Source organism: Vigna radiata, chromosome 3, assembly GCF_000741045.1.
Source record: "Vigna radiata var. radiata cultivar VC1973A chromosome 3, Vradiata_ver6, whole genome shotgun sequence".
Classification (NCBI taxonomy): Eukaryota; Viridiplantae; Streptophyta; class Magnoliopsida; order Fabales; family Fabaceae; genus Vigna; species Vigna radiata.
The window spans coordinates 3,430,576-3,481,917 of record NC_028353.1 but is presented as its reverse complement, the minus strand read 5'-3'; the positions used below and the strand labels follow the sequence as shown (position 1 = coordinate 3,481,917).

Here is a 51,342-nt window from a genome sequence, read left to right as displayed (position 1 = left end):
ATATATATATATATATATATATATATGGGTTTGCTAATTTGTGTACGCCTGTTTTTCAGTTGGTACATTTTAGCAATGTGTACCGGGTTTCAGTAGACAAAAATACCCTTATATCATGAATTCTAAGTTTTAAGGTTAAGGGTATTTTAATAATTTTCATTCTCAAAATTAAAAGAATAAAAAAAGAAACCCCCTAAATCCTTACCCACCTCTCTCATTCCTCTCAACCCTTTTTCTTTCATCTCTTTCACTCCAACCTTTTCTCTGTCATCCATACTCTAGTCTCAATCGAAAAAAAATCAGAAACACTTGCCTTATTTTAATAATTTTTATTCTCAAAACTAAAAAAAGAAACCCCAAACCCTTACTCACATCCTTTATTCCTCTCAACCCTTTCTCCTTCATCTCTCTCACTCAAACATTTTCTCTGTCATCTCTGCCCTAGCCCCAACTAAAAAAACACTCATTATTAAATAAAATGGTTAGAAAAAAAAAATACTTACATAAATAAAAAAATTAAAGCACCTAATTTTTTTTATATAATTTTAGAAATTTATAAAATGCACCTTCCACTGTGAACAAGGGACTCAATTTGAATGCCCTAGAATCATACTGAGGTATTTTTGGCTGTAACATTTTTACACCCATCATGGGGTTTAGTAAATAATTTCTGATGCCCTTTTATTATTGTTCTCCTTCTCTTGCGGCAAGGATTTTAGTGCAGCTGTGTCTTGATACGACCTTTTATGCCATTTTATTAGTTTTAATCCTTCAATTTGTGTGTATCCTATTGGATTGTGTTGCCTGCATCTTATGGTTTTATGCCATTCATGTTCTTTTTTTATTTTTCATTTATTTTTGTTTGATTTGTTTTGAACACGTGAGGTTATGCGTGTCGATTTTTGTAGATGAATATTTTCAACCGCACAACCAACTTGCTTTGACATAAATGGGTGCTTCATGGTTTATTTATTTTTGTGCCATGTGATTATCGTATAATGATATGATTTAGTGATTATTTTAACATTGCTGCCAACAATCCTAACAACTGATCATTTGGTTTATATTTTTAATTACAGCTTTTAAGCTATGGAAGATAATACATGGGGATGTTCTTCAAGTGAAGATGGTGATGATGAGGTCTATTTCCAAAATGCAAGTGATGAAGAGGAGCTCGGCTTTTCATCCGCTTCTATACCTAAGTTGCAGTTCAGGTCAAACATCTTTACATTGTAAATTAGTACGAACTAGTTAGGATATCTCTTTTCCTCCTGCTCAAGTTTGATTTTCAAAGTGAAGATTTTCCTGTTCTACCCTGAAGTTCTGGTACCAACGTTTCTACTCTGAGCTGGGGGAAAAGGAAACTAAGGGGTGTAACAAGAGAATGGGTTTGTTGTAAAGTTATAGCTTATTATAGGATCCAATGTAGAATGGGCTTAGTGATCACAACTAATGCCTGACACTAGTCAAATTGATTATGATTCTGCAGTGAGAGCATGCTATTGTTGACCATAGCCCGAATCTAAAGCATGGGCTTAGTCATACACGCTTCTGTTTACATATGGGCTTATATAGGACAATGGAAAGTTCTCTATTAGATAGATGATGTAAAATTACAAGAAGACCTGTGATTAGACAATCAAGTAGGATATTGTACACATCATTCAATTGATTATTATAATTTCTATTTTAACTTGTAGAAAATTGTATGTGCTTGCTACAGTGGTTTTTGAATTATTGAAATCGATATGCTATGTATACTTTATTAGAGAAATCCATATGTTTGAATAGACCTGCCAATTTATTTCACATGCTTTGGTCCTGACCTATATGAGCTTTGGTCCTAACTTACATGAGATGAGGAAAAAAAGTTCACAGGACAAAAAAGTCCTACATTAAAAAAGTTTACAGAATCAAAATACCCACAAAAACTTGGTGGGTTGGGATCATTTCTTGAGTTTTTTTTTTTTTTAATATGAAAATATAATTAATTTGTATATATGAATAATTAATGCCTTTTAAGTATTGAGTACAATGATACATGACAGATATTTATATCACCTATATATGCATATTATTGTTCTCCTAATTTATACATAAATGTTTCTACAGTTTAGCAAAAAGTTTATATTATTCACTAATTAAATTTTTTTAAAAAGAATTTTATGAGGAATTTTCAAATAGATAAAAGATATTGTTTTGTTGTTTCCATCTTATATACACTAAATGTCTATTATATATCATTGCCTGTAAATAATCTCTACAAAACAACTTATTAATAAGTTCAAGTAAAGTTTCTGGTTTTTACCATGTTTTCATGTTCTATTTGCAAGCTTAAATTCAAACTCAAGATTGTATATAAATAAACTTAATGGTGTAGATAAATCCATAAAAAAGTGAACCCATTTCTGTCAAAATTTCTTACAACTGAGTTAAACAACAATAAAACAAAGGGGTTCAGTGATTTCATCTATCTGAGATAAATTGTTATTTTTAACTCAAGAACTGAATCTTTCATATAATTTCACACTTATAATAAATAATTATAAAGATGTTTACATTAAAAAAAAGTCCAAAATAATTAATATTAGAATCATAAACTGTGATTTAAATTTTGGGTAATAAATTATAACGGACAAGAATGAAGAACTAATTTAGATTTAGGAATTTAGTTTCAGCTTAATAAATTCCATTTTACACAAAGTTTTGGAGGTTGAGATTTCATTTTATTGTAAAGCCTGATTGAGTGGGTCAGAAAGGAACTTTCTTCCTATACTTTCTAAATTTTATTGTGATGACAAATATCCCTTTATATATATATATAAAATATTAAATTAATTAGGTAAATAATAATTACTATATATCAAACTTATTTATTGTGCGTAGTGATATATTTATTGAGATCTTGCAGTCCCAAGTAATTTTTGAAGCGCTGTTTTCTTTCTTTTTCAATTTTCTTCTTCTTTCAATAACGTTCAACTTCTTTTTCTTTGACTTCATTTTCATTTATCTATCTCATTTGAAACTTTGATATTTTTGTGCGTCTTTATTTGAAACAGGTACACATATTTCATTAGATTTTTTTGTTATACATTTTTTAAAATGAAAATTTGGTTTTTATTTTTATTATATTTTATATGTACAGGATTTTGAAATGGTAAAAATATTCCTTGAATTTTGAAAGTCGTATGAACAGTTTCAGTAATAAATAAATATCGAAATTTAGTTTAAAGAAACATTAGATTTCGAAATCTGACTTAAAATATTAAATTTCAAAATCCGATTAATAAATTTAATAGATTAATAAATTTAATAGATTTAGAAATTCACCAAATTCAATTTAGGAAATTCAGTGAATTTCTTAAACTAATTAAGTTTTTTTTCAAATTCTGAAATTAGGTTAAATTTTTTTTTTAATTTTGAAATCTAGTTAAGTTTTTTTCTTGAATTTCAAAATCCAGTACTTCTTTTTAACATTTTTTGATATATTTTTTTTGCTTTTTTTTCTTATTTTTAAATTAGTTTTGTTTGTTTTGTTTTATAAATGTTTTCGTTATTATTATTGAACACTAACATATTCTTTGTTGATATCAATTTTAACTTTGTATCAAATTTCTCTTCAATTATAAAAGAAATGTGTGAGGAAGATTGTACAAATAAATTAGATTTTTCCCACACGTGATGAGTTAATTTCGATGGATTCTCAAAATTGTTTTCAATTTTAGTTTTTTTGTTGTCATTATAAAATCTAATAAAATTAATGGTCAACCTAGGAGAAAGATGTATGTATTGTTAGGATGAGAAATGGGTGGAAAGTGCAGGAAATACAAATCTAACGTTTAACCTAGTATATCCAACAAAAGAAAATATGATTGTCCTTTTAAATTGATAGACAAACCAATTTCTAATGGAGAGGAGTAGATATTGAAGGTAATGTGTGGAAATCATAACCATGATTTGTCACAGATTTTAGTTGGTCACTATTTTGCTAGGTGGTTAAAATTCGTTAAACACGCATTGCTTATTGATATGACTAAGAGTCAAGTGAAACCTAAAAGCATTCTCCTTACTCTCAAAGAAAATAATGAGTGTAATATGACATCAGTCAAGCAAGTATATAATGCAAGATACACTTACAAATTATCATTTAGAGGTTCAATAATTGAATTACAATAGTTTATGATGATGTTAGAAAATGATAAATACATCTACTAGAGTAGATGTACAACCGAATATGAGGTGATAAGTGACCTGTTTTGGGCACATCCTTATGCAATTAAATTTTTGAATGCATTTAATATTGTGTTCTTATTGGGTTTTAACATATAAGAGACAAAAGAATGAAAGGGAAACTGATATCTTTTATTGAGCATAAGCATTAAATATTTATACTACTAAATTTATAACTGACTTTGAGAAATATCTCCTAAACTAATTAATTAAATAATGCATAAAATCCTCCTAAAAATAGGATAAGAATGTATTTTTATTTAACTGCTTTGACTCTTTCAACCACATGCTGTTTGAGCCACAAAACTCCAATAATCTCCTCCTTGACTCAAAGTCAGCATACTCTAAGTTTTTTCATCCTTGACCGTATCATCTAAAGTTCCTCCACTTTTGGAAGTCCCGATCACAATTTCTTGCTTAGTCTTCACGTCTTTACAATCTTCCGCAACCTCCTCATCTACTTGTAGTTGTCCTAGGATGTTTTTCTTCCTTTAATTTTTCTTGTTTAATTTGACTTTCACCAACTTTAACACCAACTAGCTCTACTTTCTTGCCAGTTACAGATGGGGTTTTTGTAGGTCCTTCGACATCCGCATGTACAAACTGTGGTTTGTTTGTTGCTCTCCAAAATTTGTCTTTTGGAAAAGGCAACCTCGTTTGTTTTCCATATTGCAAAGCTGCACATCTCTTCATATTCAGGCAGCCCTTGTACCTGCATGTTGTCTTCAACCTTGTGTACAACAACTTGTTCTTCATCAATCAAATTCAAGGCAAAACTCTTGCCTTTCATTTGAACTTTGAATAATTCTTTATTATCTGAATCTTTAATCATGCAGGTTTTGTCTTCAAATAGTACTTTATAGCATTTCTCTAGAAGTTGGCCAACACTCAACAAGTTTTGGTCAATTTCAGGAACATATAGAACATCAATAATTAATTTCAAACTTGTGCAACCTTTGATCGCGATGGTTTCTTTACCCTTCACTACTATTTTTGCCTCGTTTCCAATTCTAACATTTGTGTTGTAGGTTACATCAATATCTTTGAATAGTTCTTGATCGTAGGTCATGTGGTTCGTGCAACCACTATCAATTAGCCAACTTTTTGTTGATCTTGTAGTAGCAAAGCAAGAAACAACAAAAAGTTCTTCTTCTTCACAGTTTTCAACCGCAACTTGTGCATTCTCTTGCTTTTCTAATGACTTGCAGGTTTTCTCCATGTGCCCTAATTGTCCACATTTATTACATTTCACATTTGGTCTCCACCAACACTTTTTATGTGGATTATTGTTTTTCTTACAAAAATGGACATGATGAAAATCATGAGAGGATTTTCTATCATTTTTGTGTTTGAAACTTCTTGACTTACGTTTTTTTTCCAGCAATTTAGTTGCCAAAGCCCCTTCAATATGACCTTCTCTCATGAATCTTCTTTCTAGAGCCTGAAATGCGGTCAGAAGTTCTGCTAAGGTAATAGTAGAAAGATCTTTTGAGTTCTCCAAGGAAGCCAATGTGGCTTCATATCTTTCTAAAATTGTTACAAGTATTTTTTGAACAATTCGAGAATCAGGAATCTCAGTGCCAAGAAGACATATTTTGTTTGCAATGTTGAGAAGCTTGTCCATATAATCTTTGATTGTCTCTAAATCTTTCATCCTCCGCATCTCAAATTCTCGAACCAGATTCAAAGCTTGCATTCCTTTTATTCTCTCACTGCCTTCATACTCTTCCTTCAAAAACTTCCAGATTTCATGTGCCGTTTTCATCGTCATTATTATGTTGAAAATGACTTTTCGAAGCCTGTTTTCTTTGTGATTTGTCATTTGAGCAATCATAGGATTATTTGGCAAGGGAGCCACTTCATAGTCCTGTTCTATTGCTTCCCATACATCGTTAACATCTTGATATGCTTCCATTTTGACAACCCACATTTGATAGTTTAATCCATCAAATACAGGTACAGAAACAATTGTAAAGGATGATTGAGACTCCATCTTATGTGTGGTGGCTATTTTGCTTTTGATACCAATTGTAGGTTATATCACAAATCCCGTAAGATCCTTTTTGCTCTTGATACCAATTTTTGAGTTTTAACATATAAGAGACAAAAGAATGAAAGAGAAACTGATATTTTTTATTGAGTATAAACACTAAATATTTATACTACAAAATATGTAACTGACTTTGAGAAATATCTCTAAACTAATTAATTAAATAATGCATAAAATCCTCCTAAAAAATAGGAAAAGAATGTATTTTTATTTAAATACTTTGACTCTTTCAACCACATGTTGTTTAAGTCACAAAATTCCAATAGTTCTTGATAGATAGAACTTACAAAAGTAACAAATATCGGTTGTTGTTGCTTGAGATAGTTGGAGTCACATCAACATGATTGACTTTCTCAACCACCTTTTTATTTTTATCAAGTGAATGACAAAACAATTTCACTTGGGCTTTGGAATGACTAAGAAGATTATTTCTAACATCTGATGGTGGTCCACAAGTCATTGTTAGCAACAAAGACCTAGCTTTGATGAATGCCATTGACATTGTATTCCTTAAGCGGTACACATTCCAAAAAATATGCTAGCCAAGTGCAAAATGTTAGTCAATTGTGTTGAGGTGTGGGATGTCATGGAAGCATGGAAAAATTTCATGGATTATGAACATGAGTCAACTTTTAGTGATTGTGTGGATCACCTTCATCATGCTTGTAATTCATAAACTTTATTCTTCGAATATGCCAATGACTCTTGGATCATTCTTTATAAGAAGTACTTTGTAAAGGCGTGGACAAACCGAGTAATGCATTTAGAAAACACAATATCTGAATCTGATTTTATTTAGTTGTCTTTGTTAGATGTTTTATGATATTGTTCATGTTATTATATTAGGGTTAAGTTTGCTCAATTGAGTATGAAGAAAGTATCGAGAAGAAGTATTTGAGACCTATACTCATGTTGAGATGTAATTTATAACATCATCATCCTACAACAAAAGTTAAATAAAGGCGTCGTTTGAAAAAAGTCTAAATCTTATTACTAATGCTTTTAAGCCAGACATGTATCAAATATTGGTTGGATATGTTTAAAAATATGCTTTGGAACTCATTGTTAAGGAGTTTAATCGAATTCAACATATAGGATTTGATAGTGAAAATTGTGGTTGCATTTTGATACAAACATATGGTCTACCACATGTTTATGAATTAACACAATATGACTCTATAGTTATTCCTCTGTCTGAAATTCATATCATGTAGACTATATTGAGCTTTTCAAATATTTTATCAAATAAATCACAGGTAGAATTATGCATTCAAAAGGAACTTGATTTGGTGCTCAATTGTTTCAAAGAAGTTGACATTGTAGGAAAAGTGACAATCAAACCTTAGTTACTTGAAATTGTTTGTCCTGCTATGACATCAATGACACCTCCAATGCATAAAGTTAAAATGAAGGGTGCACAAAATTCTAAAGCTCATCGATCTTAAAGGTCTACAAAGTGTGGACCCTCATATTTTGAGCATGTAGACGCCTTATATTCTAGACATGATAGTTCTTCATCAAAAAAAGACATGCAACCTAAGACTAAATTTGATTCAAGATTTGGATTTATGCAACAAAGGAAAATACCCATGTTAGATCAGTTCTATCTAATTTGTCACCCTTACATTGTTGATGTTGTTACTGATGATCATTCTAGATATAGATGCATTACTGTTTTGTTAGAGATGAGTGAAGAGTCATGACTCCTTATTCGACATGATTTGGTTAAAGAACTTAGTCAGGAGCGTAATGAATATGTAAAATTAGTGGGAAGCTATGATTGACTAGAAGAACTAAGGAAGTTTTTGTCAATCGAATCACAATCAGGGATATGTGTTGCTTTACTTTACACTTTACTTATGATGTCTTATCTTTTTCTTCTATTAAAATTTGTTTAATTAATTATAGGCTAATATAAAAAAATTGATGATTATATAAGAAATGAACAATGTTATTGCTAATCGCAATGTGATTTTAGTATGTTTTTTATTAGTTCAAAATATTTCGATCTCATATATATATATATATATATATATATATATATATATATAATTTCGAAATTTAGTGTGTTTTTTAATCTATTAATGAATTTTAAATTTTAAAATTCGATATTTAACTTAAATTTAATATTTTTTAAATAGATTTTAAAATTTGATATATTTCTTAATCGAATTTTAAAATTTAGTATTCAATTCTATATCCCCGTATCCATAACCCTCAATTCCTAAATTTGCTTTCTACTTATGATCAATTAGAAATTCTGACACCAATACAACAAAACACACATATAAATACACTCCTTATCCCAAATATTAAAATTTAATAAATGTAAATTTGTATCTTTCTTCTTCTTGTTAATGGCACAAGCTTGCTTGGAGTATATGGGAGAGAGATGTATAAGGAGTGCAGGGGAGAGGGAGTGAAGAGGTTGTGGCACTAGGATGGATTAGGAAAAAATGAGTTGAGTAAATATAAAAAGAGAATTTTATTTTTACCGAATCATACAGTCTAAGGTCAGTTAAAAAAATTTAAAAAATTTAGAAATACAGAAAGAAAAATAAAAAAATACAAAAAGAAAAATAAGATTTAGTCTTGAAGAAGGTGAAGATGATTCCATAGACAAGATACTCAAAAGCGCTTCAGTGTTGAGGGTGTTGGTGCTCTCTTATATTTCCTTGAAGGTGATTTTTCAAAATCAGTGGATTTTCGAAGAAATCAGTGGTTATCTTCTTCGAACATTTGAGAAGTCTTTATGAAAGTTTATGAATTTATTTTGTAATTTTTTTTACTAGTTTAAATTAAAAGGTTTTTTTATATCAGTATAATTAAAAAAAAAAAAACAAATAGTTGCATGAGGATGACAACTAAATTGTGCTGTTCTTTGTAATCATCTTCAAATAGTTGGGTCATGAAAGCTGTAGATAAGGATGATAAAGCAAATTGTGTTCGATGAGCTTATCCGTCAATAATTTGATGTAAAAGATTATTATTTTCATTCGTTTTTATCCATCGGCTTTTTCTTTTAGTTCAAATAAAAACTTAGTTTAAATATTAAAAATTTAATATTACTTTTATTTAAAAGTACAAATATATTATAATATTTTCTTTTAAATTATGAATCATGATAAATTAAGTTATAATTATTCTTCTAAAATTTATTTAATTTGAAACATTAATTATTTAGTTAAAGGCTGAAAAATATTTATAAAATTACATATGTTATATATATATATATATATATATATATATATATATATATAAAATTAAAAGAAAAGATAAAAAGAAATTCTATTTTCTGATAGAATGAAACGTCTTAATCACATTATATTAGATGATTGTGTCTTGATTCAATTTTGACAAAATCATGCATCTAACAAGTTTTTGACGATTTTTATTGTCTTATTATGTCAAAAATATTACCAAATTATAATATATATATATATATATATATATATATATATTTTATTTATATCAATTTTTGAGGTTAAATTAAATTTAAAATATAATTTTCTTATTATACGACATTATAGTTTATTAAAAGTCTATATTCTCTAATTCTACATCAAAAATATTTAATACTTAATATATAAAGGCATGTGAGAAATCTTAACCCGTTTAAAAGTATATTTAAATTATAATATATAAATAGATCCAAATTCTTTTAGTTAAAGTTAAATTTTATTTTAATGATCATATAATCTAAAATGTAATATCCTATTAAATAATATAAAACTACTAAATTATATATTATAAAATTTATAAAACAAAACACATAATTAGAAAGATATATGATATTAATACACTTATTTATCATAATAACTATAATAATATAACATATACACACATTAACTACAATTATTTGAGTTTTCCAAAATAGAAATACTTTTATGCCAAATATCTACACAATTAAGACGTACTATCACCTACCTTACCATCTACTCACAACAAAATGTAAGAATAATAAAACACAAAAGAGTACATAGTAAGCTAGTGGCCAAAAGATTTATTGTAAGATACTTAACTGTATCAAATATCAACTAAGCATAAATAAGATGCCATCAATTATACAAATTTACACGATAGTTGGCACTAAACTCAATTATCTGAATACATGATCTTGACATCAAAACTCACAGGAGGTTTGCACATGTGTTGGTTTCTAGGCTCTTTAGAACAGTGGTTTCAAGGGGTTATAACCCAACGACACACAAGATTAATCCTCTTCGTACTTAGGACCAGACAAAATTGATATACTTGAACCCTCTACCACTCTTCACGACATAACACATTCAACTTTACTTAAGTATGAACGATTATTGGAGTGTTAGAATATCCCCGTATTTAATACCATATATCAATGCATACATTAAAATTATCACTGCTCAACACCAAAGTATTTGCAAAACTGAGCACCCAATGACACTTTCTAACGCCCAATGTCCTAAAATAACATGTTCATAAATGAAGCTAGCGCTCAGTGCCCGTACAACATCGCTCAATGCTATATCAACTAACAACAAACATTTTTTGTGATTTTAAGTGGGCTAGGACCTAATCAATTACTCAAATTGGTACCCCTTTCTTAGTGAGTTGGTTCAAAACAATTTTTACATATTAAAACTTATACCAATTTGCTCAATTATTCATATCCTAAGTTCTCTTAGTCACACAAACCCAAGCAACAATCAAATACGAATAAATCTTCAAAACTACACAATTTAATTCAGGCATACACACTAATCAAATTCAATCAATATGCAAAAACATCAGATTTCTCAAACTCGCACACACTAAAGCAACAAGCTTCCCTTACGTTTAATAACAATCAAAACATCTCAAGACACTTAATAACACCCTCAAATGCACAAGAAAGCTTATTTGTGCCTAGGAACAACACCAATATGATTAAGAATTACCATTAAAATCATTGATCAATAGAAAATCATATAAATGACTCTAAAAAAGTACACAAGCAAGATTTTGTCCATATAAAAAAAAGAACCAACTTGAATTTAGAAAAGAAACAAAAAATTAAGCTTATTCAAATTAAAAATTAATCGATAAAAATAGAGAATTCATCATAAAGATCACTTGAAAATCCTCAATCTTTAAACAAATAGTGATATTTTAGAAAATCTAAAGAGGAGGGAAAGAAGTTTTAGGAAAATTTTTTATAAAAATAATGAATATTTTTAAATAATAAAATTTATTTATAAAAACTTCATTTACACTTTAAGTTTTTTATTATTAAAATAATCAAATTTTATTATTTTAAATACACTGTTAAATCTAAAACATAATTTTTTAGATTATATAATTAAAAAAAAACACTCATTATAGCATTTGGATTGTTTACACTGTTTGACACATTTTTTTAACTTTATTTGTTGTTTCAAACACGTTTCATTATAGCATTTGGATTGTTTACACTGTTTGACACATTTTTGCTTCAATTTTAACTGAGAAACGTACTTGAAACAACAAATAAAATTGAAAAAATTTGGTAAAAAAAACTAAAACCAGAGTTTTCTAAAGTTGAAGGACTAAATTGTACCCTAATTTAAAAATGAACTAAAACCAAAATCGCCTCAAAATATAAGGACTAAAAACATATTCAACCCTTGTATAAACATAATCATGTATTGGAATTTATTTGACTTTTTCAAAAGTAACTTTTGAAAAAAATGAATAAAATAAGCGCCCATGTAATGATTTTGGATTGAAGGCTATTGACACACGTTGCAGAGTTATCCAACAATCTACTTATCTTCGTAAGGATATAAAGTGACACATTTGAATAAAAAAAGAAAGTATACCTCAAATAAGAGAAACTTAATCAAACAGAAAACTGAATATGATAGATGAAAAAGTAGCTAAAGATGTGCATGGCGAAGTAGAGGAAGAAGAAAAGGTAAAAGAAAAAGAAGAAAAAAAAAACTCAATCACGATATTTACCAAACAATATTACTGAAAGTTAAAATTTATCAATAATTATCACTAAATATTCTAATTTATCAGTACAATTTATCAACAAATATTTTATCACATGATTTTTTTGTTATTGGCAATTTGCCAATAAATTCAAACTATCAATAAATTTTTGTTTTTACCAACTAATTTTATTAATAAGTAATTAGTATTTTTTTAGTGTTAAATTTTAAAAAATAAAACTTTTCTTGTTTATCATGTTCGTTTTTCCAGTATATCTATGTTATGTTAAAATAGTTAATCCAAATCTAATAGAGACAAGAGGTGCTATCATATAAACTCAATTTTGAAGAGGGAAAAGTTTTACCATGGTTGCCTTATAAAAACAACAGTTGAAAAAAAAAACAATAAATATACAATTGATAAAAAAATTCCAAATTAAAATTCAAAAACTGAATAAATCAACTTGGTCGATAAATAATATCTATATGATAATTAAATGGCGCACCTACAAAAATTAAACTAATTGGTACGAAATTTGAATCCTAGATCTAATATTCCAAGAGACAACAACCAAGAAGGTCAACTATAACTCACGTTTACCAATTTGTGAAAACAGTAAAATAAAAAATGCCAACTATAAACCACATTTATATAATAACATGGAATGAAGGTCCTACATTATAATATTTTACATTTTTTAATGTAGAATTAATTTAAATTTGTGCCATGATTTAAACAATTTCATATTTCATTTCCAATTTACATGATAAAGACAATACAATAAAAAAAAATGGCAACTATAAAACACATTTATATAATAACATGAAATGAAGGACCTATATTATAATATTTTACATTTTTAATGTAAAATTAATTTAGATTTGTGCCATGATTTATTTCAATTCCATATTACATTTCCAACTTACATGCAATAAAATAAATGTTTATAGTGTTGACTACTTTTAAATTAATTAATTACATAAATAATTAATTGATGACATAAATAAGGGAAATTTACATATTAATAGCTAGAATTACTTATAAATAATATACTTATCCGATTCATAAAATGCAATATTATGGTGAGATCCAAAATATCACTGAATAAGAGATTAAGAAAAAGATATATATAAAATATTAATACTCCTAAAATTAGGAGAGATGATATTTATGATAATATAAACAGAACTTTAAGTTATAAAAGTTATAATAAATTAAATCTAGTTATTATATTTATTAATTTATTTGTAAACTTTGAATTTATCATTCTTTATCTATTAAGAAACTTACAAGAGTTTATAAATATGGAGTACTTGAATTTAATAATAGTTTTATATTCTTAAATTCTTAAATACTTTTTACTAACTTGTGTCAAAGTTCTTACATGTAGACTTCTCTTTTTTAGGGTCACTCGAAGCTTGGATACTCATAAATAATTAGGTCGTCATCCATTCAGATCAAACTCGGTCAAATTTCGATAAGAACATTTGAATTCATTATAAGCCTAGGTAAAATTTTATCTCGCCTCCACATTTTATGCATTGCTACCTTACATAAATATAGTCCATTTCTACTGACAGTGATCTTACTATGTTATCATAAGCCTTTATAATCAAAATTTTGTAATATCTTTTAGGAGTGTTATCTGGACACTGCATCTCTTTTCTACGTTAAAATTTTATTATAGTATAACATTTTATTCAAAATTTGTTGATAGTAGTTTCAAAACAATTGTTTCCTTTGCTTTGATAACACGTTCTAATGGTAGTCACATTAAGAAGAAGCGAGTCTTGGAACACTTTGGTCCAAAAGATGAAGGTGAAATCATTTTTGCAATTGGTCAATGTCATCCTTGTATCCAACACTGCCACGTCATTGCTAGATTCTCCTCGGTGGCCCCACCAATGCTCTCATCTCACTTCCAATTGGGATGAGGAAGTGTTAAAAACAACGCATAAACTCAAATGAAAAGTCATCCAAGAATTATTTTAAAAGTATTAAAATCAACACATATGCTGAAAAATCATTCGATAATTATTTCAAAAAGCATGAAAAAGAGCACATAAGCTTTGACGAAAACTAATATTCTCTAATATTTCCAGTATATTAATGCTATAATAATAGATTATCTAACTTATTATGTTATTTTTATATATTCCCAAGATATTATGATATAATAAAGGGATTAGCTAACTTATTATGATGTTCTCTTATATTTCTAAGATATTTTGATATAATAGTTTTTTATTTAATAATTGATTATTTAGCTAAGAAAGATAATGTTCTTATGTTTGTCCATTTATTACTTACCTTTATTTCCTAAGAGTCTACTTAATACACTTTCATCAATATTTTCCTCTAGAAACGTTTATACAGCAGGTGGCAATTTAGATGATACTAGTATGAACTTACACCATCTTTCATTAAAATCCCAAAGCTTAACCAAAACATTCCTCACGCGAAAAGGAAATTACTCGCTGCTAGTGTTTGATAAGACAACACTATGACAAAAAATGCAACAAAGGAGGACTGCAAACTTGATCTAAACTTTAGACATGAAATACAAGAAGAGTCTTGAATGCGAGAACGGGTAGCAAAGTGAAGAGTTGCACAACATTACAACATGTGAGTAAAAGAGTGAGCTTCAGCTTAGGGAAGCAAGAATAGATAAACTTGAAAATCCTCATAATGCCACTTCATTAGAGGCTTTGCAACTTTTAGCATGGAGCAAACACAATGAACAATACCTTTGATAGAGATAACAACATTACATAGGGGGACTAAGACGAGATCAATCTAGACTCTTGGTAAAAAGTTAAAGACCCAACTTGAGTACCAAAAGTCCACACTCAGAATTCAATCAGGAAGCATGATAATGTTGACCACATAAGCAAATTGTTTGTTATATGAGAAATAAAATGTGGCAATGATTAGATAGATGATCAACAATTATACTCTATAATTCCAAACTGGAGATTACTCCAGTGATAATATTTTATGAAGGGAAAATTTGGACCACAAAACTGTGGAACTCGACACACATAAATAAGAAATTGATTGAGGTAAATTTTATACGAAAAGTACAGGATGATGCCTGTGTCATAAGAAATACCTCAAAACAAAGACGAATTTTATATGTGAAGTGTGGGATGGTGTCTCTGGCATGGAAAATACCCCAAAGAACATACTACCAAGCTGAATATCACATGAGGCAAGGCCCTTGACATCATAAATACCTCAAGCATTTAACTTTTACTTTACTATTTTATAGTACATCGATACAAAAAAGTATATACTATTTTTACTTCGCTCAAATTTTTCTTAAAATAGGTTTTGTAGGACAAGGTTTTACGAGGCACATTACATGTATAAATTCCACATATTTCATAATTAATACATGAATAGAGTCCAAACTTACGACAACTGGGTAAATCTGAGTCCAATGCCTCAATATGTGACTATTCAATAAATTCGAGCACAAAGGTCAAAATACATGACTATTCAGTAAATTCGAACATGAACATCAAAATATATGACTATTCAGTAAATTTGAGCGTGAGTTTTCAACCATGATCCTACTTGAAAAATACTCTAAGTAATTTATGAAATATACCCAACCACAAATCTACTTGGAAAACACTCCATGTATCTTAAATGCGTCCAACCATGGACTTACCATGGACTTACGAGTTATTATATAAACATCACCAAGTAAGATATCCAAGAAAAAAAATCTCCATAAAACATTAAGACCCTAAAAAATCAAGGAAAGATCATATTTATAATGATATAAAGAAAACTTAAGTTATAATAAATTGAATCCAGTTATTATTATATCTATTAATTTGTTGTTATATACTGAGTTTATCTTATTTATTATCACTTTTGGAAGAGCCTATAAATACATGATTTACTTTAAAATAATACTCATTTTTTACTTTCAAACACTCTAATATACTTTCTCAAATACTCTTTATTAACTTGAGCTTCATAATTTGCAAGTGAACTTCTCTTTTTGAACGACTTGAAGCTCATATTAGTTAATAATTAGGTCAACGGTCTCAAATCAAACTCGGTCATAAAAACAAATGTGAAATTAATTTAGATTTTTACCGTGATTTATTTCAATTTCATATTTCATTTCCAGTTTTGATTTGTTTTAAAATATTATCTACACTTTACGCTATTTAACGTAATTTTAAATATTTGTCATAATTAATTTTACTTGTGGTCTGTATTTTAAATTCGATGAACAAAATTCATCATAATAAAATAATCAACCTAAGCCAGTATTAGAAAAAAATAAAAAATTTATCATCTAAAAAACAAATAAATACATCTTAAAATAATTAAATATCTAAACAATACGTTTAAAAATAACAGTACAATTGAAAAAATATATAAATTTGGTGCTTTTATTAATTACATCAATAACTTTAATTTATATAATTAGAATTAGTTTACACAGGATAAACTTAACTTTAAAAAAAATACATTGCAAAAAGAAAGAAGTTTTTTTAAATGGAGAAGACTTCACTTTTTTCTTTAAGAACTTAAGCGACAATTTCAAACTAAAACTATTACTTGAATAACTGTAAAACAAAAACAAGTCACCAATTGAGTGTAAGTTGGTCAGTTCAATAACTATTTATCTAAATTCATCTATATATTTTAAGTTAACTTAAATCGATAAATTTGATAAAAAGAAACTATAGTTTTAATGAAAAAAAAAAAAGATTTTCGCACCTTTTCATGAAAGAAAAAAGCCATTGCCTAATATAAAATAATGTAGATAGATTATATGACACTAAAGATAGATTTCTGGATAGATTATACGCCCTTCAACTCTTGTAAACTGATGCAAAGGCATATCATTCAAAAATAGACGAATCGAAGGGCATATGGTCAATTTTTCAAACTCCCACCAAAACCTGTCATAATGATTTATTTTCATGTGTTTTCATTTGTACTATTCTTTCAGTAGTTCATTGTACGTGAGCAATGCTTGTAATACAATTCATGTATTTCACGTGGTTTCTTTTCTGCTAAAAAGTCATTCTTCGGTTCATATTTCAAGTCTATAATACCGGTAATTAACATTCAACATTTAACAAAGTCTCAACCACAATATACAAATCATAACCTTCTTTCAAACTCTCACATTGATCATTCCAGAATCAAGCTCTTCCTGACACACACTCATGTAAAACTAGGAAAAACTTTTTTTAAAAACACCTTTTTAATAATTTTTTGACAACGCATATGTGACAGCTTGTGATTGGTCTGTTTCAAATATTTTTTAAACATAAATTCAAATAGACCAATAAAATGATGACATGTGTCCCGTTGTAAAAAAAGTTGTCAAAAAGTGTTGTCAAAATATTATTGTCCGTAAAACTAAAAGCAAACATGCTGATATTGATATTTTATTAAGGTTAAAAGCTCTTTTTGGTCCCAGTTTTGGTTGGGAAAATTCGAAATGGTCCCTGTGTTTATTTTGTGTTCAATTTCGTTCCAAAGAACGAATTTGGTGTTCAATTAAGTCCTTTTCAGTAACTCCGTTGAAATTCTTAACGGCAATGTGTCCAGATGTGCAACTGCTAACTGAGGTGTCATTTCTTTACTGACTGGGAGTCCTTTTCAGTAGCCGTTAGAATTTTTTAAATTATATTTCTTAATCAGAGTTTTTATTTTGGGAATAAATTGAAGAGGGTGGATTCTAAATTAGGGTTTTTATTTCTCAATCTTCTTCCCAGTTTTACTACAATTTTGAAGGATGGCAACCTGAGACAGAAGCATCTATCTCAAGCTTTCAACAATCCCACTTTCCCAAGAAAATGATAAACCCACAAAAGTGTAAAGAGTAAGAGAGATGAAGAAACGGGAAACCCTAAGAAAAAGCATCTTTATCAATGGGCTAAGCTGAAAGTCGCAAGGTTGAACAGCGACTCAATTTAGGGTTCCATGGAAATTGGGATTTTCTGATTTATGGGTTTGCAGGTGATGAAGATGAATGTGCGAGATGATGGAGGTTCTGCTTGTGCCGCTATGCAGATTTCTCTGATCAAGATGCGATGTAGATGGAGGTTGTAAGGCTAACGGCGAAACTTCTTGAAGATGGCCATGGAAGATTCTCTATCGCGATGAAGATGGTGAGGGCACGATTTTGGTGGCGCTTTGATGAAGAATAACGGCGATGCTAGGTGGTTGATGGCAAGGTGGGTAAGGTTTTGCCCAGTGGTGGTGGAGGTCGTAAGGGAAGAAGAAGAAGAAGAACGAGGAGGCTGTTAAGATCCAGTGAAGAAGAAAACTATAAACTAGTGAAAAAGATATAAAAAAAATCAAAATAACTTTAAATGCCACTGACCACTCCATATCACCCAATAAATGACACCTCACAATAGAGTTGCACATTTGAACAATAAACCGTTATCAATTTAGACGGAGTTAGTGAAAAGGACTCAATTGAACTCCAATTACGTTTTTTAGGACCAAATTGAACACAAAAAAAACATAGGGACCAATTCAAATTTTCCCAACCAAAACTGGGACAAAAAGAGCTTTTTAACCTTTTATTAATTTAATCCATCTCGGTGTCTATACAAATCTTGACACGAGAAAACAGTAGTTCGGAAATACAAAGGTAGGAATCCTATCTTTGGATTCACACGATATATTTTCGAGGGAAATGATGTTTTATGTGAAAATATTATTATTCTATTCTAAATGCTCCAACTACTCCCAATATATATACTTATTTCTCGCTATTTATGAAAAGAACACCTATCGAGTGACGTGAGCAATGAAATCATCAAATTCCATCCGAGAAACTCCTCCTTCATCCCTGGATTTGAGAATGACATTTTTGAGGTCCATGGCCCTTTGTCTCATCTCATTTCCCTCATTTGTTGCCATCAATTTTCTTACGGCATTCTCAACAGCTGATGCTGTCACCAACTCATCTCTGCGGTCCCATTCCTTCACCACCACTCCAACCTTAAGCACATCAGTCACCAAAACTCTATTCCTAGGTTGGTCAGAGTGCATAGGCCATGCTGCTATTGGCACCCCCATGGAGATGCTCTCCATGCAAGAGTTCCATCCACAGTGACTCATGAACCCCCCAGTTGAAGTGTGGCTAAGGATCTCCAATTGGGGTGCCCACTCTCTCACCACCAACCCAATGCCTTTCACTCTCTCTTCAAACCCCTTTGGGAGAACAAGTTCATCACCACCATGCTTGAAAACATCTCCCTTGTCAGCATCCCTCAACACCCAAATGAACTTTTGCTTGCTCTTCTCCAACCCATTTGCAACCTCCTTGATTTGTTCCTGGGAGAAGCTTGTTGTTGTCCCAAAGGACACATACATCACTGACCTTTCCTCTTGTTTGTCAAGCCACTCAATGCAAAAGTGCTGCCTTTTTTCACTCTTCTCAATGGACAAGGGGTTGAATGGCCCCAGAGCCCAGTGGTTCTTGCTGCTGATGATCCTCTCTATCAGCTCCATGTAAGGTCCCTCAACTGCCCTTGTGGTGTTGTATATGATACCTTTGCTGAACTTGTGAAACACATACTGAGAGGTGATGAAATCAAGGAACTGGGTGGTGAAGCAGCCTTCAAGAGTGGGAACTTCGGGGACTAGGTGGGACATTTTGTTCACCGGAGGCTTCCCCATTACGTCCCAAAAGTATAAGAACATGGTGAAGGCGGAGACGCTGTGGAAAGTGTAGGTCTCGCAGTTGGAGACATGGATGGCATCTTGCACCACGGAAGCCATGAGAGAGTCGTAGATGACAACGACCCTTTTGGCCACAAGGGAGAGAGACTGCAAGAGTGAAAAAACAGGTCCACGGAGGCTTGCGGAGGCCTGAAAGGAGGGAAGAAGGTGGGAGGGGAATTTGGTTGGGGCATTGGGGTTTGGGGGAGGGGAGAGAAAAGGAGGAACATTGAAGTCGTGAATGTGAATGTGGGGAAAGGAGTTTGGATCCCAACCTTGAGATCGAACCATGGCTTGGCGGTTGTGTGTGGGAGAGCCGACGAAGTGGAGAGGGATGTTGTGAGCCAAGATGAGGCGAGAGAGGTGGAGGAGCTGGTTCAGGTGGCCCTGTGCAGGGAAAGGGACCACCACCACCACCACTGGGGTGGGTTGATGATGGAACATGCCATTGTTGTGCCTTTTTTTGTTGCTTTTGTAGTTGGAAGCCATGGGAGAACTTTCAAAGCTAGAAGAAGCCATTGAAGAGGTGGTAAAGTAGGTAACTAAATAAACACTGTTTTCAATGCTTCTTAGCACCTAGTTTCTCTTCCTACTTATAGAAGCCAAAACCACTTTTTTTCCATACAAATTCTTATACCATATATGGGTTAGATTCCAAGCCTGAACACGCGTCCCGCATTTCGTTGTAATAAAGTTATTGATGGATTTTTGGGTGTGAACTAATTTCAATGTTTATAAAGATGACACGATCTTATTTAAAATTTTTAAAGTGAAGATGATGTTTTATTTTTTATTCTTGAAAACTAATTTTAATTTATTCAATAATTTTATGTTTATATATCTAATTGTATTAAATAAAAGTTTGCAAATTATTATCTTATTTGTAAAGAAAAAATTTCTTCCACAAGTATTTTTTTTTTTTACAACTTTTTGATAAGTATGTATAATAATTTATGATGAATCCATTTTAAATATTTTTTTAAAAATAAATTCAAATAAATTAATAAAATAATGATACATTGTAAAAAAAGTTATTAAAAAAATATTAAAATATCAAGATCCGTTTCTAAACATCCTTACTCTCTCGGTTATTTTTCATAACAGTATTAAAATTCAACCATAATTTATATATCAATTTAAATGTCTTAAAATAAAACCACAATATTATGACCACATCTATAGAAAGAATATCTCATAGTCACATTAACTAATAAATAGATGTGCATTATCTTTGATGGTGAGACCAACCTGATACCGGTATAACTACCTTTGCTACTTTATAAGTAAGTCAATAAACAAATAATTGTTTCTTATACTAAAAGAAACCCATAAAATTATTTAACATTGATTATATTTAAACAAAAGAAAATTTAGCAAAATTTATACTATGTATCAACCGATATATATAGATCATAATAGTGTTATCGATAGCTAGAAACATAGAAAAAATTCATCGATTACTATAAAATTAGTTAAATATCTAATTAGCATAAACAAGTTAGTATAGATTTAAAGAAAATTGGTCGTAATTAGATCAATTTCAATATAAAATTTAGGAAGAAAACTATAAATATAAGTTAAATATATAGTTGTTGGAATATTAATTACGTTTTTATTATAGCATTAACTGTTGTAACATATCGAACATCAGCACATTCGAGTACCTTTAACAGATACCTTAAATCGGTTTGTAAGAATATTATCTTAGCATGGAGAGGGTAGCGTCAAACCGTGAAAATCAATAAATTGTTTTAAGTGGTAACAACGTCGGGTGGACCAATCCATAGACCTATTGTGAAGAGCGTAGAGTGAGTTGGGGGTTCTGAGCTAGTTGGTCCACATAAGTCCATCCACATAATCTGTTGCTCGTGCAAGCCTATGATAGGTAAAGTACGTAGGGTGGCCTGCGGACTCGTAAACAATTCAAAATCTTAATTTTTTTTCTAAACGATTTCACTCACTCATTTTTTGTTATGCGTTTCTCGTTTCTCTTTTGTGTTTTTCTTTCTCTCATGAAGCACAACATAAAGTGTCTCATTCACGATCTCTCTTTGTCTCGCAACAATAGACTCACATATGAATCTGAATCACTTGAGACATGATTATTAATTTTGATGAAAATATAATAATATAAGAAATTTGATATTAATTGAGAAAAAAAATCAAATCAAAAGCATATAAATAGACCCACGAGTATCTATCAATTCCAATGCGGGACATACCATTTCTGCCTAGATATTTTAAACATAGCATATCAATCCTATCTGCATATTACCATCTTATATTTGACAAGGGTGAAACATAAAAAACAATAAATAGTACAAAAGAAGAACGTCTTTCTCTGGTTTTATTTTTTTACTTGGTTATGGTCCATTGTAATAATAATGCCCAACAGTGGTGTAAGCTGTATCTGACTCATCCTATATTAATTTGTCCCAATTGGTAGTTGGATACTTTCTTTTTTTGAATGGTATAGAGGGTTACTTCAAATAGCAACCCCACATAAACATTAATTACATTTCTTTCTTTTTCATTTTCTACAGAATTATTCATACACAACCTTTATTAATATCATTAATAATTTTGTTATTATAATCTAACAGATTACTTAAAAATAAACTTTAATGTGTTCTTTATTAAAAAAAAATAATTCTCCTAAAATGGGTTTTTGATTTTGGTGCTTAATATTTTTTACTTTTCATATCGTAAAATTCATAATCTCCTCTTTAGTCTTTATAAGATATGATAATTTTTATTTTAGTCCTTTTTAAAATATGTAATTTATTTTACAGAGTTAAAGGGTAAATTTTTGTTTGATATTTTGAGATTCCATATACGTCGAGTTTAATCACATTTAAAGATGCCTTCCCATATCTTTTCACCTTTGTTGGTTGTGACTAAGTCCCACGTGCTTTCTAATGTACCTTTTGGGACAAAGGTTTATGGCTTTAGAATCAGATGTATCTATATGTACTATTTATTTGATGAACCAATGAGATTTCAAGTTTTATACCATTTTGGAACAGATAATAAATAGACAGATATATATAATTAAATAAAAACAGTAATATTAGCTGTTTGATTTAAGGAAAAAAATAAAAATGAAGTATTTTAGTTTGGAAAAATAAAGTACTAATTAAGATATAATTTGTAATATGTACTTATTGTTAGCATTTTTTTTCTGTGGTAAACTCCACAAGCTAAGTATACAATTAATTCCATGTGTCTTAGTCCTACAATTATTAAGAAATTAAAAAATATATTTATTATTTTGCCTTTCAAGATGATGTTGAAATAGATTATAATAAATGAAATTTAATATTAATAATGAGGATGAGTATGCGTTTGATTATTTTATTTTTACCTATGAAATAAAAATTTATTTTCATCTTATATTTAAGTTTGATTATTTCATTTTATCATTGAAATAAAACATAATTGTAAAGAGTTATAAAATAACATTTTAAAAGTGACATGGTTTAAATATTGTGAAATTTGATTATTTTAATATTAAAAGATTTTAATATAATAATTTTATTATAAAAGAGTTTTATATTTTTAAAATGCATAATCTCTTTAAAAATCATTTTTTTAGAGTTCTTTAACTTTTTTTTAAAAGTTTTTCTTTTCTGTTTGTTGGTTTGAAGATCAGAGGTTGCTATGGTGATCTTTGAGGCGAACTTTTCACTTTCATCTTAGCAGTTTCTTAGATAGAGTAAATTGGTTTTCCATTTCTCTTTTTGATATGTTTTGTCTTCCTTTCCATGAGAACTATTTGGGGTTACATGTGACGTCTAAGTTATCTTTAAGAGTCCGCGTTAATCAATGGTCCTAATGGTGTGCCTTAATCATGTTTTTATTGTTCATATGGGCAAATAGAGCTCCATGTGCTTTAGAAGGTATTCCTAGGTCTATCGAGTTGTTTAATCATTAATCAGGTAAGAAAAACTAATTGCTTTGTTTTAAAGTTATAGATGTGATGAATATGGTAAATGCATGTTCAGTTGATGTGAGTTTGTTGAATTATTGATTTGGTGTTTGAGTTGCTGAAATTTGAATGTATTACTATGTTCGTGTGTTGTTTGCTTTATTTGAATTGGAGTTGAACTGAGGAACTTGGGATATGATCATTTGAGCAAGTTGGTATGCATTTTGACATTGAAAACTATTTTTGAACCAAGCACTTAGTAGGGAATAAAAGTTTGATCATTTGAACAGGTCCTTTTGTTTCAAAAATCATAGAATTGAATTTGTTGCTTTTTGGTATAGTGTTGAGCGATTACAAGTTGGCACTAAGCGTCAATTCCTTGTGCAAGTCTGAGAGTATTTTAACTCTAGACCATTAAGCGTCAAGTTTTTTTAAAATGGATTACTATGGATATGATGTATGTTTAATATGTATTATGGATTGAGAACACACTGGTACAAAAATAGCGTATAACGTAGAATATTTTGGACCTTTCATGTCGAATTCGAGAACGAGGTCATATCGGGAGACGTTAAATTAATGTTGAATTTAAAAAATTCGACGTTAAATAAACGACAAATTTTATCAATATCGACGTTAATCAATTTTTCTTAATTAATTTGATCATTTTTTACAACTCTACGAGACTTGAAAAGCAGAAAAACAACAAATTTCAGTTTTTGGTATTTTATAAAACATGAACTATGAACGTGTAATATAGTATCAACAACAAAAAACAAACAAGCTTAATCAAACAACAAACAAGTTCAATCAAACAACAACAAACAAGTTCAACCAAACAACAACAACAAATAAGTTCAACAAAAAAAAAACAACAAACAAGTTCAACAAATAAATTCTTCAAAACGAAAACGAAAATGAAAACTAACCATCCAAAGGTAGGTTCATGGAAATAAAGTGTTGCCACCAGTGAGAGAAAAAACAAAATGCGCCTATGAAGGACAAGAACACGAAAATAATCGGTTAAAACAAACGAGAATTATACCTAATGTAGTTAATTAACATGCATTTGTATCAAATTAAAGAAAGATTACATATGATGGTCGTCAAACTTCGTTCGAGAAAAGTTTGAGCAGAGAAGAGGGTCTCGCGCGCTAAGATTAAGTGAATGAATTTTCAATCTCCTGCTCAAATTTTTATTGAATTCACTAACCTTTTGACGTCCAATGTTAAGACATTCGATGTTTTATATCCTTTACATCGAATTACAATTCTAAATGACGTCTAATAATTGCATTTATTTACAAAAATGTCACCGGTCATTTTTAACGTTTGGCTAATGAGTGTTTAGACATTGAACGTGTGACATTATACACTGTTTTTGCACTAGTGACATGGTTGTGGATATGTGTGGTGATGGTGTTATGGGAATTTCAAGGAATAATTCTTTGTGGTGATGTATTTGTGTATGCATTGACATTGGGGTTTAATAAGAAGGTATCCTGAACTCTAATAACTATTCACACTCAAATAGAGTAGAATGACTTATGTGATAAAAGTCGTAGGAGGTCCTAGTCTATGGACAATGGTTTAGTCCTAGATGTGAATAGGACTAACCTAGTGGGAGTGATAAACCCTTTGTTTATGACTCTGTAGAGTACAAATATTACTACACGTGCATGTACCCAGATAATTGAGTTTAGTGTCATTTGTTTATGTGTATTTATATTCTTTATTGTATTTAATTCATGTTTAGATTTTATCTAATGTGTTTTAATTGTTTATGAAAACTCTTTTACACATTAATTTAGCCTGATGTCTCTTGTGTGTTGTTTATTTCTATTGTGATGATAACTTTATTGGTTTGAGTCGATGAAGGATAGGAATTAAAGCCTCTTTAATGGAGAATGGTGATGTTTCTTCATGGTTGTCTAGTAATTTTCTTTAGTTAATTCAAATATATATTTTATTAGTGTAATTATTTTTTTTATAACTGTATTAGTATAATATGTTTATAGTTTCAGACTATCTATTTTTTTTATTGATCTTATAACACCTTACTTCTTTAGTTATAAGCTGATAAAATTGGAATTTTATATTAATATCTAATTAGAATGAACTTTTTGTTTCGTCTTTTACTATTCTAGATATTTATAAAAAGATATTTTTTATAAAAATAAAATATATGAAAAAACATGATATTATCAAAGGTTAGAAAATACACGTCTTTTTTTCTTAGTGTTAAATATAAAGAAAATTATAATGATGTAATTATCAAATAATAAATTAATAAAATTTAAATGATTATATATATAAAGAAGTAAATATTGATTATTCTTAAAACAAGTTGTGACAAAAGAAAAGTTAATACCAATACTAAATTTTATAGATTACGTAAGATATTAAAAATATTTTAATAATTTAAGATAGAAACGAGACATATATAATATATTTACTTTTGTTTCTATATTTAATATAAAAAATAGAAAAACATTTTTATACTTGTAAAGGACATAAAAAATAGTGTTTTAAATGTGATAATGATTTAAATAATAAAACTTGGTTATTTTAATATTAAAAGTATAATGTGTAAATAAAATTTCTATAAATGAGTTATTATCTAAAATCACATAATCTTTTTAAACGAGCTTTTCTATAGACTAATCCTTGGATTTTCAATTTTATTCGACTAGCAAAAGAGTAAGTTGGTTTCTACAGTCTTTCTTTGTTTGTGATTTTTTCTATGCATGTGAGCAGTTCTAAGTTGCATGACTCTCTACTTATCAGTGGTCCTGACAGTGTGCCATCATCATGTTTTTGTTGTTAGGAATAGATAGAGTTTCCTATGCTTGTGGAGTTGTATGAGGATCCTTAAAGTTATTTGGTAGGTTTAAACCCTTTTTTGGTCCCTAATTTATGTTCTGATATTCAGTTTAGTCTCCGTTTTTAAAAATGTCAACCTTTAGTCCCTATGATATGAGAAATGTATCAAATCAGTCCTCATGACAGAACTTAATGAATAATAAATCACAAGTTTTCATACCTAGATATCCAATATTTTGTGATTTGTTAACGGAAGGTGTTATGAACAACAAATCACTTAATGAAAAACTTTTGATTTGTTAACGAATAGAACTGATTTGATACATTTTTCATATCATAAGGACTAAAGGTCGACATTTTTAAAAGCGGAGACTAAACTGAACATCAAAACTTAACTTAGGGACCAAAAAAGGGTTTAAACCTATTTGGTAATCTATCAGGTAAGGAAAGCTAAATGCTTTAGTGTGTGTGAGTTGGATATTGTTTATTGAAATTGGTATGTTGAATATGATTGTTTTTTGTGCTGAATTGAATGATATGGTTAATTGATTGAATTGAATGTTTGCTTTGTGTTTGAATTGTGCTAATTAAGGGAATTGAGAATCTAACCATTTGATCAACTTAGTATGCAGTCTAACCTTGAAAACTATTTTTGAACTAAGGACTAAATTAGGAATATCAATTTGATCATCGAAACAGGTTCCTGGTTCCCTAAATCAAAGAATTTATTTTACTGGTTTTCTGATATGGTGCTGAGAAGTATTAGTGTAGTGTTGAGCACAAGATTGGTTGTGCAAGTCTAGAAGCAATCTTTCTCCATACCATTGAGCGCCCACTTTTCCTATTTAGCAACCATTTGTGCAAATAATCTGGCACTAAACGGTGGTAGGGCACCATTGAGCACCAGTTTTCACTGCAGGTCATGAACCATCTTTAGTTCCACGTCGTTGAGTGGCAAAATGATGTCATTGGGTGAGCCATTTTTTGAGAAGAATGATGTTAAGTGTGAGAACTATCGTTTAGTGCCTCCTTTTACAAAAGGTCTAGCATTGGGTGACAGAATTATCGTTGAGCACCACTTTTATGCGAGAGGTTTCACATTGAGCGCTATCCTAAGCATTAATTTATATAATTGTTTTAGCTTATTACTTTGGTTGTTTGATATTAATCTGTATCATTCTTGATTTTTGCTATTGAGAATAATGACTACATGAATGTATAGGAGAACCTTTAATATGCTTATGTGTGGTATGGTTGTTGAGAGAATTTCAAGGAAAAATTTTACTTTTTGGTGATTTTTAGTGTATGTTTGACATATGGAAATTCAGAAAGGAGGTATCCTTATATACCAGTCATTTAGCTCATATAAAGATTAATAGGATGGGGAAGAGAATGACAGGAGGTTTTTATCCTGAACTTTTGGTCTTAGGCATGAAAAATTAACCTCATGAGTAGTAGGGTGATAACCTTATGTTTATGACTCTCCAGAGCATAAATATTACTATAAGTGTACACCTATAATGAAGTCCTATGTCAAAACATATATCCAGATAATTGAGTCTAGAGTCAACTGTGTGTATCTTTATATGAGTTATAGTACTTTATAATTGTTGGACTAATATGAGATATGCTTAAATTGTTTTATAAAGTTTTCCTTTGAAAACTAGCTTATCCTATTTTTTATTTTCTTTTGTGATTTATTTCTCTTTTGTAATTATTACTTCTCAGAATAAGTAAAGAATGAATTAGGTACTAACATGTTTTTGCTGGGACATGTTTTTGCTGGGAGGCGAAGACTCATAAACTTAAAAATCTCATTATATCTAAACTTTATGTTTAAGAACTCTTTAGTTTTAAACAATTTGTTATTATATACATATACTATGTTAGTATAGTTATTATACGGTATAACTATATTAATATTTTATATGTTTTGTATTTAGGTGTAGAATTTATAATCTTTTATTTAATAATTTTATATTATTAAATGTTGTTATAATATTTATGTTTATCCAATTAATATTAAATTTTCCATCAAAACAAAAAAAATTACCTCATATTCATTTTTCGGCTCTATTTAATATAAATAAACTCTCGATCAAAAAAAAAAATTGTGAGAATCAGAATATGTTATTAATTCTTTTCTCGTAACTCATCCAAATTTAAGGGTTTGGAAAAGGAGAGAAGACCCTCAAGTGTATTTTGATTCATCTATAAGTTTCTTTACAACTGTCAAAATATAAAATATGCTCCATCCAATTATTTGCTCCTGAAAGATCTATAAAAGGAGTTAGGTACGTAAGATGGAAAAATTGTGATTTAAATTAATCAAGTATTTTTCTTATCTGATTTGTTTGGTTTCGACTTAAATAGATTTAGGTTAATTTACTTCATTTTATGAAATAATAACGATATTTAAATATTAATAATATTATATTTTAAAAAAAGACACATATTATAATTTATATATTAACTATAAAATTAAAATTTAATTTAATAACATAAAGTTAAGAAAGTATTCTTTAATTTTATAATTTATTTTATTTTTAAATCGTGTCAAAATCACTTGTTAGGACCATTGACCGACAGATCATGTTTCTTCACATGTCGAATTAACTCTATATTCATTTTTGTAATTTAACTATACCAACTTCAAGGTGGAGAATTAATTAGAGATGTGAAAATGAGTTATAATTCGCATGTCAAATCGATCCACCAGAGGTTCAAGCCAAGTAAGATTTAAAAAAAAATTATATTTTTTTATGCAAGTCAAATTTCAACCTGACTCATTTAAACTTGGTTCATACGGGTTGAACACGTGGTGGATCGGATTGGTCCATACACCCACCTACCTAATTTTATTTTTATTAAAATTTAATTTTAATTTTATAAAAAAGTTTATTATTACTTTTGTTTGAAATAATTATTTAAGTTTCCTATTTTCAAAAGTAATTAAACCTCATGTTGGGAATAAAAATTTAGAAGTAAAATTTGAGTTTATTTTTTTTAATTTAAAAAATTGTATTTAAGTGAGCCAGTGAGCCAACCTGTTTACCCACCATCGGACTGGATTCGAATTTTATAATTTTATAATCTTATAATCTTATAATCTTATCATTATGATTCTATAATTTTATGATTTTTATGATTCTATAATTTTATGATTTTATGATTCTATAATTTTATGGTTTTATAATTTTATGATTTTATGATTTTATAATTTTATGATTTTATAATTTTATAATTTTATAATTTTATGATTTTATAATTTTATAATATTACGATTTTATAATTTTATAATTTTACGATTTTATAATTTTATGATTTTATAATTTTATATTTTTATAATTTTATGATATTATAATTTTATAATTTTATGATTTTATGATTTTATATTTTTATATTTTTATGATTTTATAATTTTATTATTTTATCATTTTATATTTTTATGATATTATAATTTTATAATTTTATAATTATAATTTCATAATTTTATAATTAAAATAAAAATAATACATAAAGTAAAACTAATTATTTAAATGTTGATAATTTATTTTAATATATTCTAATGTAAAATATCATTTTAATTACTTTTATATATTTTCTTCTGTCAGGTCAATCCTAACCATTACAAACTTTCCTTTCACTTCCCCCACTAATTTTTTCAGTTTCTCCCCATCCAAACACTTTCATATTTTTTACTTTTTATTCGATACCTTGTTTTTCCACTTCTTCAAAATTATTTTATATTCTCTAATTTAATATAATTTAATAAAGCCTCTTTATATATATATATATATATATATATATATATATATATTATTTTTTCTATTTTTTTTCTTCTATATTGAAAAGTAAAAGCAACCCTAACTACTATCTCTCGTTATCTTTGAGATTTCATCCATTCATTTTGTTTGTTAAAATATTTAGCAAAAAAGAATGAGATAAGATAAGAAGAACTTAATTGCACCAAATGTTGGACAAACTTTTTGTACATACTTTTGATATGGTCCAGAAATTATGATTGTCCATGGAAACATGTATAAAGGAGTTGAAATGTGAAAGTTGATGATTCCTTTTATCCAATATCCAAACAAATAACACAAGTACAACTATTGTGGTCCTCTCCAGGTTTCATCCTCATGCTCTTCTTTTCGCGTACATAATTGTTAATGGAGCAATTTTTTCAAGTTTTGTGGGATTTTTATTTAAAATCTACTTGAAAATTTTACAACCTTTATTCACTATTGATTAAAAAAAAAATAACAAAGAGTCACTGCTTTTTATATTAGAGTAAAACAAATTTGTTTTTATTTTAAACTGTGATACATTTTTATCTCAACTTTTAAAAATTAATGATATATTTTTTTTTAACATAACAATGTTAATTTTTTTTTACTTATTAAATAGTATTTTAAGCTTACATTTGATGTAAAACTTTTCAAAATAATATGAACAACTCAAACTATATTCTAAAATATGTTTGAAATATCAAACAAAGAGCTAAATTTTAATTTCCCGTCAAAGTTTAAAAATTAAAATTATACTTAATCCAATAAATTATCTTCTTATATATATAGTTATAGATAATAAGGTTTTTTTACTTATATAATAGTATAATAAAATTATTTTATTTATCTATTTTTTAATTAAATGTTTTATCTACATTACTAAAGATGTTAAAATAGATTCTGACTGGGGAGCCAATCTAGTTCAGCATAAATTTGAGTCATATTAGGTTTAGAAATTTTTAGTTATTTTAAATTAAGTTGTATTCAACCCAATTCACTTAACCCCAAATTAAACAAATTAGGGATGGGTTAAAGGTGAATTGATATGTAATTCATCAATAACAACACTTTATTAGTTTTTTTTTTATAAAATTTTTTATAAGTATTTTAGTATAATAAATAATTACTTCTAGTTATATCAGTCTAGGGTTAAATTTTTTTTTTCTTAGTGAAAATTGAAATGAGTCCATTTTTGAAACTTTGGACTAATTTAGTCTGTTATCTTTAAAATTGCATGAATTTAGTCATTTTAACCAAATTTGTTAAGTTTATTTGAGATTTCAAATGTATTTCTCAATGAAAAAAAATGTATTAAATAGTGTAAACAACTGAAATATTATCATAAAATACATTTGAAATGTCAAATAACTTAGCAAAATTTGATTAAAAAGACTAAATCTATATATTTCTAAAGTTGAGAGACTAAATTGTACTAAAGTTAAATTGGACTAAAGTTTCGAAAAGAAACTAATTCTGATTTTCACTGAAAATTAAATAATAAAAATAAATGTATAAAAAAATTACAAAAATAAAATATTTATAAATTAACTGTCTGAGTAACTTAAATAGATCTAATAAAAAAAATAATCAGTTAACTCTTTTTTAACTCGTGATAAGAGTGTGAACCGGATTAACTATTTTCACACCCCTGTATCATAATATTAACTATTTATTATATGTATTACTTATCTTATATATTTTTGTAGAATTTTGCACTGCATCGACGGAATCACATTGACTTTTCATTTGCAGTGTTGCAGATGGCTCCACTTGGCTATTCCCCACATGTGCCTTAGTTAGTTGCACATTCACCTTTTTCTTTAACTTTTCATATATCTTTCCAACCTTTTTAGGCTTAAAGTTAAATACAATTCTGTATTATTTTTTTAAAAAAAAAATCAATAAAAAATGTTTTATTTTAGTCAAATTCTAGCAAATAAAAGTAAAAAGATAAGGAAAAACAGAACCAGTTTAATTTTTCAATTGTTATAACTAATATAAGATATTATTTATTTTTATTTTTTTTTCAATTTTACCTTCATGTCATTCTGGTGCTACACATGCACGTGAATGTTTGATGAAAGGATAATAGTGGATAATGTTTGACAGAAGAATGAAAAGCTTGAACCAATAGCAAAAAGAAAGAGGCTTTAGGAGATACTATATTGTGTGGATTAAAATACTTATTTATAATATATTTTACTGATTAAAAAAAAAGCTATTATGAAAATTCTTTTTAAAGAACCAACAATATTTTTATATGTTATAAAACTAAGAACTAAATATTACCCAAGTTTATATTCTTCCTTAAAAATTCAAAATTCATCAATTCAAAATTCATTTATATTATTTATAAAGAGTTCTTTTGATATTTTTTTTAAGAAAATCCTAATTGAATACACCTTTAGAATTTATACCTTTATGATCATAGAATATTTTCTTTGCATAGATATATAATATTTTGAGAAGCAATATCCGCATATGATTGAATTGACAAACTCCTACTTGAGTGGGAGATTCCATTCTATCGCATGAGAGTTTGGATAAAAATTATGCTTCAACCTCACCACACAAATAATAATAATAATAATATTATTATTATTATTATTATTATTATAATAGTTATGGTTAACTTTTTTTTATAAATATAATTATTTACGAATTTAATACGATAAATCATGATAAATCAAACATTAATATATCATATTTAATAAACAAAATCTTTAAAATAATCAATTTGTAAAATTGTTTACACATTCTTAACTGTTTTTATCCATATTAGAAACTCAAACTCGCATTTTAAAACTTAACAAGTATCATTTCAACATCAAATATATTTATGATACGTTTAAAATTTGGTAACTCCATTTTCATACTATCGCTAAAAAATATCTAGATATACTAATAAGGATATTATATATATATATATATATATATATATATATATATATATATATATATATATATATATATATTATCTTTAATCTTAAGTTTTAAATGATATTTTGATATTATTCTAGACTAATATTTAGGTATTGAAAGGTGCTAAGTGTTAGCTAGATTTGGAACATTATATGTGGGTGATGGGAAATAATTCATAGGTGAATTCAAGAAAATAAATATTAATGGTTCACACAGTTCCTAGCTAGTTTGAAGAATCCTTTCAACCCTATATGTCGAGAATTAGAACATCATTCTCATTATGCACTCTTTGCTTTTAAGCTATTCAATTAGAGGCTAGACATCTAAAGAACAACCATGCATTTTTTTTTCGTACAAAAAGCAACTTCAATTAATTTATACCTATTGTCACTTGATAATGGTCCCGTCCTATATTTATTATTTATTACCAGTGTAATCAATTCCAATATTATACTTACCCTTACAACTTTCTTTTATTTCATTGTAACTTTTGATAAACATTATTTTTTTAATTTATGATAAATATTGTATTACTATTCGATGAGTAATACCGGATTATCTCCTCCACGAATTATTTTCGTAACTGAATGACCTTGGAGACGAACTGAACGGCTAGTTGACAAGGAAATTAACTTTAATATAGATTAATTTAAGGCAAAAAGTGATTACAACTTATTGCGTCATAATTAGGTCGTTGTAAATATATAAATATAGGTTTGAGATAAGGATGTATGTGATTACATTTACTGTGACATTAATATCTGAAATGTCAAATGTCAAACTGGCTTTAGCATCCGAACATCTTTTGTAGGTATCCTCTGAAAGATATTGGATGCATTGGAGATTTGGAGTGAAGATAACATTTGGACTATTTCACTAGTACCTAAAAAGGCTTTTAATTGACATCGGAACATGATAATGATGTCCTTTGACATTGAAAAGTGTAAGGTTTTTTACATCTGAAAGTGCACTTTTCATTATAAAAATATATGAAATTACCAACGAAATTTTATCGACGAAAAAATATGTTGGTAATTAACATTTACTGATGGACTTTTAAAATGTAATTACCAATGGATTTTACCGATGAAAATGTATGTTTCATTTACCGATAGAAAAAATCATACGGTAAATTCGTCGATAATGCATGTTTCATTTACTGGAAAAAAAATTCATCGATAAAAAGAGCGATAAATTTCCCGCATAAATCTTGCGCCCAACATCTCTTCATCTCCATTTCTTATAAAAAAAATGTGAATGTCCCTCTTTTTCTTCACATTCTCACGGTCACAACACCTAGAGTCTTCATTTTCATCTCAAAAAATAGATCATCAAATCTCCTCTCAGGCCACAGCCTACAACACCTTTAACCACTAACAACAATGCAGATCGAAACTCTACCCGACACTGGTAGCTCTCACATTAACACTCAGCAGAGATTGTGAGTAAATACCGCACCACGCACTCGTCGAAGAGCTTTCAGTGCACCACCAACACGAATGCTCGCACGTAGATCCATGCATTTCACTATCGTTCATGCAACATCCACCAACATTGAAACCTATTTGCACACCGTAGAACCAGCAGTTCCATCGTTAGCTCACGCACTTGAAGCAGATTCACTTTGTCAGACTGAATGTTCAAAAATCAAGCAGTTAACAACGATAAGGGGTAGGCACATTTTGATTTGGTTGACCTGAAAATGCATAAACAAAAAACTAAAACCCTAAAGCAAAGGCTAAAAAGGAGAGATTAGGAAGAAGAAGAAGTAGATCGCGGTATTTATCGATGGATTTATCAACAGATTGTTCCTTTGGTAATTATCGAAGGATTTTTCCCTCGGTAATTACCAATGATTTTTTTTGTATTTATCGATGGAAAAATCCATCGATAATTACCGACAAATATAAAATTTCGTCATTAAATATTATTGACTGCATTTTTACGGATGAATTTGGATCCGTCGATAATCTGTCGGAAAAAAGTCATTACTAACGAATTTTTGATGTTTTCGACGACGTATTTTAACTATCGATAATGCTTTTTTTTCTTGTAGTGTTTTGACACCAATCGATGTCAAAAAGTGCACCTTTTTATATAAAAGCTTTGTTTTTACAATTTTACCAAACCTGAAAAATTAGAAAACCAATCTTGACATTTCATATATCTAGTATTCATATTAAAAAAATTGTATTATTCACAATTCAAATTATAACTAAAGTTATGACAAATGAAACTAAAAACTAAAGCTATCAATATCAAAGCACAAAGAATTTAAACTAAACTAATGTATACTTAACTCCATCTCTCCAAAAGATATGTTGCTCATTCATGTTGTATCTTTGTCATTGTGGCCTCTGTTAACGGGATGAATTGTTGAACCACTACAAAAGCAAGAAAACTTGGCTATATTTGTATTCTAATGTTCAAAGTTGAATGTGATATGTAAGATGTGAAAGATATATTATTACCTCAATCTAATCATCTTTAATTCCTACTGCGATGATGGTCTTGATTCATGACATGATGTAGTACCTGCATGTCCAGGAATCTAACTGCTTGTTACACCAAACATGACAAAGAAAATATTCAAATATGATCGTCTAAATTTCACACACAAAAATTAATAAGTTAAAGATCAATGAAGGTTGACCTTTGGATAGATTATTTCAATTTTTTTGTGCTTTGACCTACCCATAACTCTAATTAAATTTGAAACATAAGTTAATATATTAATAGGTTTTATTGTTTTATTTGTCTCTGGTTTGGGTGTTGTGTGTCAAGTTCGTCCACCCTTTTAAAAAAGTTTCAATTTCGTCCAAATGTGATAAAATTTGTCTTAATCAAGTCTCTTCAATTAAATACGCAGAAACGATATTAACTTTTTTTCTTTCTCATTTGTTCATGTGTGCATAGGAGTCCTTTGTCAATACTGTTATACAATGACTTGAGATTAATTGACAAATCATGTAGAAAACAAAACCTCACGTGTCTTTCTTAACAAATAAATTATACTTTTTGCTTGTAAATAACATTATGGATTAAAATAAATACTCACATAAATGAAAAGAAAAAGGAAAAATTGTTAACCGAAATAGCTAAAAGTTTAAAATACAAGAAATTTTTTATTTTATTATCTTAATATTTGTGTATATCAACTAAAGCTCACCTCATATATAATAAATAATAGAATAAAAACACCATAATTTATTTTGAAAACAAAAATAAATAAATACATAACTATGACCACAAAAACCAAACCATTGAAAAAAAAGTACATTGTTTCATTCCCTCTTCACAACACAAACGAATTAATTTAAGATACTGCGTTTTTTCGATTTATTTAAAATCAATTGTGTTATACCTTTTTGTTTTTTATGTGTTAAACTTCATTTTAGATGAATAATTTATTTTTTATATTATTTAATATATTTTAATTTAAATATTAATCTAAAATATCATTAAAAAAACTGATACTGTTAGATTAAAAATATATGTATTTATTATTTTTAAGTTTAAAAACAAAATTTATCAAAATTTAAAATATAAATAAAATTATTTCAAATCAAAGTTTTAGAAAACAAAAACATATTTAACATTTAATTTGAACTTCAAACAATCAATTTTTTTTATTAAGATTGTCTTTTAAAATGTCTAACGAATTAAATAGAAAAAGGTGGGCATTTGTCTTTTAAAATGTCTAACTAATTAAATAAAGTAATGAAAAATATATTTAATTAAATATGCTAACTTTAGACTTATAAAACATTATTAACAATGAAGAAAATCTTTGGATGGATTCAGACGTGAGGTAGAATTTTTAAGAAAATCAAGTTAAGCCAAAAAAATTAATTTTAATTTTATAAAAAATTATTTTATTTTTTTTACTTGAAAAAATTATTTAAGTTTTCTATTTTCAAAATTAATTAAACACCAAGAGTGAAACTTGTTTAGATTTGAATTATAGAAAATTTGTAATTTTTTATTTAAAAAATTGTAATTAAGTGAGACATTGAGCTAATCTGTTTACCCACCAACCCGTGATGGGTGGGGCCGAGTTCAAATTTTTCTGGCTTGCTAATAAATGAGCCAGGTTGGATTGATTCCACCAACCCATATTGGGCCGGAGAGCTCTATTAGAAATACTCATATTAATATAATTCTCACAATCAATATCATTTCAGTCAAAAAATTACACCAAACAACTAGATGTACGACAATTCATAAAACAACTAATAACTAATTCAGTTCTACAAAATCATAAATCATACAACGGATCAAGATTTTGAACTTATAAAAATTAATAAGATTCCCTACTATCTTTATCGGAACTATTTCAAAAGTTTAATTCTAGAATAATGTTATTGTAAAACAACTAATTAGTTCTACCAAATCTACAAAATATAAAACAAGTTAATATATAGAGCTTATAAAAATAAATAAACTCCCTTTACCTAAAATAGTTTTTCCCTAGACCTAAAGTTCTCCAGCTCAATAGACTGAGTTATTCTTATCTAGAGACTTTGTTTGAAATTCTGTAATAGATTTTTTCATTAAAGATTGGGACTCAATTATCATGAGAATAACTGTAAAATCGTCCATGAATATATTGGTTAAGTGTGGTATTTTTTCTAGTCAAGTTAGGGTATGTTCTTAACCAAACTAGAATTGTCACTTTAAGTGGGCATCACCCGTTTGTTAGATTTATAATTCATACAAATTAATAATAATCATAAGCAAATAAATCTTTTCAAATAATGTAGTTCTCAATATCCCTTAGAATAGTAAAGTAAAAGCGTACCTGAAGGATTAGACATTGGGAACAATTAATAAGAAACCTTGGGTATATGATCTTCCCTCTATAGAGCATCTTTAATTCTTTCTAGATTTTCTCTTCTCACGGGAATAAAAAGAAAGAAACTAAAATAATACATGTGCTCATAGATGGGGACCATGACCCTTTATGTAACCTCTTACAAATAATTTTCTTTAGTTTCAATAATTATAATTTGGTCCCTTCAAAAAATTAAAATTATTATTAGTCTCTATACAATAAACCTTTCATGATATATATATATATATATATATATATATATATATATATATTATGAGCTCAAAATTATCATTATATACCTTGAGCATATCCAAAGGTCGTATCCATTTATTATCTCCACATGTATAACCAAAGTAGTATTCAAAGAAGTATTCATTGCACCAATCACGGTTAAACCTGATAATGATCATTAATGTTGATAGAACCAAATGACATGGACTCATCATGAAATGTGTAGCATGAAAATTACGTAAAAGTGACCTATACACATCTATTTTTAATGGCCGAATCAAGTCGATCTTCAACCTGGATCAACCTTCAATCCGAACTAAATCGACTCGACCATCAACTTGACCTGAAATGTCTTATCCTTCAACCCAGACCAACTTGTCTCGTCCTTCAAGCTGGGTCGAATCGTCTTATCCTTCAACCTAATTTATCATGTCTAGACTATCATATTGAGCAATCTCATCTCTACATTCAACTTGGCCGACCTATCAAGACTTATGGCCTCAACCAACCTACTTAACTTGAACTTCAATCTAGACCAATCTGTCTTCACCTTTAACCCCGACGAGCCTAAATTATCATTTAGTTTTTACACTAAAGCGTCATTATCTTCAATCCAAGTTAAAACTATTAAACCTTTTACTTATATTAACTCAATTGAACTTTCAATTTTAACCGACTCAACTCAACCTAAAGTAAAAAGAGTAAACAAGAGTGAAATTTCATATTTCTTTTATTATTTTAGATTATTTGAAATTTTTTTATTTTATCAATTGAAATACTTTTCAAATTTTCTTAAATTTCAATTTCTTTTTAATTACTTTATCTAAAAAAAAGTCATTTCAGTGTAAAAAACTTTTAAATTCTTCAAATAAATTAATTATCCTTTTAAACTCCCTCATCCAAACATAATATAAAATGCCACGCAGAAGTAGAAATAACAACAAAAAAGAGGCATTTTCATTGAGTTAAAAGTATAAAACAGTTCAGTACATAAGGACAGAACATTCCAAAGGCAACTAAGTCGTTAAATGTGGTCGTTAATTTTTTTTTCTCTATGGGCTGCTTAAGTTCTTCAAATCCTCTTCCTTTGCATACCAGTTTGGTATTATTTTGAATACATAAGGATGAAGATCCTTGTACGAGTTCCTAATGGTTCCTTCTGCAACTCCTGTAGCAACTGATATATCTGCACTAACACAGTAGGTCAGATACAAATATATCATAATAGCGCAGCCACTAATTCTTATGATCACTAAGACCTTCATACATTTGAATACTCATTTAGAAACTTATTTGAAATCGAATTTAATTCCAAATTTATCACATAAGAAATAGAGTAGACAATTTAACCAGTCGATATGTTCTTATTTCATTCACCCTAGGAGAAGTGGCAATGACCTTTGAGAGGTTTCTTATCATCAGAAAGCTGAGTTATAATGTATATAACTGCTGCAGCAATTGATATGGGGCTTCTCCTGCAGATTAAAGATGCTATCAGTATCTATCACAAGATAAATCAGAAAATTATGAAAAAAGGAAATGCATTCGTGGTGCAATCAAACAGGCTGAAGAAACCTATAAACACTAAAATAAATTCGAGTAGTGGTGAGAGGACAGCGCAAATGATTTGTCCTTTAAAGTCAAATTTTGAGTCACGCAAGTGTGTAATACAATAAAGCATGGCTATATATGTCTAACATTAGTTCATGACCCACAACTCATCCTTTGCCTAGTTAAAGGAGAAAGAGTTCAAATTCAAAGCTATTGCATACTACCCTTAACCATATCCCCCGTCCTGTCTCGTAACCCTTGAGCACGTATAATTATAAAGTGCTAATCTTATTCTAATGTGGTTGGTTCATTTTTATCACAGTATTGCCAACTTTTTCCACCTGAAATTCCTCATAGTAGCGACACCAAGGTATTTATCGAATTCATAATCAACAATAATGTAATAGTATCAAAAGGTAAATAACATGACGGGCAGCTAACCTTAACACTGAACTATATCATTCTCTAAAGAAAATACAAGACAAAATAAAATTGACCTTATATCAAATTCTTCTGATTTCTGAACAGCTTCCTGAGCGGCTTTAACAGCTTGATTATTCATACCGAGATTAGAACAAAAACGCCTCTAATGATTGAGGAGAAATAATGTTAGTGGAACAAACATAAAATTAATTAGTCAGCTAACCCAATGATTAAATTGGCTAGCCGTGCAACGTAAGCACCCATCAACAATTAAAAAACCTCACCATAAAGTCCCCAGCGTGTATTGTTCCCATCTCTACAGATTGGCCCTTCTCCAAACCCAGTTGTTTCACTACGTATTCTTTCGCTCGGCCAATGTCCTTCTTGGAAGCTCCATTGGCAACAGAGCAAATTTCTATTTCAAATCCATAGGTTCATGTAAGGTAACTTTAGGAAAAGATAAATCAGGAAGCATCAAAGGTCAAAAGAAACATGAGGTTGCACCCTTTACAGTGCGAGGTTTGTCCTCTTGTCGACAAGCAATGTAGAGGCAAGCAGCCAATAATGCATCCTGATTTCTTCCTCTACTAGACTTCTGGTCTTCAACTCCTTTATATATCTCATTAGCCCGATCCTTCAAATCAAATGCAAAATAGAACATAAGAGGGGAACAAAAACTAATTTTCCATAAAATTCAATGTTTAACTCAAAATAAACTAATAACTGCTTCAAGGAGCAGTTAATATAAAGCAAAGAATATAAACATTGTTCTGACAAGTTCAACGTAATTGGTTGCCATTAATAAACATGGCTCGACCCTCTTACTTTCAGTAAAAATGAAATCACCACTCGTAATTTCATGCTTGTCTCACCATCTCGAAACATCGTGAACTGGGACAAACTTTACTACATTCGTATACATTTTCAGAAGAAACTTTTATACGTGTTTCAATGAGAGTAACCTAATTTATAGGGAATTTCAATTGATATTCCGTAAAATGCTCTGTTCACATTTAATTCCATAAATTAAACAATTGTCCAGCATTTAACCTTTTGTTGAAGTCAGGAATTTGAAGTCGACTAAATTAGGAGTAACCGTCACTTTTCTTATTCTAACCGAACATGTCTCCCATGCAGGTGGGACCTTTCAAGACTGGATTCTGGCCCGAGAGATGTAAAGGGCTTCCAAATTGTAGAAGTTCACAACTTTTGCATTATTTTGTGAAAAAAAAAATATATCTATATATATATATAGTAATACTTTCAAATGTTAAAATTGTGCTGTTATTTTTAACGGATAAAGAGTCCAATTTTTATGATTAAAAAGTTTCCAAAAATTTGAAGACGGTTGTGACCTTGAGTCCCGTTCCCTTAAATGGAAATACAGTGCATCGCCACAAACGAATTCCAACAATCAGTGAAGTGTTCCATTATGAATAAACTACCGAGAACCTTGTTCAATGGCGGTCCCATGGCCGCCATTGCAAATGCCGTGGTGAATGATTTCTGAAGGAATGCCCGCCATGGCACCTCCACAACAAGAAATCCAAACAAGTTGCTTCACAATTCAGCAAAAATTGGATTTAACTCCTTTCAACCGGAATATTTTACATTCAGACATTGTTAAAATCCTCATTCAACCGCATTCTTGATCAAGGTTTAAGAAAGGTAACGGTTTATAGCTACTAAAAAAAGTTATCAAGAACATAATGTGTAATACCTTGATAGTTGCAACAAGTCCCAACCTGAAATTCCACCGCCAGCCACGTCAGCATATACGACAAAACAACCATTCTCAACTAATTTAAACAAATAAATAAATAATGCGTAGTGCGTGACCTATCGGACATGGTGGCGATGCTTTTGAAGGCGACGATGAGTCCGCGGTCGGGGTTGGAGCCGCGATTCTGCCAGCGGCCGAGTGAGGAGGAGAGGAACTCGCCGGAGGCGCCGTTCGGCCTGGCGATGACGGTGGAGAGGCCGCCGTCAGTGAGAAGCGGGTTGGTGGGCCCGCCAACACGCACGGGGTCGTTGTCGCCGGACTCGTTGGCGAAGGTTCGCCACTCGGAGGTTTCGTCGATGGAGTGAGACTCCAAGACAAGACCGCACTCGGAGCAGACGGTGTCCCCCGCCGAGTGGTCGAAGACGACCTCCGTCTGCCTCTTGCAGTCGGTGCAGAAGACGTCAGACATGGCTATGTCTCGCTAGGGTTTTAGGTTTGGGGTTTTGAGGTATGAGAGGAAGAAGAAGAGCATTGGCAGAAGAGAGCTTGCAGAGATTTAAAGAATGAGAAAAAAAAATTAATAAATTGAGCATTTATGTCGTTATGTTGTTGAAGAAGAGTGGTTTAGGAAAGTCATGGGATTTTCGTGCTGAGTTGGATCTTTCTTTCTCTTTTCCACAAATCGGATTAAGTTAAATAGTGTAATTAATTAGTGCCAATAAGCTTGCGTAAGCTTTATTAAATAGTACAATTAATTATGAGTTAATTAATGACGTCGTCAACACATTTATTACAAGCGTCATCTTATTATTTCCTATATATTTTTATAACCATCTTTTAAGGCAGTTTGCTCAAAACAATACAGTATTTAATATGGTGTATTAAATGTTTTTCTTAAAATATTTATTAACACGAGTTTTTCTCTTCATAATATTGATATTGAATAACTTTTTAATGGAAGTCAAATATGAAGTTTTAATTTATTTTCTAGGAGGATTACTATAGTATTTTATTTTTAAGAATTTATATCTACTTTTCTTCTAATAATATAATTTTATAATATTTTCACTTTATTTACTTTAATTAATGTTTTTATTCATTGTTAGCAAAAATATATTAATATACTTAAAAAATGGTTTTATTATATACCTTAAAGGTATTTTTATTGAAAATACTTTATAAAGTGCATTGGAGATTACAAGTGTCATTTTTATTGGGGTTAAATATGTTTTTCGTCCCTAAAATATTAGGGCTTTTTGGTTTTAGTCTCTACTCAAAACATTGATAGCATTTAATCCTTTTAGTATTAAAATATGTAAAATTAATCCCTAAAAATGGACGCAGTTAACTTTCACTAACGGACTTGCCACGTCTTTCTTTCAGTAATGTTCTCTGTCTACCACATCACTTCCTCTTATCTGTTCATCTCCCGTTCTTCTCTCCTCCATTTTCTCACCCTTTTTCTTCTTTTCAGTTTCATCAATCTGGAACTTAATGTTTTTCTTTTTTGATTAATCTTATCACTGAAACTTCACGCTTAATCTGATCAACCAATCCAATTTTAAAAAATCAATTACCTTTGCAAAGGTTCCTTGCCCTAAAGAAATGGCTCAAAGCTGGAAACACCACGTGTTCCAAAAGAGGGGAGAAGCTAACCAACACAGAATTGGTTCCCAATACAACTCTCAAGAGGCTCATCCAACAGTTCTGCGTCGACAACGACATTTCAGTCAACAGCCCATCTAACCGTAACCGCAACATCATCGCAGGTAGTCCCGCCGCAACGCTCGCCGTGCAATTCCTGGCGTGGTTCCTGACGCGGAGGTTGGCGTTCGGAACGCATGAACAGTAGCAAAAGTCTGCTTACGAGATTCGCGTGCTTGCCAGAACTGGCATTTTCTATAGGTCTTATTTGATTGAAGTGGGAGCAGTGCCTCCTCTACTAGAACTTTTAGCATCTGCGTCTAACGATAAACCCACTCAAGAGAACGCAATCTCCGCTCTATTGAAGCTCTCTAAACATCTGAATGGACCAAAAAATATCATAACCAGTGGCGGCCTAAACGTAATTCTCTCACTTGCTGTGGTCTTATTCTTTGTGGCAAATCTTGAATCCCGTGGGCGCAGCTTCTTAAAGGGAGAGACCCAAAAATCACAGCACAGAAAACCCCAAATTCATAAACCCTAATCGCAACGAAGAACCCTCAAATCGTGGCGCTTGAAGATGCTTGAAACGTCACCAGCACTAAAACAACGCCTTTTTTCTCCTTTATGCGGGTGATTTCCTTCTTTGCCTCTTCGATGGTTGATCCTGGGTTAAGAAACTACTTTCCCCAATTCAAAAAAACACACTTTGCCCTGATTTAGAATCTGATTTCATTCACCAATACACTTCCAAATCACTTAATCTCGTTCCAAAATATAGAACAGTGGCAGATAGTTAAACTGATGGTGGAAGAAGACGTGTCATCATCGTTTGCCAGGTCAATAAAAAGTTAACGCTGTCCATTTTTAGGAACTAATTTTACATGTTTTAATACTAAAAGGATTAAATGTCATCAATGTTTTGAGTAGGGACTAAAACCAAAAATCCCTAATACTTTAGGGACAAAAAACTTATTTAACTCTTTTTATTGCTGCCTGCATCATTTATAACCATCTTTCAAGGCATTTGGGAAAATGATGTGGTATTTAATACGGTGCATTAATATTCTTCTTAAAATATTTGTAAACATTTGAAATCTTAATTTACGTTTTTAATCTTATTATTTCATTACTTTTTAAGAAATTTTTATCTGCTTTTTCTTCTTTTAATACAATAATTTTATATAAAATTCTTACTCTAATTAATATTTTATTTCTTTGACAGTAGAAAAAAAATAAAAATAATATATATATATATATATATATATTTATTTATTTATTTATTTTGTTGAATATAATAAAAAATTATATATGGGATTAATTTCTGAATATACACATAGCGTCCTTTATTTATAATAGAAGAAATATGGATCAAATCCAAAATATAAATAAGAAATAATAACAAACAAACTAAAGATAAAAGATACATATAAAATAAAGATAATATATCTAACACTCCCCCTCAAGCTAGTGCATACAAAGCGTATGTACCAAGTTTGTTACTAATATAATTCATAAAGACTTAATGAGAATATCTGCTCTGCACTCGAGTGACACCAACTTCCTAATGATTTGCAAGACGACATATAATAAACGAAATTTGGGAGGTTGCTCCATGTAAATCTCTTCTTGCAAATCGCCTTTGAGAAATGCTACTAGTGGATAAAGAGGTAATTGTTGGAGAGCCACCACAACTATAAATAAACTAACAAAAACCATCTTTTCCCTGGGAAAAAAACATATATGGATGAGTCATATGCAATGGTGACAAAAAAGTGAGGTCAGAAGAAATACTAGCAGAAGAAGCCACGGATGAACAAATGAGAGAAACCATAAAAAAATCTGAAATTCTCCAATCAAGACACTTGAAAAAAGGAAAAAGAACAACCTCGATGCTCTGAATAGTTGCTTGAGAGGAGATGAGATGTGTGACAACGCACGATGAACCTGAAAGAGGAAAATGAGCGACCTCAACGCTCTGAGTTGCTATTAGACATGCCATCATGCACGACGAAAAAGAGAGCAAATACATACCTTCAAAAGGCGCCGGAGCGCTAGGAGCTCCGATGAAGGCGTCGTTGATGACATGGTGGTCGCTTGTCTGAGATGCTTAAAACCATGTGATCATCGATCAAAACTTGAACTTTAATAATGACAACGGTAAACAATGGCGTCATCGACAGCGGTAGATGACATCGTCGCCGGCAGCGACGAGTTTAGTGCTAAAGACAACAAGAATTTTTTTTCTCAAAAGAATCTGACTCTGATACCATGCTGAATATAGTGAAAAACTATATATGAGATTAATCTCCTTTGTATTGAATATATACATAGGGTCCTCTATTTATAATAGAAGAAATATATGGGTCAAACCCAAAATACAAAAAAGAAATAATAACAAACAAACTAAAGATAAAAGATAAATATAAAATAAAGATAATATATATATATATATATATATATATATATATATATATATATATATATATATATATAGAGAGAGAGAGAGAGAGTTTGTGTGTGTGTGTGAGAGAGAATGTATGTATGAGAGAGGTAAGGAAGATTTTCATTAAAGGAAAGTAAAATAGTTCTTATAAACTTAATTGATCAATCTGAAATGCGAATTAAGTTTTAGTATTTTACATTGAAAGATGTCTTATAGTAACTATATATTACTAGTAAATTTAATTTTAGTGAGCTTCAAAGACATTAATTATTATTGGGTACTACATAGATATTATTAGGTGTTACATGGAATTTCAATTCCCGAAAGTTTTAGAGACATTGAGCATTGTGAGTGTTAGGCCTCAACTATTAGGCATTATTTCGAAAATTAATTCTTAGAAGCTCTAATGACCTAAGCGTTAGGTGTTAGGCTTGAGTCATTGGTTGTTGACTAGTATCATTGGATGCATGTAAAGTAGCATTGAGCACCAATTAGCCATAGTTTTCTGTTTTGTTTTTGTAGTATACTCTTTTTTTGTTGGACGAAACTTGTTGCAAGACAGGATGGTGTTGAAGGAGTTTGTGATAGTTAATGAGATGTTATAATCTTGATTAAATTAAGTGTGGTTTTAAATGTTAGAATATAGTAAAACATGGAAAGGAATGATGATAAATTTCGTGAATTTTTTGAGTTAGAGATTTCTCTAAAAACTTTTTCTTAATTTGATGAGAATGAATGAGAAGGAAAGAATGAGATTTTAATGTTGATGGTTTCCTGATTTTAGATTGATATTTTGACTGAAAAGTATGATTAACTTGTGTTATATGAATGTTATTAATTCTAAAGAGAATTGTTGAATTGTCTAATGTTAGGGTATATAGTGATGATTTTCTTATTTTAGATTGAAATTATGATTGAAAAGTATGGTTAACTTGTGTTGTAAGAATGTGATTAATTTTAAGAAGAATTGTTGCATTGTCTAATGTAAGGATATGTATTAAATAAGAATCTTGATTATGAAGTCATCCTAACATAGAGAATAAAGTTTAGGTGGTGAGAGTTAAATGAGATTCTAATCTTATTAAATTAGTATCAAATAGTGTTGTGACATAAAGGATTGAAAGAATTAACTTTGTCATTGTATTGGTGTATCAAATGGAGCCATAACAATTATTTTGCTCAAATACATTATATGTGTGTCAAGTGGAGCCACAACAACTATTTTGCTTGAACTCACAATAGAGAGATTACATGATAAGTGTAAGACTTCATGAATATTTGGCTCGATACATGTTATTCTGAAATTGAATATAGATCATCTCAATATCATAAAGAATGATTAATTTTGATTGAGTGATATTAGATTGTGTATTGAGTGATTGATTTTGTATGATGAATTAAATTATGAATATCTAATTAAAAATTGAATTGTAATAAAATGCATGAAAGAACTTTATAAAACAAAATAAGCTCATTCTTATATTTTGTTTGTTGTATGTAGTTATCCACTTATTATGATAATATGTTACACAATTTTGATAATGGTACAAGTGAGGAAATTTGATAGCATGAGATTAATTATCACATTTGCTAATTGTATTAGATTTATATATATATATATATATATATATATATATATATATATATATATATATATATATATATATATATATACACGTTTGTATTGTTATATTTCTTCCATTATTATAAGGAATTTTAAATCTTTATGAGACTTTTTTAGTTAATGTAAAAGATTATAAATCCAAATATATTATATGTGATTGTTACAAGTAACCTAACTTATTTCTACTTTTAATATTTTTATATTTCTAACTTATTCTAATGATTTTTTAGTTGCATAATCTTTTTGATAGAGAAAGAGAATTAAAGATAAATATTTAAAAGTAATTGAAACCTCGACACAAAGGATAGATTGTACCACTCAAGTGTTTCATAGGATTGAAAAAAAAAATATGTTTACATATATTTGTGAATAAAATTTGTTATGAATAATTAATATTCGTGGGTAACATGTATTTGTAAGTAATAGATAATTTAATATTTATTTATTAACAGGTTAAATTTGAATATCATAATATTTGTATACGTAGATATCTTTCAATAAAATAAAATTATCTTTTAATCTGGGTTTAAGTTGTTGAACTTTTTATTTTTTTCCCTTTTTATTGTTTTACTGCTATTATTTGTGGTTAAAAATAGGTATCCAACGGATACTTACATGTTTGAAAAAACAATTAAATATTTTTTATATAAATATTCAACGAATAGTAGAATGGGTATTAAATTCATAATGGGGAAAAGGTAAATTTAAAATTTAAGAGGTGCAGGAAGAGAAGTTGGGATGCAGGAAGAAATGGCCTAATATGGGCACTTAGGTTTAGAAAGTTGGGTCGAAATTTGTTTGTATGATTTTATTAATCTAATTTATAATTTTATCATTAACAAATCATTTAAGTTACTTACTTTATTAAATTGGGGGTGACCATGAGTCTCAAGTGGAGCTACTTAATTCGTTAAATTAAACTTCAAAACTTATTAAAAATGGACTTAATTATAAGGAAAATTAATTATCCGTAAACGATAGCTAAGTTTATTTACTAAAAAGTAAAAATATTTTTTACTATATAATTTTTATTAAAACTATGTTTAGGTATAAAAGCGAAACTATTTTAGATAATAACATTAAATGTGATTTATAAAATTGAAGTGTACTTATTGAGATTTGCTTTTATTTGAGTCCATAAAAAGTACTAATGAGTGGTCAATTTTCAGAAAAGAAAAATTGAATAATTTTCTTGAGATAAAATAAATATATATTTTTTATAACCTCAAATCTTGATTTTTATTTTTCATTTTATGCAAAAATAAAATAACTGTAATATTTTTATAAGTAAGTTTAATCACTACAAAAGATCATTAAATAAAAATTAAATTTAGAAATAAAAAATAATTAATCATTATATTGATTAACTTAAATATTATTTTATAAACTAAAAATTATTTTATTACCAATAAAAAAATATTATTAATTTATGACTTAGGATCGAATTGATTTTTAACTATTTTAAATATTAACTATAGTAATAAAGATGAATCGAATTTTTTAATTTGTCAGCACATCAACCCATCGTGTTATTTCTTTGAAGGACTTCGTTGTGCCTTCAAATCATCACATCTCCAACAATTGTAGTAATTATATAAAGCAGTAGAAGTGGATATACATATATTGAAAGGCACAAAGTGCGTCTAGTTATGAAGGGCTTCACACAAACTAAGGGTATAGGTTTCTTTGAGACCTTTTCACATGTGATTAAATTAACATTGTTTGTTTTCTTCTTTCTCTTGTTAAGTCATTTGGGTGGATTTTGTATCAACTTGATGTTGATAATGCATTCTTACACGGTGAACTAAATCAAAAAGTGTTCATGAAACCTTCACCAGGTCTACATCTTCCATCTCCAAAGCTTGTTTGCAAATTACTCAAAGTCCTTGTATGGTCTTCGACAAGTAAGCTGTCAATATAATGCAAAACTCACCTCTGATGTCCTTTAGTTTGTTTTCGTCCAGAGTATAGCCAATTACTCTTTAACTAATTGATCTTTCACAACAACTCTAATGGTCTATGTCGATGACATAGTCATCGTTGGAAACAACCTTTGCACGATTAATCAAACTCAATGATCAGTTTCATATTAAAAATCTAGATGAATTGAAGTATTTTTTTGGATTTAAGGTTACAAGATCCCAATGTGGTTTGGTCATCAATCAATGTAAATATTGTGTTGACATTCTTCCTGAATTTGGCTTAATTGGTTGCAAACATATTAGCTCTTCGTTCCTATCACGCCTAACTGTCTTATGTCACTTAAGAATCAAGATTAAAGACAATTTATATAATTTTTCTCCTTCCACCCTCACTTACACCTTCTAAATACAAAATCATGACGAAACACAAGTTTTAAAGTAAGCAATACCTCGAATAAAAAGTGATGAACTCCAACGATGTCACTCGACGTACTTTTTTCACACTTTGACTTCATATGAGGGGTGATTCTTCCACCAACTTTCACAAACTAATTGGTAAACTATTGTATCTAACACAAAGGCCCAACATAAACTGCTTTCCAGATTCTAAAATGTCTAAAAAATGCACCAAATAAAGGTCTTTTTTATCCAGTTCAGAATTCTAAAAAAATTCAAGCATTCATAAATATAGACTGGGAAACTTGCAAGGTTATTATGAGATCTGTTTAATCTCCCCTTCCATGAAAGATCCAAGCACATAGAAATGGATTTCCATCTCTTACGTACAAAGATCCTTGAAGGCCTTATTCTTTTCTCTCATATTCCTTCAAACATGAGCTTGCTTATGTTTTATTGCCCCTTAAAGTCTTGTTTTCTGAATCTTTTGAATCAAATATATCAAAGTTGGGTCTTGTTAGATACATTAGATTATTAGATATCTTAAATAGATATGTTATCTTTTTTTTTCATCTAAGCTCTTACATGTCTCTCGAAATTGTAGGTCTGTTTTGTTTTCAGCTTTGGATGGTGGTGCGTCTCATATCCTCTCTAGTATCAATTCAGGCATTGATGTCGCCTTTTTCTCCTTTTTTTAAGGATCTGTTTAATGCCTTGATTAAAGAATTTTAGATTTTTAGGATTTTTCTTTCTTGTGTTCTTCATAGCTTTTTTTCGTTGCAGTCTCTTTGGTCCACTCTTCTTTTAGTGATGAGTTTGACTCATTCAAATATATTTTTTCTCTAGTGGAAAAGATGACTTCTATTAGTTTATTTGTTTATTTATAGCCATGATGATTATTTAACAATAACCTCTTTATCAACTTGATGTCAACCATGCATTTCTCAACGATGATTTACAAGAAGAGATTTATATGAAACAACTTCCCGAATTTGTTGTTAAATAGGAGTATTTTGGGTTTATGTTTGTCTTCTATATTGTTTTCACAAATCATTAACAATTTGATATCACTCAAATACAAAAACAAATATATTCACTAAGTCTTTACAAGAACACTCTCTTACTTATCCATTTGTTTAACTTAGTGACAAAGA

General features: G+C 29.3%; 2 protein-coding genes across 2 annotated transcripts; both read right to left on the bottom strand.

Moving 5' to 3' along the window:
* Positions 1–18,747: 18,747 nt before the first annotated feature.
* LOC106757212 (zeatin O-glucosyltransferase-like) lies at positions 18,748–20,587 on the bottom strand. The gene has a single exon (XM_014639833.2). The coding sequence runs from the start codon at positions 20,447–20,449 to the stop codon at positions 18,995–18,997; it is 1,455 nt and encodes a 484-aa protein (XP_014495319.1). The 5' UTR covers positions 20,450–20,587; the 3' UTR covers positions 18,748–18,994.
* Positions 20,588–39,394: 18,807 nt separating this feature from the next.
* LOC106757229 (transcription initiation factor IIB-2) lies at positions 39,395–42,866 on the bottom strand. Its single transcript, XM_014639853.2, has 7 exons — positions 42,273–42,866; positions 42,154–42,178; positions 40,938–41,067; positions 40,718–40,848; positions 40,508–40,596; positions 39,858–39,934; positions 39,395–39,645 (listed from the first exon to the last, which is right to left on the bottom strand). The coding sequence occupies exons 1-7, from the start codon at positions 42,623–42,625 to the stop codon at positions 39,512–39,514; spliced, it is 939 nt and encodes a 312-aa protein (XP_014495339.1). The 5' UTR covers positions 42,626–42,866; the 3' UTR covers positions 39,395–39,511.
* Positions 42,867–51,342: the final 8,476 nt, after the last annotated feature.

Bases quoted from the DNA above. Each gene is read 5' to 3' on its own strand.
- LOC106757212 (XM_014639833.2), bottom strand. From the start codon at position 20,449: ATGGCTTCTTCTAGCTTTGAAAGTTCTCCCATGGCTTCCAACTACAAA.
- LOC106757229 (XM_014639853.2), bottom strand. From the start codon at position 42,625: ATGTCTGACGTCTTCTGCACCGACTGCAAGAGGCAGACGGAGGTCGTC. The intron at 41,068-42,153 runs GTATTACACATT...TTTGATTTGAAG, and splicing joins GACTTGTTGCAACTATCAAG to GATCGGGCTAATGAGATATA. The intron at 39,646-39,857 runs GTCATTGCCACT...GTGTTAGTGCAG, and splicing joins TGATAAGAAACCTCTCAAAG to ATATATCAGTTGCTACAGGA.